Source organism: Vigna unguiculata, chromosome 8 (assembly GCF_037176805.1).
Source record: "Vigna unguiculata cultivar grain cowpea cultivar isolate G323 ecotype 2 chromosome 8, ASM3717680v1, whole genome shotgun sequence".
Taxonomy (NCBI): domain Eukaryota; kingdom Viridiplantae; phylum Streptophyta; class Magnoliopsida; order Fabales; family Fabaceae; genus Vigna; species Vigna unguiculata.
The window spans coordinates 38,345,849-38,405,723 of NC_140799.1; the positions used below are offsets into that span (position 1 = coordinate 38,345,849).

General features: G+C 31.0%; 9 protein-coding genes across 10 annotated transcripts; 6 read left to right on the plus strand and 3 right to left on the minus strand.

The window, feature by feature from the left end:
• Positions 1–4,684: 4,684 nt before the first annotated feature.
• Positions 4,685–8,101, plus strand: LOC114195674 (uncharacterized). The gene is made up of 7 exons (XM_028086221.2): positions 4,685–5,272; positions 5,349–5,498; positions 5,646–5,798; positions 5,973–6,164; positions 6,260–6,424; positions 6,677–7,077; positions 7,169–8,101. The coding sequence occupies exons 1-7, from the start codon at positions 4,744–4,746 to the stop codon at positions 8,099–8,101; spliced, it is 2,523 nt and encodes an 840-aa protein (XP_027942022.2). The 5' UTR covers positions 4,685–4,743.
• Positions 8,102–8,118: 17 nt separating this feature from the next.
• LOC114195675 (1-aminocyclopropane-1-carboxylate oxidase-like) lies at positions 8,119–9,629 on the minus strand. Its single transcript, XM_028086222.2, has 4 exons — positions 9,510–9,629; positions 9,179–9,405; positions 8,750–9,083; positions 8,119–8,657 (listed from the first exon to the last, which is right to left on the minus strand). Exons 1-4 carry the CDS (start codon positions 9,612–9,614, stop codon positions 8,391–8,393), a joined length of 933 nt encoding a protein of 310 aa, XP_027942023.2. The 5' UTR covers positions 9,615–9,629; the 3' UTR covers positions 8,119–8,390.
• Positions 9,630–14,207: 4,578 nt separating this feature from the next.
• LOC114193537 (1-aminocyclopropane-1-carboxylate oxidase-like) lies at positions 14,208–15,727 on the minus strand. Its single transcript, XM_028083371.2, has 4 exons — positions 15,578–15,727; positions 15,222–15,448; positions 14,793–15,126; positions 14,208–14,704 (listed from the first exon to the last, which is right to left on the minus strand). The coding sequence occupies exons 1-4, from the start codon at positions 15,680–15,682 to the stop codon at positions 14,438–14,440; spliced, it is 933 nt and encodes a 310-aa protein (XP_027939172.2). The 5' UTR covers positions 15,683–15,727; the 3' UTR covers positions 14,208–14,437.
• A 5,272-nt stretch (positions 15,728–20,999) lies between these two features.
• Positions 21,000–24,772, plus strand: MAG1 (Calcineurin-like metallo-phosphoesterase superfamily protein). Of its 2 annotated transcripts, none has more exons than XM_028085804.2 (4): positions 21,000–21,182; positions 22,769–22,937; positions 23,818–23,955; positions 24,199–24,772. In XM_028085804.2, the coding sequence occupies exons 2-4, from the start codon at positions 22,806–22,808 to the stop codon at positions 24,499–24,501; spliced, it is 573 nt and encodes a 190-aa protein (XP_027941605.1). In that variant the 5' UTR covers positions 21,000–21,182; positions 22,769–22,805; the 3' UTR covers positions 24,502–24,772. The 2 variants fall into 2 exon arrangements, with proteins under 2 accessions (XP_027941605.1, XP_027941606.1); XM_028085805.2 differs by having other exon boundaries at positions 21,022–21,182; positions 22,766–22,937.
• A 3,053-nt stretch (positions 24,773–27,825) lies between these two features.
• On the plus strand, positions 27,826–30,125 carry LOC114193603 (uncharacterized). The gene is made up of 5 exons (XM_028083473.2): positions 27,826–27,933; positions 28,027–28,097; positions 28,199–28,279; positions 28,409–28,452; positions 29,819–30,125. The coding sequence occupies exons 1-5, from the start codon at positions 27,894–27,896 to the stop codon at positions 29,916–29,918; spliced, it is 336 nt and encodes a 111-aa protein (XP_027939274.1). The 5' UTR covers positions 27,826–27,893; the 3' UTR covers positions 29,919–30,125.
• A 710-nt stretch (positions 30,126–30,835) lies between these two features.
• On the plus strand, positions 30,836–35,233 carry LOC146884461 (TMV resistance protein N-like). The gene is made up of 4 exons (XM_085666002.1): positions 30,836–31,704; positions 31,890–32,987; positions 33,233–33,517; positions 33,614–35,233. Exons 2-4 carry the CDS (start codon positions 32,637–32,639, stop codon positions 35,012–35,014), a joined length of 2,037 nt encoding a protein of 678 aa, XP_085522128.1. The 5' UTR covers positions 30,836–31,704; positions 31,890–32,636; the 3' UTR covers positions 35,015–35,233.
• LOC146884462 (TMV resistance protein N-like) lies at positions 31,226–32,584 on the plus strand. Its single transcript, XM_085665996.1, has 3 exons — positions 31,226–31,704; positions 31,890–32,360; positions 32,488–32,584. Exons 1-3 carry the CDS (start codon positions 31,226–31,228, stop codon positions 32,582–32,584), a joined length of 1,047 nt encoding a protein of 348 aa, XP_085522122.1.
• Positions 35,234–35,312: 79 nt separating the features above from the next.
• On the plus strand, positions 35,313–40,126 carry LOC114195147 (TMV resistance protein N). Its single transcript, XM_085666001.1, is given in 6 exon segments — positions 35,313–36,447; positions 36,594–37,692; positions 37,806–38,084; positions 38,195–39,148; positions 39,293–39,746; positions 39,749–40,126. Coding segments are annotated over 6 exon segments (3,477 nt in total). The 5' UTR covers positions 35,313–35,956; the 3' UTR covers positions 39,949–40,126.
• A 5,755-nt stretch (positions 40,127–45,881) lies between these two features.
• Positions 45,882–48,452, minus strand: LOC114194625 (glucan endo-1,3-beta-glucosidase 12-like). Its single transcript, XM_028084970.2, has 3 exons — positions 48,215–48,452; positions 46,789–48,123; positions 45,882–46,272 (listed from the first exon to the last, which is right to left on the minus strand). The coding sequence occupies exons 1-3, from the start codon at positions 48,270–48,272 to the stop codon at positions 46,238–46,240; spliced, it is 1,428 nt and encodes a 475-aa protein (XP_027940771.2). The 5' UTR covers positions 48,273–48,452; the 3' UTR covers positions 45,882–46,237.
• Positions 48,453–59,875: the final 11,423 nt, after the last annotated feature.

Consider the following 59,875-nt stretch of genomic DNA (forward strand, 5'->3'; position numbering starts at 1 on the left):
TAGTCTGATATGTGAGGTCCTAAGGTTGATAACCAAGCAGCACCAAGTACCAAATCTGCACCGGAGGTGGGTAAAAGATACACTGGCAACCGTAGCATGTGACCTTGAATTTGAACCTCCACATTTTTTTACCATTCCTTCAACTGTTAAAACGTGACCATTGCCTACCAAAACTTGAAAACCTGCAGTTGATTCGACAGGTAGCTTCAGAGAATTCGCAAGTCGTGGCTGTAAAAAGTTATCAGAACTTCCACTGTCAAGTAATATTTGAACTGCAACCCCATTTATAGTGCCCTGAAATTTCATAGTTCCAACACAGGAGCCCCCTTTTAGAGCACTAAAAGATAAATGATGATCGATAGACCCCTCCTGCATTTTGCTAGCATCTTCATCAGGTGGGTCTGGTTCCACAACATTTTCCTCATCATCCTCCATATATAATAACAAATATTTTTTGTTAGGACAGCGGTGCAATGGAGTGAACTTATCATCACAAGTAAAACATAAGCCTTTTTCACGTCTTAGTTGCATCTCAGCCGTAGACATGTTTCTGACATTTGAATATCTAGGTTTTTGTGGCATGGTTTGTGTATTGGTAGGATTGGGTAGTAATGGAGGAAGACTACTGGTTTTGTGGGTTTGGTTTGAGGTTGAAGAGTTGGATTTGGAGAATGGTTGGTTTGGGTAATTTTTGTGTTTAGGGTTGTATTTCTCTTCGTACAGTTTTGCCAAGGATACTGTTCGGACCATTGACGTAGGATCTTGAGCAATAACATCTCTACGTATATCTGGTTTGAGGCCACTAATGAAACAATCTAATAATGCATCTGGAGTAACCCCATACACACGGTTTGCCAGTGCTGTAAACTCTCTGTAATATTCCTGAACTGAACCTAATTGATTAAGTTTAAACAGGGTAGAACGTGGGCATTCATATGGGGATGGCCCAAATTCTATTTCCAATGCTCTGGTAAAACCCACCCAAGATTGAAACGGGTTGTTCTTAGTAAGCATTTGGTACCATGGTATCACATCCGCATCCATATGCACAGCAGCAATAGTCAAACGTTGTTCATCAGGAATATTATAGTATGTAAAAAACTGCTCTGCCTTAAAAATCCACTCGAGAACATTAGATCCATTGAATCTGGGAAAATCCAGTTTGACATTACGAACCTGAAATGGGGGTGTAGGAGAACCTGATAGCAGGGAACCAGAAGGAGCCGAAGCAGCAGCAGCGTTTAAATTCAAGGACTGCATTCCCGTTTCCATGTGGTCGAAGCGGTTTGAGTATTCCACATGACGCTTCTCCATCATTTCGAGTAGTCGTTTAACATCAGCCGATAAATTCTTGACGTCAGACGTCAATTCCTTCAAACGTGTGTTTTCTGCCATGAGAGCAGAATGAAAGCACCAATGTAATGGGGGTCGAACAACAGCAAGACCAAAACACAATCAAAAGACTGAATAACTCTCTGTGTATTATTTACGTAATGTGGGAAATTGTTTGTAAAAGAAGAAGAAGAAGAAGTTGATATCAGCAATTACAAAGAAGAAAGATTGCAGAACCAGAAAAACCCCCCTTTCTAACATTTTGGCCCTATATTTACTTGAGGCCCCACACAAAATCCTGCAAACGTGAATTCGTTAAGTTTGCGATAAAGGAGACAAAGTTTGTAGCTATGTGATGTATATTTTACTTTTGTGTCACCTTCACATATATTAATCAATTATATATATATATATATATATATATATATATATATATATATATATATATATATATATATATATATATATATTATCTTTTATAATTAAAAATAACATTTTTTATATTTTTTTCTTTTTTTTCTTACAATAATAATTACAATGATTTTCTTTAATATTGTAAAGTGTGTTAATTTTTGTTTTTATTTGTTTAGATATTTTAGGTTTTTTTTAACCTCTCAAAAATTTAAACTAACAGTTTTTGTTCTAATTTTAAATCTACTATAACCCTAAACAAAACATATTTAATAAAAATACCAATATACCATTTACGGATAAGTCAATTTTGATCTTAATTTGAAAAACATAAAATTACTCTATTTAAAAAAATTAGATTGAATCGAATAAAAATAATGAATATAAAAATTAAATTGAACAAAAAATAATTAATAGATTGTCATGTGATACAATAATAACTTAATACATAATTTTCTTTTAAATTAATAAAATAAAATTTAAAAAATAAATAAAATAAAAACAAAAAAAATCACACGCTAACGCTAATATATGATATTTATTGTTCATGTTTATTAACAATTTAATATGTTTAAAAAAATTAAATTAAACCAAATTAACTAAAATTAAGATCAAATTAAAATAAAAACATTAGAATTGAATTGAATAAACTCATCAAAGATAAAAATTAAATATATATTTAAACCTAAAAACAATTCATAGTCAAACCTTTCATATGACCACCAATTGAATTATTTTAACTTATTTTAATATATCATACTTGGAACTTAAATTTAAAACAATTATTTAAATAATAAAAAAATCACTTGATTTAATTTGTATTACTGTGAAAAGGACTTTCAACCACGACTAAATAAGATTTTTAAAGATGATTTTCTTTAATCATTATTAATTAAGTTGTTATTGAAAGTAAGGAAAATTGACTATGAATTTCAATCGTCGTCAAAAGTTTAAAAAACAACAACGATATTAATCGTCATCATATGTAAGTAACAATGATTTATGTATGAGACCTAAAAAAACATTATGACTGGATGTTAACATGGATGGTAAAGTTTTGCATGAAGTTTGAGTTGTTCAAAAAAAAAAATACAGTTTACCCCATTTGGTGATATGGAGAAACATATAAAACATAATTTTTCCTCGAGATTTAAAAAGAATTTATAAAATAAAAAATATTATTTATTAAATTAATATTTTACTTTAAAAAAAATTATTTCTTTTATCTTCAAAAATAAAATATAACATGTAAAAAATAATAATAAAAAAAATACATCACTTACTAATATAAAAATATATATTTATCATTTACTAATATAATTTCATATATATTTAAAAGATACAGAAGCGAGACAATATCTATATTTATACTAGTATTTTATAAAAAATAAAATACAATTTTTTACCTATTTTAATTTATAGTAATATAATATATATGGCATACAATTTAAAAAGCAAAATCTAGGGGTATGACCCCTACACTAACATAAACCGTGCCAAAATAAAAATAAAAATAAAATAAAAATAAATATATATATATATATATATTATTTTTTAATAACTAAAACGATATAATTTATATTTTAATATATAATTTTGTTTCAATAAACACTAATTTACGCACTTTTAATTTGTGTTTTAAAAAACCGACAGTTGTGTTTATAAAATTTGAAATGATGTTTTAAATGTGCTATTATCTTGATTTTCAGAAGTTAGTTTTACTAAATTTAATATACTATCAGTAAGTTTCGTTTCCAACTTCAGGCTCACTTTAGTCTTGATTGTTAATTCTTTGATTATTCCATCGCAGTAATTTTAAAGCAAAATTATTCAGAAGACCATATTTTAAGAAAATTAGGTTTTGACAAAAAAAAATGTAACAAACTTGACAAAATTTTTATAAATAAAATTAAATAAATTAACTTTTTATTTTTTAATCAAAATAAAATAATATATTTTACCTAAATAAATAATTTATCAAAATTTATTAAAAATAACTTTGTTAAACTATCGTTCTCTCCTGTTTTATACTAGTTAAAATTATGCACCAAAAATTGCAATTTATCGGCACTTAGTCGACCATTGTTCAATTTTTCAAAACTCTACTGAAAAATGGTGACGTTAACACCAATTTTGTTCAGTAACAGTGGAAAGAGGCTAAAGAAAAAAAGAAAAAGTCCTGACAAATAAGAATGTATTACCCGACATGATACCTAGTAAACTGAATAAGTAATGTATGTTTTTCTTTAAGAATCCACTGTAGCAGTTTTGTGACCCCGCTCACCAAAAAAGAGATAAAGTAAGGTGAAGTGCGTCAAGGATACAAAATCATCTTTTTCTTTTCTTGTTTTTCATTTAAATAAAATTATTTTTTCATCTTAATATATATTTAAAACATTTTTTAAATAATTTTATTTAAATTAAAGAAATAAAATATAAAAAATACACTTCTATCGATAAATATTATAGACATAAAAAAAATTGTAAATACTCTTTTAAGGATAGCGGATAGTAAAACATTGTAGGAACGAATTCTTTTAATGATTATAGATGCAAATGTCAATTTTTCTTTTACGTTTACTCAACACCTATAAAACTATATTTTTATTTTAAAATGCAAAATAATATAAGATAAATTAAATAAAAAAATGAAAAAACATTAACTGTTTTTTTAATGTGTCAAATAGGTTTAGTAAAACCCAAAGGTGTACATATAGCATGTAAACAGTAACCATACTCGCAGTCTTGTGACCCTACTCGTTCACAAAATTCCCAATAACGATTCGTCCTTACATAACAATCACAAGGATCATTACTATTTCCAAAATTATTCTTCCCTTATCACACAAGAAAAAGGGACATGACATAATTAACATGCGAAGTTCAAGTATCAAATTCCGTACTTGTTATATAAGACGATCATGCAAAAAATAGTAATGCATTATTTCAGTACTTGATACAAACATACGTTGTCGTCGTTATTTAGTTGAAGTAGGATCTATGAATCCCAGCAATTTGTGGCACAGTTCATCAGATGAAGAGACGAAGTATCATCTGGCGGAGTACACATTGGAAAGGAAATGGAATGAGGTTGAGAAGATGTACATCGAATTCCCAGCGTGTCACACGGCAATGGTTGACGATTCCGCGGGCACTGCACTGAACGTGGCGGTGGATTTGGACGAAGAAGAGGTGGTTCAAAAGCTTGTGGATGCCATTATCATACACAATACGATGAAGGCTCTGGAAATAAGGAACTATCGAGGGGATACCGCTCTGCATGTAGCTGCTTCCAGGGGTTTCACAAAGATATGTGAGTTCATCTTAGGAGAGAATCGGGAGAGGACTTACTTAGTGAGTCTAATGAACAAAGATGGAGAGACTCCTCTCTTTCAAGCTGTTGCCAACGGCAGGACACAGGTCTTTGCCTATCTCTCTTCCATTTTAAAGCACGAAGCTACTCTGCAAGATCTTGTTCGAAACAATGGTGACACTATCCTTCATTGTGCTATCAGGAATGAATATTTCGGTATATCTATATACATGCATTCTCTACCTAGCTAATAATATATATATCAGTCACTGCATTGCTACATATGGTGCAGATTTGGCAGTCATAATAGCGCATTATTATGATTTCCTTAGCACAACTATGAATAAAGATGGAGAGCTTCCCCTCATAGTCCTTGCCACTAAGCCTTCCGCCTTCTACAGTTCAACCTATCTTTCATTGTTGAAGCGAATCCAGTACCTGCGTGAGTAAACTCACAAAATATGTTTACAATGAATTGACTTTCACAAGTGTTGGTGTTTCCTTAAAATAGAGGAATTATATTACGTATATTTTTGTACTACAAGTGTTTACTGTGTATGTTTTAGTTATACTTGTGTTGTTGTTAAAGGTGTACACGTAGAGCTATTTGAGCCTGGAAGGGAAATGAGAGCGATTTTAAGAGAGAAGACACCTCAGAAGCTTCTGAATGACAATTGTCCACAGAACTACGCCTTGTTGACTTCAGTCTTTACTGGTTTATCCCGTTTCTTCGGTTTATCCGGTATGTAAGTGTGTTTGTGTCATCCCGTTTCTTTTGTGTTTCGTCGTTAAGGTGAATATTTAGTGGGTGAGGATTCATTTGGTAAAAATTTGTCAAAATGTTTATTAAATTATTACTATTGTGAGTTCAATGATGATGCATTATTTGTAAGAAGTACATATTTGTTTTGGTCAGGAAAACTGTTTTGGAAAAGGGAAAGACGTGACCCAGAAGAAAAGAGGTTTGAGTTTGAACGGATTAGCCATAGCAGGGATGAAGGATGGATTAGCCATAGCAGGGATGGGGAAGGGCGTTTCCCCAGAAACTATACAACTATTGTTAAGTTTGTCAAATATCTATTTGCTTTTATTTCGGCAGTTATTGGAGGTGTGTGTATATACTCTCCTTGTTTCTTGATCTATTGCTAGCTACTTTAACTCCTGGTTTTGGGCAACATGATTTCATTGCATCTGCTTTTTAAGGGATAAATGAACTAAAAGAGACAAAAAAGAGGCACCAATTGGGTCCAAAACTCTTGGAGCTACTAATGAAAAGACCTCATGCGGCATTCACGGGAAGAGGGTGTGTACCCTCTGATATACCAATTGAAGAAGATATGTATAATGTTAATAGCAAGTGGAGGCAAGGTATCTTTCTATATAACACTTTTAGATACAAAATAATTCGGTACATTAAAATATTCTTATATATGTTGACCGAACTAGGTTCCTTATGCTAAAGTGAGCTAAGAATAACAAAATCTATTCATTAAACTCGTTTCACATCCTTTAGTAATCTAACAGAACCATTTAGTTATATCAGTATATATGTAACTAAAATATGTGCCAAAGTAAGAGTGTCCAACTTAAATTTCTAAGAGAACAACATTCACTTGGCAGTGGAACAAACCAGTGAATTGAGGATGTCGGAAGAGGAAGAAGAAGAAAATGAAACAAAAGCTAAGATGATTGACGAAAAGGAAACACCATTTTTGGCAGCAGCAAGAAATGGAATAGTTGAAATGGTGAATGAAATTTATAATCTACGTCCAAGTGTCCTGCATGAAACTAACTCGCAGGGAGAGAATGTATTGCTGGTTGCTGCGAAGAATAGGAAACCCGTTGTAATTGAAAGTCTGAAAGAGATCTTGAAGATAGAAGTTTGGAGAACTTTATGTATGGCAATAAATAAGGATGGGAAGACCATGTTACACATGGCAGGAGAGGTTCCATCAGATGATATGCATTCCCAAGTTTCTTATTCTGCCTTAGAGATGGTGTGGAACGCAAAATGGTTTCAGGTACCCAAACAAATTCATATATAATATTTTAGTTTTCATGCTGATGAATGAACGACATTGTTGATGATTCTGTTTTTTTACCTTGGACCAGTATGTTGCAAGCCTTGTACCACCACACTATTACTTTTTGCGAGACAAAGACCAGAAAATCCCGTGGGAAATCTTCAAGAAAACACATGATGATCTTAGGAAGGAGAGTGGGGAGTGGCTGAAGGAGACATCTGAGTCTTGCTCTGTGGTGACGGCGCTTGTTGCGGGTGCCTCCTTTGCAACTGCCACCACTGTTCCTGGTGGCATAGATGACAATGGTATGCCTCATTTTGAAGGCAACCCTTCATTCGATGCATTTGTTTTTGTTTCGCTCTTTGGACTTTGCTTCTCTGTCACTGGACTCATAATGTTCCTTACCGTCCTCACTTCTCGAAAGCAACCAAGAGAATACCGCAAATCATTGCCACTCAAACTTGTTTTCGGCTTAAGTTCTCTTTTCTTATCCATTATTGCATTGCTTACTTCTTTTTGTATTGGCCATTCTTTTCTGTTCAATCACAAATACAGGAAGGTCATATTACCCATTTATGTTGCTACTTGTTTTCCTGTTACTTTCTTTGCCCTGGATCAGGTGCAACTCTACGTCGACCTTCTGGCAGCCATTTTTTCTACGGTGCCAAATGCAACTGATGACAGAAAATTTATAGGACAACATTCTACCATATCAGTGTGGTGTTGGATTCATGTTTTATCATATCATCAGATCAGCTTTGGCAAATATTATTTATTTCTCGCTTTTCATCACGCAATTTTCATGTTTAAGCAGAGAGTGTGGTGTTTTGTGCATTTGTGCAGTCAACATATTTTATTATTATTATCAGCTGCGAAATACAGCTTTTCAATTGTAGCCGCTTCGTGTTGGATGGAGACAAATTTGCGATTAAGGAGACAAATTTATATACATTCTCGGTGTACAGCCTCAATCAGCCTTACTTCAACTTTAAATTTAATGTCTTGCTCAATACAAAATTAAACCTTAATCCATTCTGGTTATGGCAGCCAACTTGAAACTTCGATTTTATTGTCCAAAATAATGGAGCAGATAAATAATACTAGAAATCAACTAGACCCAACAAAGAATAGTTACTTGTATATTATAAAGAAAGTAAACAAATCAACTGTTGTAATAAGAATGTCTTGCAGCATTGCGGTCTTTATTCTTCTTTTTTTTCTATTTTAAATAAATAAAAATTCTTCTTGTAGGGTATATGTATTGTGTTGTCATAGACTTCCAGTGAAGATGTGAGGGAGTTAGAAGGAATCTAGAAAGAGTTGAAAGCCTTGATGGCTTGAAATCTTGGCTCCTTCGGTTGGAACTTGAGCGTAGCATAGAGCTTCATGTAATCCTCAAACACAAATTTAGGGTACGCAACCTCTGTTTCCTTTGCCTCTCTCTCCAACAATGGTGGTGCAGGGTAGATGACAGCATCACTCCCAGGGTTGTAGAATGATGCCACCGACATTCTCGTCCCATCACTTCGAGCCATCACACGATGCTCCACACTCTTGTATTTCCCATTGCTTATTACCTGTCAAATGTTGCATCATCACAATTACTACAACTACGATACATTGTTCAGTTAATAAAACAATAAACATACATAGTTAGCATATATAGTACCTCAATCTGGTCGCCAAGGTTAACAACAATGGAATGGCGCATCGGAGGAACATCCACCCATTGCCCATCTTTGAGAAGCTGAAGCCCACTCACTTTGTCGTCTTGCAAGAGAAGGATTATCCCACCCGCATCTGTATGGGCACGAAGACCCTTCACCAATTCTGGCTTTGGACACGCAGGGTAGTTTGCCACCTTTGTCCCAAAATTAGGACCTCTTGATCCGTGAAACGCCCTCTTCAAGTACCCCTTCTCCAATCCAAGATTTTCACACAGCATATCTAGCAACTCCTCTGCCAGTTTCTCCAATTTCTCTGCAAATTCCTTCATTGCATCCCTGCATGCACACAGTCATATGATATGTGTCACATTACGACCAATATCTCATGATTCATGCATATACTTGCATGTCTTGGTTTTGAATTTGTTTACCTGTACTCATTGGTGAGATCAGGGATTTCAGAGATGTTGGAAGTTGGGAGATGGCGCAAGAAGAAGGTGCTCTCCCAGTCCATATCCTTCAGTTCGTCTTGGACACACTCTAACCCTTTGCTTCCCACAGCCTCATTGAACCTCTTCTCCATGCATTTCCTATAATGCTCTTTTGTTAACCTTTCCACCCTATCCAGAAGTTCGTGGGGTATTCCGTGATTCACCAACTACAATCAGGAAATCATCTTAGTTAGCACAGTTCAAATGAACGACATCAACAAAACCTTAGCTTGCAAATGTGTACAGACTTATATATGTTGCTAGAGTGTACCTCAAAAAATCCCCAGTTTTGGCAAGCATCTTCGATCTGATCTAGGGTAGTCTTCTTCTCCTCGCCGTTGATATTGGCCAAGTTGATCACGGGGAAGTTCTCCATCTCTCGCACCTTTTCTTTCTTTTGTTCTAATGAGTAATCTTGATGTATGTGTTTTTGTTTATGCATATTGGGATGCTAGGTGTGTGGCATTTATAGTGATTCAAAGAGTTCAGTGAAGACAAGAGGACATATAAAAAATTCTACTGTGTGCCTCATGAATCATGAGATGCATGCTTTCTTAGGACAATCTCTAAGCCACATGGTCATTTTTGCGTCGTTGAATTGTCTACTTTTTTTATCGTTGGACTCATCTGGATGGAGGCGAAACCAATCTTCCTTGCATTTTCCCTTGAATTGTACTATGGTGTTTCAGCACGTGGTCTCCTAGAAGATGGAACAAATAAATAAATCTCTAAAATTTGTTATTTTATCTTCTTAATTAACAAAAGATCTGTCATAATATTATCATCTATGGTACCCAAAAGAATTTGCCTTCACTCAGGCTATAACTGATTGGAACCTATAGCTCACAAGTTACCCCTCAAAAGGATGAGAAAAAAAATCATATTTTTTATGACGTGTTATAATTTTAGATTTCAGATAATAGTTACAGTTTCTGCATTTTATACACGATTTCTTAGTTTTCACACACGTTCAGGAGTTGGGTGCCATTGGTTGAAAATTACAACTGGACAATTAATATTATATTGTGGAAGAAAATTATTGATGAAAATCCAAAAAAGAAGCAGAAGATATCATTTTCGGATGTTGTTGTCTCTTTGTTTTCATTTCAACACTTGACCAGTTGGAGCCACCGAACAAGATAAGCTGAGAGTGACCGAACGGAACATTTCTGCTGTGCATTATTTGAAAACTTTGTTCTTAGTGGGAAGACGTTGAATATTGCCAGCATATGCTAATCGTCTTCTTTACTCTAATCTGTTTCTCTTGGCACATAAAAATTGAATTAAGTGTTTGAAGTAATTAAGTACAACATGTAAGTTGAATATGGTCTTTTAATTATGTGGAACAAGGAGGCTGCCACGGGTATGCGAACTTCGTACGTTATTGTTTTGACACGTGTGGAAACAAACCTAAAGAAATAACATAAGTTAGAGAGAAAAAAAGTGGAAGAAAAACTCAAATAAAAATAAACCTTATCATTTGTTGTTAATTAATAAATTATTTAATGTTATTTAAAGTAGACATCCTGACCATTTAATTTAATTCAAATTGGTCCTTGAGTTTATCATTTTTGTGGATTGACCCTTGAGCCTTAATTGCATTCTAATATATATTCTTAAGATTTCTTTGGCAGTAGTTATTTCTATCAAATTAGAGAAAGATTATTTATTTTCAACAAAAATCACTCATTTAATTATTTTGTTATAGTTCATTTATTTATATATTAAGATATAGTTTCGAAAGAAAAAAAAAGGTCAGGGGATAAAATAAAGTAATAAAATTTATATTGAGTGATTTGTTTCTAAAATAAATTATATTTTTAATGCAGAAAATTGTCTGTGAAAAATAAATAAAACGACTAGGTTTTAAAATAAAATGATTTAGAAACCAATTCGATATGAGAGATATTTAAAAAACGGGTAAAAAATTTAAGGATTAGTTAAGATAAAATTAATTAAGTGGCTATTTCAAAAATAAGTAAAGCTTAAAGATCGATATTGGAATAAAATTGAAGGTTATAGTGTTATTTGGAACCATGAAAGTTTAAGGATTTATCATGGAAAATAAACGTGTAGATTATTTGCTTCTAAAAATTTACAAGTGAAGAAGATTAAACAAGATATATGAAAATAACATATCGACTTATTAATTTCAAAGTTAATGAGTATCAATTTATTTTATATTAAAAATGTTATCATACAAATTTTAACGTGTTAGTGGTTTTTCTTATCAATATCTTTATTTCTAGGCACAGGGACTTTTTTTATTAAAATACTTGTATTTTGGTGAAAATTACGAAATTAAAATATAAAAACTATTTACATAAAAAAAAATTATGTACTTTATAAGTGAAATTTGTTAAATATAAAGTGTGTATACGAGAAAAAATAAAATAACAAGAGATAATTTACGGATCATCCTTATATTAATGTAAGTTTTTTGTTAATGTAATATACATGGGTTAAATAGGTTTTATTTCGTGACTTTCATACTTATAATTGTATTTATTTAACTCAATTTAATCTAAAATTCTATATTTATTCTTTATATAGTTTTTTAAGAAATTAAATAAATTGTTATTATGTAAATAAATATAAAAAATCTTAATATACTTGTAAGTGTATTGACCTATTTACAAAGATGCAAATTATACCAATAAATCTTTTATAACTGAAGTCTCACAATTTAATAGTTTCTTAACAAAAATTCCAAACACGCCATTGATTAGCCTAATCAGTTGCCCTCACCACCGATTGAGAAGCAAAAATGGGAAGGGAAACATGAAACATGATATGGAACACAAATATATGCTCTCAGCTTTCGTGTCTGTTCTCCATATAGTCGCAGAAAAAATAAAAAAAAAATAAAAAAAGAAAAAAGACAAGAATGGGAATTCCAAAAATAGAAACAGATCGTGTGTGCGTGTTGCACGAGATCATAGCTACCCTGCCCATATAAACAAGCATGAATGTAATGCTTTATATTTTGAGTCCCATATTTTGAAACTACAAAAAAATAAAATATATTCATATTACAATTTAAAACAATAATATTTTAATTATATATATATATATATATATATATATATTTAAAATTATAATAAATATTATTATATCATTAATGAAAACATACGTGAGTTCATCTCTAAGTTTAACAATGAAAGAAATCTAAATACTATACAATTCAACCATCTTAATAAAAAAAAAAAATCCAACCATCAGCATAATATCTTAGAACAATTCTTCTAATTTGAAGAGAGTTACTTCTTGATATCAGAGCACATATAAATAACTTAGGATCAAGTTTCTCTATCAGTAATTATCCTATTAGGAATCTTTTTAACAATAGTTCACCAGAAATCGAATTCATGATCTTGACTCTAATACTAATTGTAGAATTGAACGTTTACCACTAGGTCAAAAGTTATAGTCATTATTCAGGACACAACTCTTTTTATTTAAGAGTATAAGAACCCAAATGCTACGATTCAATTGTGACCCAACCCACTTAACCCACAGGACAATTGGTGTAACCTACAATCTTAAGAGTATAGTAACCCACTTAACTAATCCGTGGTTGGTTACGTCGGGTTACAAAATTTTTGGCTCACCATAAAATGAACTAGATTGGTTTCACTTATTTTCAACCCGGCTCGTGGTGAGCCAACCCGTGTGAGTCGGATTGGTTTATTTTGACATGTCTAATTTTAGGGGTTAGTCGTTAACTCTTTGGCTAATGTATAAAATCATTCTATTAATAATTTGGAAAGTTAAGTACTGATTCCCAAGATAATCTGTTAAGTAAAATGGTGATTTTTTACTTATTCAAACTAGTAATATACAAGCATAGTTTGATTTAAATTTTGTAATAGATGAAATTAAATTGAAAGGTATAAATCTACTAGATAAAGCTATATTAAGCGATCATGGCAACAGTTAATTGGAGTTGAAATTCACAAACTAAACTCAATATAATAATGTACACGATATATTTCAAGCAGTCACACCACAAGTTCGTAAGTCCTAGTTTCCTAAATATTAATCCCTTAGTTATTTTAAGTAAAATTCATTGTTGATAAAGAAAACGTATTTTGGAAGCTAATAATTCATTGAATAAGTGCATCTAAGCAAATTCCATTGAAGCAATTCGGGAAAGAAGAGACATTTATCTTTAAGTGAATTGAAAATGACCAGAAAATTTGTTTATTAAAGAGTTTAGTATAGAAGAAGATTTACTTGCTTTCACATATTCAAATTATGCATGAGATAAAGAAAATTTTAAGATTATATATGTAGTTATGCTTTCTTATTGAACTCATAAGCAACATCATATCTAGAAAATAATCCATTATTGTTCTTTCAACTACTAAAATGGAGTTTATTGTTGTTATTAATTGTTTGTGTTAAGTTATCATTTTAAAGAAGGAAACACGATCAACACATGTGATATAAACTTAGGTATAAACCTGGGATCAGATTTCAAAATTTAACAGTTAAAGCCTTGAAACTTGAAATATTTAGAAAAAGAAAAACTCAAAAAGATAAAGGGAATGTTTGATTTCAATTACGTACTGTTAGCTTAATGAAGGAAATGAAGAAACTTTTACGATAATAGAAAAATACATTATTATTATTATTATTATTATTATTAAATTTAAAGTTGAGAAAAAAAATTAAGTTTGAAGAAACAATAATTTTGTATTTATGAGATGAAAAGGTATTTGTTGTTATATTTAGATGAATACATATAACAACTTAATTTAATAAAAGTATATTCATTGTAAAATGTTTTGATGAATATATATATATATAACAACTTAATTCCATAAAATTATCTTGACTCATCATATATATTTTCTACTATTTGTTTCCTTTAGATGTAATAGCAGCCAACTTGGAACGTCGGTTCTTATTTCCCAACGATAATGGAGTAAATAAAAATACTAGAATTCAACATACCTAACAAATATTCCAGAGAAATGGAAAATACAATGTTTATTGTAAGAATAATTGCATTGTATTATAAAGAAAGTAAACAAATCAGCTGTCGTAATAATCGCTTGAATAATTAGAACATAAATGTCTTGCAGCATTGCGGTCTTTATCCTTTTTTTTCTATTTTAATTAAATAAAAATTCTTCTTGCAGTGTGTTTGTTGTTATAGAGTTGCAGTGAAGGTGCGTGGGAGTTGGAAGGAATCTAGAAAGAGTTGAAAGCCTTGATGGCTTGAAATCTTGGCTCCTTTGGTTGGAACTTGAGCGTAGCATAGAGCTTCATGTAATCCTCAAACACAAATTTAGGGTACGCAACCTCTGTTTCCTTTGCCTCTCTCTCCAACAATGGTGGTGCAGGGTAGATGACAGCATCACTCCCAGGGTTGTAGAATGATGCCACCGACATTCTCGTCCCATCACTTCGAGCCATCACACGATGCTCCACACTCTTGTATTTCCCATTGCTTATTACCTGTCAAATGTTGCATCATCACAATCACTACAACTACAATACATTGTACACTTAATAAAACAAGAAACATACATAGTTAGCATAGTACCTCAATCTGGTCGCCAAGGTTAACAACAATGGAATGGCGCATCGGAGGCACATCCACCCATTGCCCGTCCTTGAGAAGCTGAAGGCCACTTACCTTGTCGTCTTGCAAGAGAAGGATTATCCCACCCGCATCTGTATGGGCACGAAGACCCTTCACCAATTCTGGCTTTGGACACGCAGGGTAGTTTGCCACCTTTGTCCCAAAATTAGGACCGCTTGATCCATGAAACGCCCTCTTCAAGTACCCCTTCTCCAATCCAAGATTTTCACACAGCATATCTAGCAAATCCTCTGCCAGTTTCTCCAATTTCTCTGCAAATTCCTTCATTGCATCCCTGCATGCACACAGTCATATGATATGTGTCACATTACGACCAATATCTCATGATTCATGCATATACTTGCATGTCTTGGTTTTGAATTTGTTTACCTGTACTGTATGGTGAGATCAGGGATTTCAGAGATGTTGGACGTTGGAAGATGGCGTAAGAAGAAGGTACTCTCCCAGTCCATGTCCTTCAGTTCATCTTGGACACACTCTAATCCTTTGCTTCCCACAGCCTCATTGAACCTCTTCTCCATGCATTTCCTATAATGCTCTTTTGTTAACCTTTCCACCCTATCCAGAAGTTCGTGGGGGATTCCGTGATTCACCAACTACAATCAGGAAATCATCTTAGTTAGCACAGTTCAAAACAACATCACAAAAACTTAGCTTGCAAATTTGTAGAGACTTATATGTTAAAAGAGAGTGGCGAAGGTTTTATGAGGAAGTTGGTGGCGTACCTCAAAAAATCCCCAGTTTTGGCAAGCATCTTCAATCTGATCTAGGGTAGCCTTCTTCTCCTCGCCATTGATATTCGCCAAGTTGATTACGGGGAACTTCTCCATCTCTCTCACTCTTTTTTTGTTCCTCTCTGTCACTCAAGGAAGTAATCTGAGTTTGTTTTGTGTGTAAATGAAAAACTTTGCGTTTGGTATTTATAGAAATTTAAGTGTACAGTACTGGTGAAAAATATGAAGAATGAGGTTAGGTTAAGGCACATGAAGCACGAATTGTCGTGATCATTTAATTCTGTGTCATTGAATCGTCAACTGTAACGCGGAATGTTGGACTTATCAGGAGGATCCGCCAACCTTTCAAACCTTTTTGTATTGAGGTAGATTCTCCCGATTTCTCAAATGTATACTAGGTTAGTGTTTGATAATTTCTTAAACAAATGAATAATAACAAAATATTTGTCAAAACTTTTTAAAAATGAGTGTTATCAACTACAGTTTGTTATTACTTTATTACTTTCAAATGTTTTTCGTTCTTCATTGGTCAGCAGTTGAAGAGTAGTCACTTTCGGTTCCACTACTATCATCCGATCACGGGTGAAAAATAGACTTTTTCATTTACTTCCTTTTCTTGTGTACCAATAATTCCTTTCACACTTGCAGCTTCTTTCTTTAAAAAAAAAAATTACTTGCTTATTTTCTTTTTAATTTTCAATGCGTTGATTTTAGCTTTATAAGATAAGTAAAAGCTATGAAAACCAAATATGAAAACAAGAAATTACTTAAATGTTTTTTCATATATTGTGTATTTATGATTTTCTATTCAAATGTAATAATCAATGGTATGAGTGTCAAATATTCAACCCGCCGAGTCATTTTGGTTCGGATAACTTAATTCTTTAAATTATAACTTAAGGCTGGTTGGGGGCAAAACGAGCCAAATCGGATCGACTTGTTTTGTCATTTTTCAAATTTTTTATTTACTGAATAATTTTTATAATCATAAATACACATAAACTAATTTATATTCTATACATTAAATTATCATTAGTTGATATACCAAACCGGATCATTATTATGACCATTCTTATAAAATGGATCGTGTTAGTTATTAATAATAATTAATTTGTATTAATATCAGGATTAAAAAATATCATGCGTAATTCAAAGCAATAGTTGGTGTTATATATGAGAAACATTATCTAGAAGAGAAATTCGAAATTTTAGTGAATAAAAATATGTTATAAAAAATAATATATTTATAGAAATGAGAAACATATTTAAACTCTGCCTAAGAAAATAATCACATTGTTTAGACCATGTTTAGCCGTCTTAATTGAACTTAAAAAATCTAACACTGTTTAAATTGGACGGCTGAACGCCATCAATCGATTCTTCTCACACGAAAATCTCTTTTTATATTATATATTTTTTTCTTTTTTTGGCATCTTTCTAATCTTGATACAATTTTACTTAAGAAGTCAACTCAACATAATTTATTGAAGCAGAATTTGACCACTTCACCAATTGGAAGCTCTTACCAAAGTAAGCATGAAGAGTGTAATCGTTTTCAAGTTATTTCCAGACCAACCAGAGAAGTTTCGCATTTGATATGTTATACACTTAAATTCAGTGATCAAGTTGTGTTTGGATTTTGCATCTTTAAATTGATTAAGAAAAAAAAAAGTAGCTTTAAATAGAGAAAATAACATTTAATGTTTGTATGTTTGTGTAATATTGATTAATGGGTTTTTTTACTAAAATAGTGTAGTTTTTTTTTTCAAAATTACCTATCTAATCAAATTTTTAAAAAATTACTGAGATGGTCAGATTGTGTTTAAAGAAAAAGAGTTCAAATAATAGAGTCGTATTTAAAAAATGAGACTTATACTTTTATACAAAATTTGTTATGTTTCTTTTTATTTGAATTTTTTTTAACTTTTAGATAATTTTGTTTTTAAATATTTACAAATTTTTGTTTAACAAATATATATATGTATTTTTAGTTTTAATTTCTTAATAAAATTAAATAAAAAAATATTATTATATAATTTTAATAATATAAAGTTTAATTTAAGATTCTTTAATAATTTGATGATTAAATTTATATATTATTAAAATTAGATAATAATATTTTCTTAATAATTTGATAATTCAATTAAAATTAAAAACATACATATTAATTTATTTTAAAAAATAAGTTTTAATAATGAAATTATATAAACAATTCAAAATGAAAAATATTTTATATAAGAAATAAAAAACATTGGTTCATTGATTAAATTATTAATAAAGACCTAAAAATTAAAAATATATAAAATATATATAATTGTATAAAAATTTAAGAAAAGATAAGAAATTTTTTAAAAACCATTAGCTATATTATTAACAAACGGTATAAAATTAAAAAATATATGTATATAAAATTTTAAAAATATAAAAACTACAAACTTCTAAAAATATATAATTAATAAAGAATAAAATAAAAAAATTGTAGAACCACTATTTGTATAAGTTAAAATAAAAATATACATATAAAATGATAGAGGTGATAGTTAAAATAAAAATATACAACTTTTTATATTAAAGTATAAGTCTCATTATTTAGTACGAATTTATTATTTGAAATCTTGTTATTTAAACACAATTTAACCAATTTCATTAATATTTTTAAAATTTGGCAGGTAGGTAATTTTGAAAAAAAATTGATTATAGAGTTTTTCGATAAATAATTGAAATGATTTTACATTCTCAATAAGAAAAATAATACTTTAATTCTGGTCTAAACAAACTACGCCTATTTTAATAATATAATAATATGTATTAGTATTCTATAAGTTAATATGAAATGATGGGGGAGATTATACTGAACCACTTACCACTGATGAAATTTTTTGTATGCTAGATGACCTACATGAGGGTTTGAGATAAATTTTTTTTTTATTGATTTTACAATTATGATTGTTAGATTTGACATCGATAATGGATATTCTAGACAAAAGACATTTATGTTGATGGGATGTGAACGAGGTGTCAAGTATAGAAAATGTAAGTTTGATTTGCAACATAGTAAAATTAGGATAAGGAAATGTGATTGTCTTTTTAAATTGTGAGGTAAACTAATTGATATTAGAAAAGGGTGTTAATCGAAGGTACTATGTGGCATTTATAACAATGATTTGTCGAAGACTTTTAGTTGGTCATCCTTATACTAATATATTAAAGTCACATGAGCAACCAATGGTTGTTGACATGACTCAACTTGACATCCACAACTACAACCTTGCCTCTACCTACAATATGAGAAAGTTGGGGTTAGAAGCATTTTGATATTCACTTCAGTAAATGATATTGTTGTCAAACTCGAGAAAGATAAGAAGGTGATGATAAGTCATGGGGTTGATCGCCACATATTACTCTAATAAGAATAACATTGAGATTTGTATAACTCAGAACTTCAAAAAAAAAAAAAAATTCTCACAAAGAAAAAACTCAAATTTTTATCAAAATTCATATGTCCCATTATATCATGCATCCTTTTATAAGATGAATAAGTAAGACCTACAAATTTCACAATTATTCTCAACAACTAATATTTAATACCAATTAATGCTACAATTAATCTCCATTATATGAATCATTATTTCCTATATTTAATTAAAATGTTAAATATGTTTTTATCCCTTATCTTCTACTGAAAATTTAAATCAATAGACGTGTTTACATGTTTCTCTACTAACATTGAAGTTGAAGTAAAAATGTGTCAAACATTATAAACAACTCAAATGTTATAATAAAACACACATTTCATATCATATGTAAAATAAACTTAACGAAAGTTTTACAACTTCTTCCCACACCTCCATGTATTTATCTCTATTTCTTTATGCACCAACACAGATTAGGTAAAAAGAATCTTTTGTTCTTATCTTTTTCCTTTTTTCATTTTTTTCTTCTCCACTAGTGCACCCTTCTCTCGTTTCTTCTTCCTCCACCTTCACTTGTATCCTTTCTTCTTCCTCATACTCCATCAATATCCTTTCTTCTCCTCCAACCTCCATTGACAACCTCATCTTCTTCCTCCATCTCCATTGTCAACCCTCATTCATATATTCTTTTTCCTCCATCGGCCTCTCCTTCCACTCTTCACCTTTTTCTTCTTGAAAAAGACATTTTAATCTGAAATGAAAAAATATATTTTGAATTGCACAATCTAAAATATAACTTTGTATTAAAGTTTATATAAGTTAAAATGAATGTTTATTTTGTATTATGGAATATGTAATTCAAAATGTATTTTTTATTTTTGCATTTTAAAATGTGTAATTAAGAATGTGTGAATTGGAATATATTTTTTATTTTTTTTCATTACAAAATACATAAACTACAACACAAAAATCATATTCTAGATTATACACTATGAAATATAAATTTTATATTCTAAAATGCACAATTCATAATTTTTGCACTTTGGATTATGCGTTTCAAAATGTTTCCGAATTGTGTGTTCCAAAGCTCAAAATGAAAAAAAGATAAAATTGCAATTTTAGAATGTATGGAGGTGGGGGAAGATACTATGGAGGTGCAGGAGGAGCTGCCTACTTGGGAGAGCAGTGGACATGCAAATCTGGGTCCGATTTTGGGCTTCCAAATTCATTCAACCCAACTAACTTCCTGTTAAATTTTTACTAACTTACCTGTTTTTCAACTTTTCAAGTTGACAAAAGTTATTGCAATTTACACCGAACTTCTTTTAGTTTAACTAATTTCAAGATTCTATCTCTCATGAATCATAAGTTCTTTTTATTATTTTAGCCTGGTCAAACTCAATTGTAACAAAATTATAAAATAAAATATTAATTAAAATAATAGCAAGAAAATAAAGCTTAAACTTGTTTATTTGTAAGAGGTTGCCGGACTATTATTTATTTTTACTATTCATTTCAGTCATATGAATAAGTCTCATTTTATTTAAATTTATTAATTCTTCTTTAAATTAAAATAAAAGAAGAGTGTTAGTAAGAAACTCAATAAAATAATTCGAATATAGTTTCTATAATAGCCTTATATTCATTAAAAATTGTAAAATCAGGAGAGAATCATATAACAAGATACTAGACTTATAAGAAAACTGTTATTTTCAATAAATTACAAAGAGTGAGTTAAAAATAATGCCTTATCAGTACTTTTAATTTAAATAATAATCTAACAAAACATTTAATTGAAATTAAAAGAAAAGAAGTCGGAGATGGTGACTAACATGTTCGCAAATAATAATTAAAAGTCGCTGATAAACTTTTATTTCACCGTTTACTTTTATATAAATATTTTGGTACTAATTAAGCTAAATTATCTTTAATTTGAGAAAAATAGCGTGGCCTTAGCCTTACTCAGTAGCCATAATACTATTATTATTACATAATAATAAATGATAATCACAATTAATCACTTAATTAATGGAATGAAATTTTTAGTTAGCATATTTTGGTGCAGGTGCAGGTGCCAGTGTTAGAATTGGGGTTTGCGTTTGGAACGGTAGCGAGCAACTTCGGTGGAGTCTTGCTCTAGCTTCTCTCGATCTCACCCTTCTCAATCTGGCGCTTTCTCTCAGGTTCTCTCTATGCTTCAATCGTCCTTTGATTTTCTTTCTTCACCCGTCGCCTATTATCATTTTTTTTATATTCTGACTCTGATTATTTATATTCGATCGTATGCGTTTTTATCTTAATTTCGAATTTTAGGAGTGTGGATTGTTTTAGGGATCTGATGCGTTTCTCTCACTCTGATCTATTTTTCGATTTCTAGGCACTCAGTTTAAAGAGTGATTTCTAGGCTTGTGACTCGTGTTCTTATTCCTTTGATTAATATATTTTAGGATCAGTGAGATTCTGCGTGAATCTAATCCGAAAATGGAATTAGTTTGCCTAAGCTCGTTTTGAGTTTCCGATAATTGGTTAATTAGTTTGCTCCTCACTTTTGGTGACAAAATGAACTTGAAGTGAATTCGAATTGGGATAGATGTAGCTTCTGTGGTAACAACTGTGGATTGGAGGAAATGTGGCTCTATTATGTTTATAGGCGAAAGGAGAATTGTGTAAATTGGAGGAATGTTTTTAACTTTGTTTCTGAAGTTCAGCTTCTTGCTGTACAAGTAATAGACTATTAGACTTTAAGAATTCACCAACTGGCGTTGTTCTTTCCAACCTGGCATTCTTAGGGTCAGATTCTTGTTTCAAGCAAGATAGTGGTTTTTGAGCAGGAAACGTAAGATTAATATAATGGTATTTGTATATAGAATAGCTCATTGGGGATTGATTAACACTGGATTAGTTTTTATTGGATTATTTTCTCACAAATTCTATATTCGGATTAATAGTTTCTGTAATGTGTATCACACCCATAAAAATTTGCAAATACCTTTGAAGATTAAGGGACTAAATACTTCTCACGTTAACAATCTTGTTTTTCAGTGACATGCAAGCCTGAATTGTATGAAACTTCATTTCGTTATTCAAATATATTAGAATTACTTCCAAAATTGAGGGGGTTTGTCTTGTGTCCATTTGGGGGGGTTTGAGATTCATAAAAAGAGGGGGCCCTTTTGCAGGTGCACAATGTGTGCCATTATTTGGTGCATAGGCCAGAGAGGACTGCCATAATTTTCAAAGATAGTTCTTTCAAACTACATTAGCTTTGGTGTAAAGTATTCTTCCTAGCTGCTTTATGGTGTTCAGCCTGTAGATATTCCATAGTGGTTTCTTTATCTGCTGAGAGAATGTTAAGCTTTTCTTTGTTAATTACCTTGCTCAAGTTGTTATAGGCTTGTTTTGCTTTCATTCTCTTTAATGAGGATATCTTATCCTCTCTTATGCATGTTCCTCTTGTCCTCAGAAATTTTCTTTTTTCCACGTAAGATGTGGGATAGCTAGCCCCCTGGACACAGGTCAAGTGATTCACATGGGTTGGTATTTTGCCTGTTGTAATAAAATATAACGATAGAAAATGGATTTATTGATTGATAAGAGATTTGATGAAGTTGTAGACAGGTTTTCCTTCTCTCTTCAAAGCAGGTTATATGTTAGCAAACTAACATTTATATGAATTTCTGATTACTGCATATCGTAAATTCTGTCGGATCAATTGTCATAGCAGTTAATAACCGTTTCTTTGTATATGGGCAATTAATTGTTTCAGCAGGTTCCCCAAGTCCACTTTTGGTTTTTGATTCTTGAGGATGGTGCTCGTTTTAGCCCTGGGGGATTTGCACATACCCCACAGGGCACCTGATCTTCCTGCAAAGTTCAAATCCATGCTTGTCCCTGGCAAGATCCAACACATAATTTGTACTGGAAATTTATGTGTTAAAGTATGTCCATCTTATTGAAATAATTATTTTTGGTTCAGTTTTGATTGTTGCCATGCTTTGTTTGAATATAATCAATATCCTCTGCTTTATGGTTTTCAACTTCTTATTATAAATGAACACATGACAGGTTAGAAGGTCTGAAACTTTCATCTTCCCTTGTCTTTTGACAAATGAAATATTCTCTCTAAAATCTTGTAGTTGTTGAGTTCATTTGGAAAGGTTCGCTCTCATTACAATATGTTTACAAGAACATTTAGCTGTGGAGCACATCAAATTTTGTTTTGTCAGTGTTTGTGTTGTTTATTTTATCTTTGTCATTGTTCATGATTCATAGGTTGAAAATTGACGAGTGTTGAACAATTAGTAAATTGGGGGTAATCGTTGGTGCTTGTATGGAAGGTTGTAATGGTTCCTGTGGTCAGTGGCATTGTGTTGAGGCCTGGTGGGATGCTCCCTGAGTTTTCCTGTATCATCCATTATTTGCTATTTCCAAAGGGCAAGTTGAAAGACTTTTCATCGTCTCCGCACACCCTGTTTTCTTGTATATATTATTGAACATTCTTTCAGTAGCCCAAAACATTTTTATGTGCTTATAAAACTGGTTATCAAGCCTGTTAAGATCAGTGAAACTGTGTTATTGATGACAACAGAATGGAGCAATAATGATTTATGTTGTTCAACTATACTACCACTGGTAGCAGGGGTACAGTACTGTCACATTCTTGTAGGACAACAGCTTCTGCACCTAATGAAAATAATTCATTAGATTTGTTATGTTTTTTCTTTATATACTGCATATTTTATTCACATTAACTTGATATAAAATTATATTTTTTTTATGGTTGAATGTATAAGCTAATTTTACTTCATTTCTGCTCAGGAAATTCATGACTACTTAAAGACTCTCTGTCCAGACTTGCATATAACCCGTGGTGAGTATGATGAAGAGACGAAATATCCAGAGACCAAAACACTAACCATTGGCCAATTTAAGCTCGGACTATGTCATGGTCATCAGGTCTGATTTTGACTCTTTTGCCCGGCTTTATCTAAAATGGACCTAAGAATATTGGTAGCATGTCATAAAGAAATTACCTTTTGATGTATCAATAGAAAATCGAATAGCTAAGATAACTTGTACCTTATTCCCCCCGTGATTAGATTTTTTTGAAACTGTTATTGCTTCTGTTTAGTAGAAACCTAAACCGTGCTATATAATGCATTTATATATGATAATTATGAGTCTTTAATGATTGTGAAGGTTATTCCATGGGGAGACCTAGACTCACTGGCAATGCTACAGAGGCAGCTGGATGTAGACATCCTTGTCACAGGTCACACCCATCAATTTACAGCTTACAAACACGAGGGAGGTGTGGTTATAAATCCAGGTTCTGCAACAGGTGCCTACAGCAGTATCACTTATGACGTGAACCCAAGTTTTGTCCTTATGGATATCGATGGTCTGCGAGTTGTGGTTTATGTATATGAGCTTATCGATGGAGAAGTTAAGGTTGATAAGATTGATTTTAAGAAAACATCTACCAGCCACTCTGCCCATTAAACACTAGGATTTTGGACCTGGTCTCTTTTATCTTTCACTCATTTTGTTGTTTAGTTTTTTTTTCCTCCTTCAAACTTTTCAAGGGTGCACTGCTTTTAGTTTTATTTTGTTTTTTATGTACACTTGTATTTGGCCATGTCATAGGACTCTTAGGATTTGATTAATTTGTGATCTGTGCCAAACTTAATGACTGATTGATCAGTAACAACTTTGTGTATTACTCCTCTTACCAGTTATTGGTTCGGTGCTAGAGATGTTGGTTTTGTTATTACCCCCTATGATTTTAGTCTCTAGATTTTAGAAAATTCGCAATATTAATCAGATTTCAAGTTTTGCTTACATTTATTTCTTCTAATTACTCAAACTATTCTTCATGATACTTTTAAATGGATATATTAGTTTTTTTTAATTCAATTAGATGAAAATAACGAAAACGTTTAAAGTTCCGGATTATATCAAAATTACAAATTTTCCGAAAGTTAAAACTAATAATTTTCTAGAAATTAATAACGTGAGAAGAAAAAGAAGTCGAAATCACGGATAAGAAAAATAAAAGGGAGTGAATGATTATAAATTATAATATGGTCAACAAAATCTCATTATAAGAAGGTATTATGGAAGAAATTAATTAATTTGGCAATTGAGAATGAAATTTAGAGAGGCAGAGAGAAATTAACATAAAAAGAAACATAATTATAATAATCAATAATTTAAGAGTTTGGAAACTTAAATTAAGTTTTAAACAATAATGAAGGTATGAAAAGTCTACCATATATTGAATTTGTTGCATGTCAACTTAGAGGTAAAACTTGAATACTTCACTTTTACGATAACACATTTTTTTTCTTATCATGTTTGTTGCGTATCATCAAAAGATTAACCTAGAGAGACTAAAAAAACTAAAAGGTATACAAATAAAGTAAAAAGATAAAACAAGGATCAAAACTACAATCAGGGATGGCAACGGGGCGGGGACGGGTTTCGCTATCCCATACCCATCCCCGCATAAAAAATTCATCCCCATCCCCATACCCAAACCCAACGGGTATCAAACTTTTTTCCCATCCCCATCCCCACCAGGTAACGGGTATAATCTCGTACCCATACCCGTATCCGTGTTCTAACTACTTCAATATTAATTTTTATAAAAGAAAAAAAATTACGGTAAAGAAAACATAATATTATGAAATATTCAACATTAGGAGGATTTTCTTCGATGCCAAATACCTTAAAATAAATTATAATTGTTTACATTTTATATTAGAATACCAAATAAAATTTCATGTGAACCAAAACATTTGTTAAATTTGCAAACTACAACATTGATGAACTTAGTTGATAAAATTAAAAAATATTTCAAAAAAATATAAAAGGAAAACAAATATTTAAATTAAAATATATTTTAAATGTTTGTTTACTTCAATTTTTTAAATTCTAATGAATATCTTTTTTATACACTAATAAAAGTTATAATATATCACTTGATCAAAATGACACAAAGAATAAATAATAAACATAATAATAAAAGGAAAACAAATATTCAAATTAAAATATATTTTAAATGTTTGTTTACTTCAATTTTTTAAATTATAATGAATCTCTTTTTTATACACTAATAAAAGTTATAATACATCACTTTATTAAAATGACACAAAGAACAAATAATAAACATAATAATAAAATTTTGACATAGATTTTGTATCTTTTGAACTTCAATATATGTTGGATAGTGACAAAAAAATATTCATAGCAATTACATTAAATTTTTATATTGTAGTAAATAAAAGTTATTTATACAATTAAAGTGGAAAAAATTACAGTATGATTAATAGTGAGTTATAAAATAACAAATAATTAGATAGAATATATCGAAATATTATTCTACATGATGAAAATAAACAATAAATAAAAATATTAAAAGACTAACAAATGTGTGTTTTAGAAATAATTTGAGAGACTATCGAAAGAAATCGCACAAAGGAAATCAAATGTATAATTAAGGTATGATAAAATGAAAAATACCTTACAGAACTAATTATTAAATTATGTTTGAAGTGGTTAAAATTAAATAGAAATATCATTAGTGACCAAAAAATTTGTCATTAAATTACATATAAATTAGTAATTAAATTGGTCACTAAATCAAGTACAGATTCGATCATTGAATCGGTCACTAATTTAGTCATTGATTCAGACAATAAATCAACTACTACCACCAATGACGAAAAATAGTGACTGATATGGGTTACTGACTAAATCAGTCACCATTTCATGTTTTTCTTGTAGTGAATTATCATATACTATTCCTAAATATCATTATATATATATATATATATATATATATATATATATATATATATATAAAATTTTAACCACTTCAAACAGAATTTAAAGTGAAAAAATTACATTATGATTAATAATGAGTTATAAAATAAAAAATAATTAGATAGAATATATCGAAATATTATTCTACATGATGAAAATAAAAAAAATAAATAAAAATATTAAAAAACTAACAAATGTGTGTTTTAGAAATAATTTGAGAGACTATAAAAAAAAATCACACAAAGGAAATCAAATGTATAACTAAGGTATGATAAGACGAAAAATATCTTAGAGAATTAAGAAAACTTTTCAAATATTAACATATAATTAATGGTTGAAAAATAACGAAAATTATTTTAATGAAACAAAAGAGTTCTTCAAATTAAACAAAAATTAATAATAATAATAAGTAAAGAATTTTTTTTATATTATCTTAAATTGAGAGTATAAACATTCTCATGTGAAAGAAAAATTTATAATAAATAAAAATATTAAAAAATAATATAAATATTCAAATGTGAGGCATAATTTTTTTTTTAATTAACATACATCATTTTAACATAATTACATAAAGGTTATGATAAGATAAAAAATATATTGGAGATGAGAATGAGTTTCATGACAAATGAAATAATTAAAAGAAATAAAAAATAGAAAAAAAAATATATATATATATAGGGGTTACTTGATTAATTGTGAATATTTTAATAATTTAAACGAGAATGGAGATATGGCGGGGACGGGTATTATGGCGGGTATATGTACATCCCCATACCCATACCCATACCCAGTCAATGCGGGGATTCCCCGTCAAAACGGGGACGGGTTCGGGCAATACCCACGGAGACGGGTTTATTTGCCATCTCTAACTACAATACTCCTGTGTCATGAATTAAACCCATTTAAAAGATAAATTTAAGAAAAATAAAATAAAATAAAACTATTGAAAACTAAAATACTATTACTAATAGATATGTGATTATAAGCAACAATAATAAATATTGCCACGCCCCTTGGCTTAAGTGAACATAAGAGAGAAGACGTGCACAATTAGACATTGCTTGCAAATGGATCCTCAGGTGTGGCACAAAGTTGCAGCGATTTCAGGTTCAATTCCTTTCTCATCGTCTTCACTCTTTCACCACAATTCACATAATTTTCTTCAGAAACTATAATTCACTGAAACTGAAACTTAAACAGGTGTTGCAGCACTTGGATTGGGAACCTATGGTGCTCACGTCTTCAAACCCCAAAACCCTGCTTACAAAGAAGTCTCTTTCTACTCTAAACTTTGCCCCAATTCATTTCCGTTTCTGTTACATCATAAAGCTTGGTTTTTTGTTCCTGTTTAAATTGGAATTTGTGTGTGAAGGTTTGGCACACAGCATCGCTTTACCATTTGGTTCACACCGCTGCCTTAGTTGCCGCCCCAATCACGAAACACCCCACTGTTGTAAGTTCTCATTCAGAAATTTTCCTACTTGCTCTTCCCTTATGAACCCCTTGAATGTTATTGCTATGATGAGTGTTTGCGAAATGAAAACGTCATTTTTTTTTTCACTCATCGTTTTCTTCTTTGCAGTTTGGAGGCCTTCTAACAACTGGGATCTTGGCCTTCTCTGGGACGTAAGTTTTATCTCAAACTTTATTATTTCAATGCTTATTTTGTATTTTACCAGGGATGTCTTTTCCAACTATTTGTGATTCTTATTGTGGGACTAGAGAATATTTTCCAACTTTTATTATTATATTTTCTTTTTGGGAGGGGAGTAGATATGAGAAATTAAAGGTGGCCTTGTGAAAGAGATTCTTAACATTTTAGGAACTTGGAGACATAAAATTCAATCGAATAAAAGCTATTTGAGTTTGCTTAAGCTTAAGAAAAGATGGTCAAGATGTACATCTGGTCAGGAGTCTGGGCATTGTTGAAGCTTATATTTGAGCCACCAAAGTTTAAAAGCTGAGCCATTGCCACATTGATGTTGAAAACATAAGTGTTTATTTCATTACCTTGGCGGCACAATTAAAAGGTTCAGTAAGCATTGGATGAAGTAATAGTTGTGGACTATTAGTTGAAGGAGTCCTCCGTAGGAAAAAAATTAAGCATGTCAGGTGTTGTTGAACCAAATTTATAAGTGAGATGTTGATTTCAACATGGTAATGGAACTGCTGCATAATTTTATGTTAATCAAGTTTATTTATACTGATGATGTAATCAGATATAATTTCTCTTACTGAATCAACGTTTGGTCCAAACTCTGAAAGTATAATCGCTAATTTTGGAGTGAGGGATGCCTAACAATGGATGGTTAACCCATTCTTTCATAAAATAAGCAGGACACCGATTTTCTTTGTAGAATTATGCTCAAGTCGTATCATATTGTTGAAAATGCTGTGGGATGTGACTCACCTATGGTACTTCAATTCAACAAAGTTAAATTGCCCACTTAGGTAGAAGGGTGATGTGAGTGTGTTCTAAGATTCCTAAGGTATGCCTTTTGAGTGGGGAAAAGAAAAAGGAAAAACTAGCAATCTGGGTTTTTGCCTGCCCAATAGCAACCTGGATTTTTACATTCCCTTGTTTGAAGCAGTTATTTTCAGGCACATATCCAATAGCTGTTTTCTTACTTGATTGCTTGATATGCTAAGCAGGTTGGATGGTTTTTTAACTTGTTCATTCTTTAGCACAAGAATAACTTAAACCTCGAAATTTTGTAGGAAACCAGAAAACATGATACTGTGGGTTTTTTCATTTGTTGTGTCAAATTTTGAAATATGTTGTATCAGATGGTTCAGCAATTCACTTAAAATGTGATGTGCTACCATTTTAGTGCTGTCTATATGATACACCCTTTCTCCAAATAATTAGACTGGTCTATAACAATATTTTGTTGCTGCATGCTCTGATTTTTTGTTGGAAATATTGGTAAAAGGTATTGGAATGATGAATGATCATTAGGCTGTATTCATCTTTATGATGTTGAATTTTTAGGTGTTATACTGTTGCACTTCTTGAAGACAGAAAATATTCAACTCTGGCTCCATTTGGTGGCTTTGCGTTTATAGCAGCTTGGGGTAGCTTGTTTTTCTGATGACTTCGATTCTATTTTGGTTTGTGCTGTTACTACATTTATCATCAAGTTTGTTAAAAAGTAATTGGACTACCACTGAGTCAACTGTTATCAGCCCGTATTTGTAAATCTTTTCCCTTTTGTCTTACCAATGGTTCATGATCTTGAATTCAGTGTTTCTACTGATGATGTTCTTAACAGATAGAAGATTTTCTTTTGACTGTTGAAGCTGACTCCATATGCTTAGATGAAGGGGAAAAAGCACGACTTATATAAATTTAGCTATAACATTGTTTTCTGAGATTTATGAATAAAACAAGAAAACAATGAGTGTATAAATATTTGAAAATAGAAAACAGATTGAACATAAAGTTGTTTGTATTTAATAAATGGACAATATGTATTCACGTATATATACTTGTTCTTAATACCGAACAGGAAATAAGGATCGACTATTTTCATTACTCTACTAAAAAAAATTATATTTCTTATCAATTTTGTTATGAAGTTTTTTTTTAAAAAAAAATATTTATAAATTTTGTTATCAAACAACATTTAAAGAAAATTGTTGTCAATTTTTTTTAAAATATTTTTTGCAATGAATTTTATACGAAATATTTATGAATTTTATAATTTTGTAAGAAATAATTATTCATAAAAAAATTATCAGTCAATTAAGATTCTTAATAAAAATAGTTAAAAAAAAAAAATTTTATATAGTATATAATAAATTTGCAAGAACATTTTAATATAATATAAGAATTTTTACTAGTATTAATGATTTTAAAAGAAAAAAAAAACCATTGAAATGAATCGAAAAGAGTTTATGGACGTAAGTTTTTCTTGTCAAATGTTCGAAATACTTTGTAAAAGTAGTTTTTTTTTTTTTTTGTGATAAGTTCAAATAAGCTATAAATAAATATTTAGATCCATTGCAAATGTTTATATAGAGACTTATTTTCGTATGGTATCTATATGCTCACATCAAAGATAAAAACGCGTACAACCATATAATAAACTTATAAAAGAAGTAAAAGAATAAAATATATATGAATGTAAGAAATATTTTAACAACGTCATCAACATTATTTGACCTTATGAAATGGCCTGGGTCGAGGTACTTTGTTTCTGTCCATCATCACCAATCCAACCTCTTGAAAACTTGCTTATTGTCTTCTTCAGGCGAAGAATTGATGAGCTACATAACTCAACACTTGATGAATAGTTTGACCGAAGAACCATACATCTTCTTAGTTTCTGCTAAAACATTCTAGTAAAACTAATATATATGTGTTGCGTAGGCTACTTGTGAAGGTGAAAGCTTCGACATGTTACGTGGAGAATCTTCCTCAAGTTCTCCTGATGCATCTTCGCGGTGGAGCTACCATGTTTGTTTGAGTTTTGGAATGGAAGGCACTCACGTAGATTTTGCTAACACCTTATGCGCTTCGTTGCAGCGAAAGGGAATCTCAACTTTCACATATGATAATCAAGTTGAGAGAGATGTGATGTTGAAAAGAGTTCAGAAAGCAATGGAGGAGTACCTTGTTGCCATTGTCCTTCTCTCCGAAAACTATGCTTCTTCCACTTGGTGTTTGGATGAACTCCAAAAGATTCTTGCTGTGGGAAAACCAGTTATTCCTGTGTTTTATGAAGTCGCTCCTTCCGATGTTAGGTACCAGATAAATAGTTTCGCTAAGGCTTTCGAAGGACATAAAAGATCAGAAGAAGACCAATCGAAGGTGCAACAATGGAGGGAATCCTTGAAAGAAGTTGCGGACTTTTCTGGCTGGGAGTCCAAGGATAGGTGAGTTTTGATTGTGCTAATTTAACTACACAAGTAACCATCATTTCAGTTTTGAACGAGGGATTTCTTTTCAGTTTTTTGTTAGATAGAATAAACCAAACATATGAAAGTTAGCGAATGGCTCTATCATATTTCACTTCTGTTAGCATTGGAATTATCAGAAAATTATATATTTTTGTTAATAGGAGAAGGGAAGAGCTCATTGAAGACATTATTAAATCGGTATGGACAAAAATACGTCATAAATTACCATCATACGAGGAGGAATGGGTTGGAATTGATTCAAGAGTTGAGAAAATAACTTCACTTTTGAAACTGGAACTGAAAGACATGGTTCACTTCATTGGAATATGGGGCATGGGTGGTATAGGAAAGACAACTCTAGCGAGAGTTGTATTTAAGAAAATATGTAGCCAATTTGATATTAGTTGCTTCCTTGAAAATGTAAGGGAGATTTCTGGGAAAACTCATGACATGCTTACCTTACAAATAACACTTCTTTCTCATATGGAAGTGAAAGAATTCACAATTCAAAATTTGGATGAAGGAAAGATCGTAATAGGAGGTATCTTACGCAACAACAGAGTTCTGCTGGTTCTTGATGATGTTGATGACGCAAGACAATTGGACAGTTTGGGTGTGAATGATCAAGGGAAGTTTGGCCCTGGGAGCAGGATTATAGTAACAACAAGAGACATGGAAGTACTAAAACCACATGGAAAATTTGAAATTTGTAAAATTGATCTGTTAAATTCTGATGAGTCCCTTCAACTTTTTTGTCAGAAAGCTTTTAGAAGAGAGAAACCATCAGAACAACTATTGCAGTTGTCAAAAGTGGCTGTTCAACAAGCTGGAGGCCTTCCTCTGGCTCTTGAGATGATGGGTTCATCCTTCTGTGGGAGAAATGAATCCCTCGGAAAGAATTTTTGGATATGAAAGAATACTCAAAGAAAGATACTGTGATGGAGAAACTTATAATAAGCTATCATGGGTTACCAGAAAGTTATCAGATTTTGTTTCTTGATATTGCATGTTTCTTCAACGGGTGGGTGAAAGAGCACGTGGAACAAATTCTAACAATTTGTTGCCGTTGTCCAGCAAATGGAATTGATGTTCTAATTGATAAATCACTGGCAACTTGTGATGGATCACGTTTAGGGATGCATGATTTGCTTCAAGAAATGGGAAGAAAAATTGTTGTTGAAAAATGTCTGATAGATGCTGGCAAACGCAGCAGGTTGTGGTCACCCCATGACATTGATCAAGCACTAAAAAGAAATAAGGTAAGATTTTTAATTTTTAAGTTGATTTGATCTTTATACAGATTTTATATGAATCTGTATCTCAACTCCTTATAAGTGAACCCACTTGGTTGATCTTTCCTTCACTATAATACAATGTCATGACTTGAATTTGGATAATCTTTTACTCCATTTTAAATCCTTTTTGAACTTGAGGTTTATATGAACTTGTGAAGAATTTCTCTGCAGTCTAAACATTTATTAATCCTCTTCCACATTGTTTGCAGAAAAAAGAATCGATTGAAGGTATAGTTTTGAAGTCGTCCACTGAGCCATACATTGCAAATTGGGATCCCGAAGCCTTCTCAAAGATGTACAATCTAAAATTCCTTATAATTAATTTTAACAATATACAATTTCCCCGTGGCCTCAAATGTCTTAGCAGTTCACTGAAAGTTCTTCGGTGGACAAAGTGTACTTTGGAAGCTCTGCCGCTTGGCGTGAAGCTAGAGAACCTTGTGGTGTTAAAAATGCGTTACAGCAAAATAAAGAAGCTATGGAGTGATTCTCAAGTAAGTAGCTCAGTTAATATCTTGTGCATTCAATTTAACACTAGCACAAATTTTTCCAAAGCTAATCATTTTCATACTTCTGTTCTAATCGTTCAGCATTTCAGAAGGTTGAAGTTCATTGATCTGAGCCATTCCGAAGATCTAATTGAAAGTCCAATAGTTTCTGAGGTTCCATGTCTTGAAAGTTTGCTTCTTGAAGGTTGTAAAAACCTTGTCAAGGTTCACCAATCTGTTGGACTACACACGAAGCTTGTTGTGTTGAACTTGAAAGATTGCATAAACCTTCAAATCCTTCCAACAAAGTTTAAAATGGATTCTTTGGAGGAATTGATTCTTTCTGGCTGCTCAAAACTTAGAAAGCGCACCAAGTTTGGAAAGAATGTGCAGTGTTTATCACTGCTTAATCTGCATAAATCAGAAAATCTTATCTCCCTACCAAAGTCTGTTTGCAATGTCAGTGGGACGAAAGTTCATTCAGAAAACCTTAAAGAGCTTTCTTTTTGTGGAGGAAAAGAACTAACATCCAAATCAACATGGAACTTACATCAATGGAGCTCAATATGTGGGAAGAAACTAGTTTCCAAGGAATTAACCTTGCCTCCTCTTTCTAGTTTATCAAGCTTGAAGTTCTTGAATTTAAGTTACTGTGACCTTAATGATGAATCAATTCCAGATGATCTTGGATCACTATCATCTTTGTTGGGGTTAGATCTAAGTGGGAACAATTTTGTTAGGCCTAATTACTGCATTAGCAATCTTCACGCCCTGAAGAGTTTGACCTTAATTGATTGCCCAAGGCTTGAGTCTTTGCCAATGCTCCCACCAAATGTTCAATGTCTGTGTACAGCTAACAGTACTGAAATGAAACCCTTGAATTCAGATGCACATTTGCTATGGAAGATCTTTGAGCTGCACATGAATCAGGTATATTCATTATATACACCTTATTCTCTCCCTCATCTGCCTCCTATCCACCCTAATTATTTCCATAAAGTTTGTGTTTACCAAATGGAAGGTAGACCACATTTTATGTTCATCATTCCGGGGAGAGAAATTCAAAAATGGAATGAAGAGTGCTTTCTGGTTGATCCATCACATCATCCATATAACATGTTGGGTTGTGTTTCAGCTGCATCAATAATAGTGGAAGCACCTAAATACTGTGAGTCTAGTGGATGGTTAGGAATTGCAATATGCTTAGCATTAGAACCTTCAAATATGCAGGCTTCTCCTCAATCACATGTGAGTCCACATTCCATGGGAAATGAGGAAATTTGCATTTATTATTGGGCATGTAAAGCTCATAGTGGTGAACCTGACTTGATTTTCCCCATAGTACCTAAACATAGCCACTCAGTTCATGAATGCAATGAAGAAAAATGCCTTCTTCAACTGATATTTTATGTGGAGAATCATTCCAAGGCATGGAAGCCAAGTATAAGGAAGTGTAGGTGTAGTGTTATATTTAAGGAAGATGTTGAAGAATGGTGCAATTAACACCACTCAAGTGGTCCTATTTCATCAAGAAACACAAATGATTATTTGCAGCAGTTATTGCAACTATGTTGAAGACATACTGATAAATTTACATTTGAATGTTTTGAAGTAACCTCTAAAATTATACAACGTCCTATAGTTATATACTTTTTTTCGAAGTTATATACAAATTACTAAAAAATCTTGAAGATGGTAATATTATTTACAGACTCAACTATAGGATGTTCTGTACATATTATATATATATATATATATATATATATATATATATATATATATATATATATATATATATATATATATATTCATTGCCGACAAAATAAAAAGATATATAACATTCTGATACAGTAGAATTTATTTCAGACAAAAAAACCACCGACTTATACCCAATCCCCTCTGTGGTCGGTCATACAATAATACAATACAATTTTAGTATGGTTGTAAAAATAATTTAGTATACATCTCCATTTTCCAGAAGTTTCTTAATTTATAAGCCTGCAACAAAGCAGATAATATGCCAAACACGAATTAATTAAAATATATTTTATAATTGTTGTTCATTTATAGTTACATCAGCACATACAAAAGTCATAGAAAGTTCAAGCATAAATAATCATAATAATGCAACAAATGCGGTCACAGAAAAGTGAGATAATTGAGTGTCAACCATGCATAAGTATTCATTCAACCTGCATCAATGGTCTGAGTTACCCTACATGTTCCCATCATATCCATTCACGAAAATATATTATTCTTCAGTTGTTATCTGTAAATTTTCTAGCTACTTTTTTTCTCTTCCAGGGGCAGATTAGAACTGTATAATTCAAACAACAACGCTTGTAACCACCAAAAGAAGCATATGATCTTATATGAACTAATCATTGGTTTAAACTTTGAACTTAAATTTAATTGTTTTGTCCGAGGGTGCATACCAAGGCTTCAATGTTAAGTGGAGAATCTTCCTCAAACTCTTCGAGATGGACATACCATGTTTTTTTGAGTTTTCGTGGAGAAGACACACGCCTAGGTTTTACAGATCACTTGTACGCTGCCTTGGTGAGAAAGGGAATGATAACTTTCCGAGATGACAAGAATCTAGAGAAAGGAGATAAGATAGATAAAGAACTATTTAAAGCAATTAAAGAGTCCCTCGGGGCCATTGTGATTCTCTCTGAGAACTATGCCTCTTCCTCTTGGTGTTTGGATGAGCTCAACAAAATTCTGGAATCAAATAGAGTTCTGGGGAGAGAAGTTTTCCCAGTTTTCTGTGGGGTTAGTCCCAGTGAGGTTCAACACCAGACAACAACGAGTTTTGAAGAGGCTTTTCAGAAACATGAAAGAAGATTTGAGAAAGACACAGAAAAGGTGCGACAATGGAGAGATTCCTTGAAGGAGGTTAGCCAAATTCCTGGCTGGGAGTCCAAAAATTACCAGTAAGTATTTGAGAACATTAATTTTTCTTTTAGCAACGATACTTTTATCAAAGTGTTAGTGAAATATACATGTGAAAAGTAGTAAACTTTTACCTTATTTCTGTTCATGTTTAAATTATAACATGATTATACACTTTCATCCCCAGGCATCAAACAGAGCTCATTGAAAACATTGTTGAATCAGTATGGACAAAGCTACGTCCCAAAATGCCATCTTTCAATGATGGGCTAGTTGGAATTGGCTCAAGAGTTAAGAAAATGGACTCACTGTTAAGCATGGAATCGAAGGATCACGCTCGCTTTATCGGAATATGGGGCATGGGTGGCATTGGAAAGACAACCCTGGCGAGAGTTGTCGTCAAGAAAATCCAGCATCAGTTTGATATTAGTTGCTTCCTTGACAACGTTAGAGAGATTTCAAAAGAAAGTGATGGCAGGATTCGTTTACAAGGAAAACTTCTTTCTCATTTGGCTATAAAAGGCTTAGAAATTAGAGATTTAGACGAGGGAAAGAACACAATAAGAGAACTTCTATTCAAGAAGAAAGTTCTTCTTGTCATTGATGATGTTGATGATACAAGCCAACTAGAGTGTTTGGCTGAGAGGTTAGAGTGGTTTGGCCCAGGGAGCAGAGTTATAATAACAACAAGAGACACACAAGTCCTAATATCACATGGCATAATTGAAAACTACAAAATTAACCTCTTAAATTCAGACGAATCCCTTCAACTCTTGAGCCAGAAAGCCTTCAAAAGAGATAAACCTGAAGAACATTATTTGGAGTTGTCAAAAGCTGTTGCCAAATATGCAGGAGGCCTCCCTTTAGCCTTGGAGCTGTTAGGTTCATTTCTGTGTGGAAGAAGGGAATCCCAATGGAAAGAAGTAGTTGATATGATAAGAGAAGTGCCCCCGAGTCATATTGTGATGCAATCGCTTAGAATAAGCTACAATGGGTTGCCCCTGCCTTATAAAACTTTGTTTCTTGATATTGCATGTTTCTTCAGAGGGAGGATAAAAGAGCTTGTGATACAAGCTTTAGAAATTTGTGAGCGTTATCCACCAGTTGGAATTGACCTTCTGGTTGAAAAATCACTGGCAACTTATGATGGCTTTACTATAGGGATGCATGATTTGCTTCAAGAATCAGCAAGGGAAATTGTTACAGAAGAAAGTTATGTGGATCCGGCAAAACGAAGTAGGTTGTGGACACTAGAGGACACAAATGAAGTATTAAAATACAATAAGGCGAGTTTTTAAGCTAATGTCCAATTCCATGAAGAAACTCAGTGTGTACTCTTTACTCTATATTTTAACTTCTTATGACTTGTCTTAATTTTATCTGCATTGTTCTCTGCTAGGCAAATGAATCAATTGAAGGTATTGTTTTGAACTCGCCTGAAAAGGAAGAAGCTATTTGGGATCCTGAAGCGTTCTCAAGGATGTATAATCTTCAATTACTAATCATAAACTATCATGTAAATCTTCCCACTAGCCTCAAATGTCTTTGCAGTTCACTGAAATTTCTTCAGTGGATGAAGTATCCTTTGGAATCTCTGCCGCTTGGCGTGCAGCTAGATGAACTTGTAGAGTTGAAAATGCACTCCAGCAGAATAAAAAAGATTTGGAATGGAAATCAAGTCAGTAGTTCAATCATGATCCTGTTTTAACTTAATAATAGAATAAGTAAAGTCTTTAAAAGCTAATTAATTTCGTACTCTCTCATTTACCTTTTGTTCTGATTGTTCAGGATTTTGCAAAGCTGAAGTTCATTGATTTGAGCTATTCTGAAGATCTAATTCAAACCCCAATAGTTTCTGGGGCTCCATCTCTTGAAAGATTGCTTCTTATAGGTTGTGTAAACCTTGTTGAGGTTCACCCATCAGTTGGACAACACAAGAGACTTGATCTATTGATGCTGAAAGATTGCAAGAATCTTCAAATCATGCCAAGAAAACTGGAAATGGATTCTTTGGAGGAATTGATTCTCTCTGGCTGCTCAAAACTTGAAAAACTCCCAGAATTTGGAGAGAACATGAAATCTTTATCACTGCTTAATGTGGAGCATTGCATAAATCTCCTTTGCCTGCCAAATTCCATTTGCAATTTGAAATCTCTTAGAAAACTCTACGTTTCTGGCTGCTCAAGAATCTCAACACTGCCAGATGGTATGAATGAAAATGAGTCTTTGGAGGAACTTGATGTGAGTGGAACTGAGATAACAGAAATTTCTTCATCTAAAGTTCGTTTAGAAATACTTAGAGAGCTCTCCTTTGGTGGAAGGAAAGAAACAACACCCAAATCACAAAATTTACTTCAATGGATCTCCAAGTTTATGGGACAATCAGATATGCATGAGTCAATCGTGCCTCCTCTTTCCAGTTTATTGGCTTTGGAGTCCTTGGATTTAAGTTATAGAGATCTTACTGATGAATCAATTCCTAGTGATTTTGGTCCTTTGTCATTGTTGAAGCGTTTAGATCTGAGTGGTAACAATTTTGTTAACCCACCTGCCCAATGCATTATTAGTCTTTCTATGTTGCATACTTTGTCCTTCGATCATTGCCCAAGACTAGAATCCTTGCCAATGCTTCCACCAAATTTACAAGCTTTGTACGCAACTAATTGTCCTAAATTGAAACCCTTTCACTTGGATGAAGATACTCTATGGAAGATCTTTGAGTCACATTCACATGAGGATCCGGTATGTTCTTAACTTTACTGTTTGTAGTCATTAAAACTATCAAGTTTTCTCATACATTAAAAATTAAAACTGAAGAACTAAATGAATAACTCTTTCATCAACTAGTTAAATTTACAACAACAAAAAAACCTTGCATTGTAACAGATTGAAGGGCCAGAACTTTGGTTCATAATACCAGGGAATGAAATTCCATCTTGGTTCAACAATCAAAACTCTCTTGCAATTGATTCATCAGATCAAACATATGAGAAGTTGTGCTGTGATTCAGTTACTTCAATAATAGTGGATGTACCTGAGGACTGCCAGTTAAGTGAATGGTGGGGAATTGCAGTGTGCCTAGTGTTAGAACCTTTAAACATGGATGTGCCATCTTCATCAAATGCAAGGCCAACTTCTACTGGCAATGAGGAAATTGGCATTTATTACTGGGTCTGTAAAACTCCTGATAAAGATCCTGACCCAAATTTTCCTGTAGCACCCAAGTTTGGTCACTTGCTGTATAAATTCAATGACCCTTATATCCATATTATATTCTTGAATGCTGATCATGTGTATATTCAGCATTATCTAAGTGGGGAGCAAACACAACTTGAAGTGGTCTTTTTGTTGAAAATCTTTCTGAATCATGCAAGGCAAGAATAAAGAAGTGTGGGTGCCGTGTGATTTGTAAGGAGAAAATTGAAGAATGGAGGAAGCACTCAGATGGTCTTAATATATCAAGAATAACAGAAACGAATGAAGATGAGAAACGACATGAATTGGAGGTGGAAGAACCTACTTCTCCAACCCTTGGTAAATGATTTCACTGTATCACGTTTATATAGTAGTAATGATAATAGTTTGTTTAGTATATTACTGATAGTGATGGAACATCTTATATGTTTTAGTTTTTAGTTTGATGATTTCATTTAATATGTTTCAGCTGAGTCTGTGAGAAGTTTTAGCTTTTTTTGATAGTTATTTTCCAACCTTGTATTTTTGTTTACGTGAGCTCTTATTACATGATGATGATACTAACTTCAAGAATCTAAATACTATGATTTTATGTAATAAAAAATATTATCCTCTCTTCCTATCCGAGTGGATTAAAAATGTTACATTAATTAGTAAAATGTTATGAAAAGGCTAACCTTAACACCTAAATTTTAAAAGCCGATATTCTGCAAATGTATAAAACTTTAGTTAGACTTCCAATTAGTTCACTACTTTATTCTACCAACAAATGTATAATGTGTGAACATAAAATTATTCTAAAAAAGCTGAATAATACAACACACAGAGAGTAGCTATTAAAATATGGATTTAGTGGAGGACAATATAACCATAGTAAAAAAGGGTCATTACACGCATAAAGAAAAATATATCATATGAAAAAGAAAAAAAAAAGGACTCATTCTTAAATGAAGAATGATTATTAGAAATAGTTCAATTGTGAGTCAAAGTCTCATATCGAATAGATTAAAGGTCCATAACCCCATTGTCTTAAAGTTTTTTTATTAAAAGTGATATCAAATATTTTATATGTGTAAAACTAATATTATCTAAAGAAACTTCTATATTTTGTCAAAAAATATAATAGTTTTAAATGTATTTTAAAGTCATTTTCTTTCTGAAATTGTAAAAATATATGTTTTATCGTAAATTATAATTTATGATGACTTACTTTGTTACATTCTATCAAAAAATTGTGATGAATTGTTTCATTATAATAGTTTACGACATGTTTCGTCATAATCTGTGACATGTTACAATTTATGACTTTTGTCTTTTGTACCAAAACATACCCCATTTTTGTCGTATTTCGCTTTTCGCCTTTCTCAACTTCATTTAATTTTGGGTTAAATATATTTTTGGTATCTCAATTTTTAGTAAAATTTAGAATTAGTCTCTTTTAAAAATTTTGAACCAATTTAGTTTTTTATGTTTAGAAATGTGTAAATTTAATCATTTAAACCAAACTTTTTTAAGTTTATTTATCATTTCTAATGCACTTTTTAGTTGACATTGAAGTGAACATGTGTCAAACGGTATTAACAAACTAAACTACTATAATGAAATAGGTTTGAAACGTGAAATAAACTTAATAAAATTTGGTTAAAAGAACTAAATTGACGTATTTATGGGGTTGAATGACTAAATTGATTCAAGGTGATTCCAATTTTTACTAAGAGTTCAAGGACCAAAAACATATTTAATACTTTATTATTATTTATTTTTTCATTTAACAAGATGAAATTTCACTTGCGGGATAAATTGGGGATCAAACATTGACATTGAGAAAGCTTGAACAATTGTAACTTTAAAATAAATAAAACAAGCAAAACAAAAATAGACTATAGGACCATCATATCCCAACTAAAGATACAATGCAAATAATGACACTTTAAGACACGAGAACATCCTCTTAACAATATGTTCCAAAACAAAACGTCTTAAAGCTAATTATGATCATGTGAATTAAACTTTAAGTTGGGTCAAATTCAGTATTTAATAAATACACAAAAAACGGATGGAGCAGGTTGTGTTATGTTCTCTATTCTCGTTGCTCTCTTTCCCTTTCATATGGTGTGTTGTATATATATATACACTAGAAAAAGTTTTTCTTTTTAAACTATTTATGAATGATGCTGTTTTGGGCTATATTATCAGCATAGAAATAGCCAACTTATGGGTGATATTTTTGAGAGATTTATTAAAACGGTGTAGTTTTTATTGGGTTGTACATAAATGGACAAATTTTTTAAAAATTACGAGATTGGTTAAGTCTTATACGACTTAGAAATGAAATGTGGTTACTCATAAGAAAACTTTCGCTTAAAAGAAATTTATTCATTTTAAAACGAAGAAGTTGTACTTGTTTATACGTTTTCACTTTTTTCATTTTACACTTTTTCATAAAACATGCTTTTGTAAAATTTATTCATTAGTTTTTCGCTATAGGTCTAGAATGTAAAATGAATAAAAGTATTAAATTGATATTAATAATAAAATTAAGAGGTAGGGATTAAACTAGTATGGATGCACCGAAGAGACTACCGAGAGCACAGTAGACAAAAAGTGATGTCACAAATGCCCTAAATATGTTTTCTCCGACAGTGACAGAATCCGAAACCACAAGATGACATGAAGAAGTTGTTGTCAAAGTGATCGTGCGATCTTGAATAGCAGTGTATAGTTCCCGATCTGACGTTGTTTACCAATTTACGTACCCTAATTGGACTCACAACAAGAAACCGTGGTACAAGACAATGGCCATAATGCATGTTCAGAAATTGGAATCTATGATTCACTGTTTGGAAGAACAGAGCATGTGACTTAGAGGTAAATGACAAATTAGGGTTGCAGTGGAGAGAGAAACCAACTTCTTCTGCACTGCTTCAACCTTCAACATAGTCCGACACAAACCAGTGGTGCACCACCGACTCTAGATTTCTCCATTTTCTATGGCACAAACGTGAAGGGTTTTTTTTTTTTTTTTTCTCACTACATATACCTAATTCCACTAAACGGTATATGGGAATTTGCATTAAAATGTTAGCACTTTCATAAATAATTTACATTAAGTAACATAGATAAGGTAATCTTTACTCACATGGGTTCACGTTCCCTGACCCAGGCAAGGACATATAGAGAAGAAGATGCACCTTTTAGGTTATCTTACACCCATCATGACGTGAAGAATGTCACCTATAATTTATGTTATATTTTCAAAGTCTCCCTCTTTCTAAAAATAGTTCTCAGAGATGCTCATTTCAGTGTTATTTTGTAACTACTTGTATACAACATCTTCACACTTAATTTTTAGAAGATTTATTGATATTACTTTACAACTCAACTCTAGAGACCTTATAAACATCACTTAAAAAACTCCTTCAAGAAACGGTAAAACTATTAATAATAGTTTGAATTTTCAAAATAAATGACAGTCATAAATATAGGTGAAATTCAGAAAAGAAAAAAAAAAAAGAAACTTTTTGTTGAAATCGTGATATATGGGACATTCTGAAACAATGGCTAAAACTTTCTCTTTGTTACCTTATCTACTTCTGGGAATTGGTTTTTTTCTTTTTTAGGGCTGTTAGGTCAGCATGAAAGCTTCCTTTCACATTTATCCTTTTTCCTTCCGCAACACAAGATTATAGAACTCGCAATAGTTTAACCTAATTTTAATTTTAATATCACTATCGTTAAATTTGTAAATGTAAATATGAGTTTTTCAAACATGGAATAGATGAATCTAGCTGGTCAGTAGTTAAATAATTGTGATATTTTATAGAAAAATTACGTTATGATTCATATTTTTTTACTTTCATCTTTGTTGTGATCTAGTGTGAATATTGATTCTTTAAAAAAAATATAATAATAAATTAATCAATAATTCACACCAAATCACACTAAAAAATAAAAGATAAGAATTATTGTCCTATTTTATTATTGTTCTATTTTATATTTTATATTCGTTGAATATAAACCGTAATACACTTACCAGTTATGCCTTTTATTGATGTACAAATTTTCTTTCTATATCAATTATTAATTAACATTGAAACCCTTGTACATGTAAACACCATCTATATCAATTTATCAATAAAATGTACAAAATAATCAGTATTAAATGAATACATTAAAGAGAAAGCTTGAAATAATTGCACACATAAACTATGACAGAAGAATCGTGGTTGGAATATAAATAATGTCAGAAGTTAAGTGTATGAATCTTATTCACATAATTGAAGTTAGCGGGCCAGCTAAGGACACAATGGGAAATATGTTATAGTAAAAACAGTTCACTTTATTAGCTTCTCAAATTGCAAAATGCTACCATGACGTGGATAACGTCATGTATAATTTGACCAACTTTTCCAATTCTGTCCTTTAACTTGTTCTCTCGCTCACCCAATAAATAATATAATATTAATAAACTGTTTCGTTGATTTTTAGCTGCATACATTTTATTATAATTGGCAGAAATATATATAAAATGAACATTTTCCATTGTATGTTATTATGTTACAATAATTTGGCAAAGAATAAAACTATTTAATTAAAAAATACACACACAAAATATTTTTAAGAAGTTGTATCATTTTAAGGTATATTAACAGTATCTTCTACTAATCATATTTCTTTTGTCAAAAGTTCAAAATTTAAATTTTATTTAAAAACTATATATAATATTTATTGGTGTGTTGGTCATTGGTTAATTGATACAATAATCTATTTTAACATTCTTTTAAGTTTCTCAAAAGGACGACTAACTAGTTCTTAATGATCAACGAAACTGTTTTCTAAGCATTTAATCTCTTCTAACGAATCTATTTTAGTCTTTATAAAATATTTGTTAGTTTAAAAGTATTAACATTTTGTAGCAGTTAAATTTTAGTATTTATTATTAATAATGGCTAGGTTAATGTTAAAGAATAAATTATTAAATAATATAGTTAAAACAATAAAGAATATTTCAAATTAAAATAATCAAGACTGAAAAGTGTCATAAACTTAAAGTAATAAAAATATTTACATATAGATTAAAATAAAACAGATAGAAACTTATTATCTCACCCTTTGTATGAATGAAAGAATATATTGATGCAATCGAGCTTCATGTCTACTCTTAGCAGTATTTGTTGAAAAAAATCATTCACTAAAATTGCAAAAATAAACTATTTACCTTTTTCCTTTTTTATGACCGTTGGCCAACTTTGAAAGCTTCCCTTTTTTTCATTGACTTTTCTCCTTGGCCGTTTTTAGGGTCACTTCAACAATTACATTATTCATTTCATGATGAGTTACAAATAATATTTGATTAGAAGTTATTATTTGAGCTAAGATATTTAGAGAATAAGAATAAAATATATGAATGGTAAAAGAATGATTTTGAATATAAAAAATACAAGAGAATTTTTCTTACAATTAAAGGTATGAGAAGTATTTTGTATTTTCAAAATAAAATACAAAATTGATTGTATTTGAAGCAAAATTAATAAATACAAACAAAAGTATATCAAAATTAAACTTCATTCAGGATGTGATGCAATTTGTTTATGTTATTTTGGTCTCATCTTTACACATCTTCTGACAAAGACAGGTTTTGGTATCATAGCTATTCATTATAGTTTCTGCCTCTTCAACCATAAATACTAAATACCCAAAATAAAAGACTTCAACGACAGACAAACTTGTGCAGAAAAGGCACAAAGACACGGTAACATCACTGCATCATCCTCTTTATTCAAGAAAACAACACATAGCCGTTGCCAAAAGTTACATATATTTTCAAAAGTATTATTAAAAATATAAATTACCATTTTTCAAGTGTATCCCAACTTGCTATAATAGCAAAATATTTTACCTAAAAGTATGATTGTAGCCAGTAATTTTTTCAGGGCACTATACAGTTACCATAGCCAAGATTGGCATATAAGTTATTTACTAAGAAAGAAAACAGTAATATGGGTAAAAAAATCCATGATACTTTATTAGCTTGTGTGCTGTTCATTATCGAAATCATTTTTCGTTTATAAATTTCAGCAACACTGCATGTGATCGCCACTCAGTTTTTATCTTTCGCAAACCCTACTTCTTTTGTTGGATGAAAAAGTTTGCATGTACTGACTTTAGGTCCCACGTGGGCGAATGTTAGGTACACTTGCCCATTATTTGTAAGAGCTTCAGTGAATTATTCACTCTGCGTTGATCGAGTTTAAGGTAAAAGAAAACACTTTGGGAGCAGTTTAAGAAAAAAGGAACCTGGTTTCGAATACAAGGAAACATGAGAACAATGTCTGAGGAATCAAAAGATAATGTCTACTGCAAAGTGAAAACTTAAACTTAGATACAATTACTTTAGTCCCCAAAGTAAAATTAATTTAACTACCCCATTCCATTCCCAGTTCCCACCAACTGGGTGAAAAAGTCAACATTATTTAACTAACATAATCAGAACCCCAAAAAAATATTCAAACTAATTTAGTCCCCTTTTCCTAGTTTCACTTCCAGACACATTCATTCTCATAACATACTTTACACAAAGCAAAATCAGGCATATGCATATTCTCATGCGGGAATATGTCAGTCTTCTTGAGCTTTTTAGTATCCTGTAGGAAACACGCAGTTACCATACCCTGCAAAAAAAAAAAAAAAAACCATGGTTAATATTTTTATCACAGATTCATAAACTAAATTAAAAATAAAATTACCATAAAGTACAATCATATAAAGTCCCAAGCCAAACATTTTCAAAGGTCTCGGTAGAATCCAATGTTTGACTAATTGACCACCTTTACAGCTACAAGTTTTCATCTAGTTGGTGTCCATTACCCAAGTAGTCCCATCGGGAATAGGGTTCACCAAAATAGTGAGAAAAAGGTATTATTTGGGTAGACCAAATAACACAACACTGTAGCACCGTAATTATAATGCCCCTACACAGTACACTCTACCCAATAAATTTACGCCACGTCGTTATCAGAAAAGATTCCCTCTTGTCAACCCTATCACGTGCCTCTTTTTTATCGTGTGCACTATTCCTCACCACCCGCTCATGTTAGTAACCCTACCATACACTATGCTAAAGCACACACATAATAAAAATGAATAAAATTATGTAAAAGTAAAAAAGGGATTTTTAGAATACTCACTAGGCTCCTGCGTGACCACGTAGGACGTACCCCCGAAGTAGCAGCTTCCGCCCTTCCGTGATTGCTTCTGGTAGTAACTATTGAAGGCAAACGAAGCGTGGGCCACAACCGTGTTAGGATCATAACACGTGGCACCGTGCTGAATCGGAGCGCAGTCAGCACCTCCCTCGCCGCAAGCGAAATCTAGAGCGGCCTGCAGCTTAACTTTATCGGCATCCGGGTTCGCAACACACCAAGTGTTACCGGTGGTGCTCTTCGACACGCCGCCACTCACGACAGGTGCCGGCGCTGGGGTGTTCTGTTTCGGACTGCTACCCTTCACCGGTGAGGGACGGTCGTGATAGTCCTTGAGTTCATCCTGAGTTAACGGAACATTGTAGACCCTCGTCTCGTCAGGGTTAAAAAGCCCAAAGTTTCTCTCGGAGGTGGGTCCGGGCTTCTGATTCTCATTAAAAAGTGCGAACAAATAGACGGTGAGATCGGCTTTGGGTCGAAGTGGGGTCCCGCCACCGGTTAAGATCTTACGGACGAGATTACCGTTGAATGCCGCGGCGTTCTCTACGCTCGCACCTACCTCATTACTATCCCCCTTAGAAGGCCACCCTGTTTCGGTCACTACAATGTTAACATCGTCGTATTTGAGAGCACTCAATGCGGAGAAAACGGCGTCGATTTGGGCGTCAAATAGGTTATAGTATCTTAACCCGTTACCCGGATCCACCACGCCCGGGTTCTCTCGGAAAAGCGCGTAGTCCAAAGGGATGACGTCAGCGTTGGACTCGTACGCAAAGAACGGGTACACGTTCACCATTAAGTATGACCCAGTTTGGCGGAGAAACTCCAGCATGGGTTTGAAAACGGGTTCAACGAGATCGGGTCGAAACGATCCGGACGAGGATGGGTACGAGTTGGCCAACGCAGAGAGGGCAATGGGGGAGGAAACCTTAATGTCGGAGTCGAGGTTGTGCTTCACAAGCGCTTGGTGGATGTTTTTCATGGCCGGTACCAGGAACTTGGTGGTGTTGTGTGTGTCTACGAAAACCTCGTTCCCAACCGCAATGGCTTCGATTTGCGTGTGAGGGTAGTAAGCGACGACGTTTCTTTCGACCCAGGAGGATGCAAAGGAGGGTGCTTTCGCTGCTGCGAAGAGTTGCATGTTTGGAAGATCAACAGTGACTTTGATTCCGGATCCGGATAATGCCCGAAGCACTGCCGGGTCGGTGTCGTAGACTTTGACCCGGTTCAGCCCCTGGGATTTGAGGAGATGAACAACCTTAACCGCGGAGGGAAGGTTGTTCGCTATGCGACCGTAGTTAACTCCAATGGAACCCCCATCTGAAACAAACAATGTACACAACAAAACACAGTTAGTTAGCGACATAACGTAAAGAGAGTAAATAAAAGAGAGAAAAGAGGTGAGCATTGCCTGCGAGGGTGAGAAGAGTTAGGGAAAGGAGAAGGGTGGAGACGGTGAGGCGCTGCATTCTCTGCTTCTGTGAGGAGAAACAGAGAGAGAAGGTTTGTTTTAGTGTTCTGTGTCTTGTGTTTGTTTTCGGTGTTTTTGACGATGGTTGTGGGAAAGTGGTGCCCAGAGTGTGTTCCTGCGGTGCAAGTGGGTGACGTGAGAAAGAGTGGTGTTTGTTAGTATATCTAAGAGAGAAAAAAAAAATTGAGGGAAACGAGGTGGTGGTGGAAAGGGTAAGAGGGTAAGTGGGACCCTCTTGGTATTAGTGACAGTAACAAATGGACGAGTAATTATAGGACCACCATCCATCATTCAAGGCCAGTTGGCCTTCACGCTGCTCAGGAACTTCAAGAACTCTACCAAACATGGCCTTAGAGATCGGGATTTCATTTCCAAGTTCTAAATTGTTATATTATTTTATATTCATACATTTTTTTTAATTATGTACTCACACATGCATTATGATTTTCCATTCTTCTTAATCAAGAAACAGCCAAAGCAGTGATAAGAATGAAAATTGACAGTGGCATTTTGTTCATTACTTATTTAAAGTTCTGGACCTCAAATGGGTAGTGTTTTGGAAGAACTGCTATCATCCAACAATGACAAAGATGAAGAAAAAAGCATCGTCATATTAATTTGATGCACTCTTTTAATTTGCATCACTGTCTTTCTGAATAGTATCTTACAGTTGCACCAAGATTGAGTGAGTTGAAGATGGTGTGTAGTTTTGGCTTTGCACCTAATCTCTCTAAAACTAATTGATCCAACCCTTGGCCAATGATGATGGAATGCGTAACATACTATACTTTCTCCAACTTCTTCATCAATTATTCTCCTTCTAAAGTAAACTTATGAGTAAAGAGTAATCACGGTAATGGATATCATCATTTTATTATATCAATCCAAATTATAACCATCATATGCTACTCAATGCAAAGTAATATACAAATACAGTAATTGACCAAGTATTTATGATTTCTATGTCAGTTAATAGTATTATTATTTTAATTATTTATCCATCAAATGAGGTCTTTTATAAGTTTTTAATTTAATAGTTGAATTATTTTTGTCACATCCCACTTAAAAATAAAAATATTGTAACAAATAAAACATCACATCAATTGATATGATATAGGACTAGAACTATACTAGAATCAACCATTACAATCATTTAAAATATACTAAATAAATATAAGATGGCGTAAAACAACTCAATAAACAAAAATAGGGACATAACACAGTTTTGTAAAAGATTTCTCAACATAGCACAAAAGACATAAGAAAAGTTATTAAAAAGATGTTCATAAAAAAATAATATCTATCGTCTAATCTAGATCTAGGCAGCAGCGTCTCCACCATTATGATGATCAACAAGTGTCTCTTCATCTGTTGACACCAACATTGGTGATCATTGCAAAAAAAACACAACAAGAAACCAGAACACGAAAAAATGGTAAGCTAATGAAAATAATTTAATAGATAAATAAACAAGTTATGAAACACAAGCAACATGTGACAACAAGCAGCAAAAGACTCTCCAACTCGATTATCCGAATACATGTAATGAAAACAGATTCACTAGAAACTTACACTTGTGGTGGCCTCTACTGCTCTGCAGAGCCATTGCCAATGAGTTTCACTCTACCACACACAATGTTAGTCCATAATCATCTAAGATCATTATCCTGTCAGAGACTATGACCTCCTACTACTCTCACCACATGAACTAGTTCTATGTGAGTCTGACTGATCCGTTAGAGTATTAGGATGTAACCTTACTTGAATCCATAAGTTATTACATACACTACTTTATAACCAACAAAATTTTCTCCAGGAAATATTCACATATTCCACATGATATCTCACAATAATTGTTATCATATGCTAAAAACACTAAGTACAGTTTTAAAATATCTCATAATACATGCATAGTCACATACTTCATGCTTTTAAAGGTACTTCAACCAACCACATATTCAATAAGAGAATTAAAACAAATATCGTCCATTCTCGTTTAGGTTATAAGGTTTTGCTCAAACGAAAGGTTTTGCTCAAGTCCTCTTGCTCAAGCTAGACACCTTTGCCAAAGTGAGAACTCAACCAGAAAGCACAATATATTTATATGATATGTGTTGTACCATAGATCATCATTGTGTTATTGAGATTGTCAGGTGTTATGCAGTGATTGCTCCAATTTAAAAAGTAGCAAAATTTTACATTAAGAGTTACGTGTTAAGTATCTTACATCAATTTGCATGTTCTGCATGGACATCGAACCTAAAATTAATGTAAAAGTTCAAATAATATATTTAAAAAACTTTTGTTGTATCAATTTGAAATGTTTGTAAAAGGATTATTAGAAATATTCTATTTACTAAATTCACATAAAAGAAAGTATCGGTGGTGAGAGTTTAAGAGTTTTTTTTTTTTTTTACTTAACTTGTAATATGAAAAAAGAATTATATTTATTTGAATTTATTTAATCGCGTGAATAATATTTCATGTTTTTGTCTAGTATCGAAGAGAATGATCATTTGACAATGTAAAATCTCTTAACTCTAAATTCAATATATATATATATATATATATATATATATATATATATATATATATATATATATATATATATATATATATATATATATATACTTTGAAAGTTGTTAAGTGTTTATTCATGGCAGGATTAGATTTGTCACTCCTTAATAACTTTCATTCCCAAGGTTCTTATTCCAACTATAATTCATTCAGAATTTATATTTCAATTATGATTCCAACTATAATTCATTTCTAATCTCTTGCATGTTTATTGTTATTTCAAATCTACTTGAATCTTACGTACTACTATGATTCATAGGTTTAGATTTTGAAAGATAAATTAAATTTCATACCTTTCTTATATATATTTTTATTATAATAATTTTGTTAATCAAAATAACAATTTTCTCAATATAGTTTTTTGTTTGGAGGAAAATTTTAAAAGTAAGACATTATTTAAAAAAAAAAAAAAACACCACCGTTTACATTGGTTACTTCGCAACAATTGAGAAAAAAAAATCATTTTCTACATCTATTATTAATTAATCGATGTTGGAACTCTCATATTTTTTTTTTTTACATTGGTGACATTTACACTGATGTATCAATCTTCAATTGTCTATTTTCTTTTGTATTAAATGTACTTTGATTTTTAAAAAATTTATTTTAAAAACATACTGATAGTTGCCTTTAATATATCGTTTAAAGAATTAAAATACATTTTTTATATAAATGTTATCTTTTATTTATTTTTTCAAATGTAAGAAAAAATTAGTCAAAGAAAATTTAAATATTTTGTTTTGATGTCAAGGCTCAAACTAAACGTTTATTTTTAGTACACATAGGTAACGTCCACCTTCTATGTAATATATTTTAACTGCAAACGTTAAAAGCCTACTATTTTTTTCTTGCTATTATGGTAATTTGACTAAGCTAAAGTAATTAAAAGGAACCATATTAATTACTTTGGGAAAATAATACAAATTTAGATAAATTAAGTATATGCATGTAAATAAAACAAATGAAAGCTTTAAACATTAAAAGCGTGGTTTTAGGTAAAAAGAATACGTTAAATAAGTTGTAGGTTAAATAAAATAATGTCGTGGTGCAGGTTAAATTCATTAATTAATTGAGTTGGTGTTAGATTATATTTGAATTACAGAAAGAATTGAATAGGATAGCAAACGTTTCAAATTTCATTTTCAAAACAAAATTAAGGAGAGATTAAAATAAATTTAAAAAATATTTTAACCTTTATTTTCAAAATATGAGTTGCGAAAGATTTGTTGTTATTGATAAGTATGTGTGTTCCATTTTAATTTATGGTAACAAAATAAATAAAAATTAATTCTCTTAATTATTATCAAAATGAAAATAATGTTAAATATATAAAAAATATAATTTTAAAAGATAATTATAAAATTTAAAGTGTAAAATTATTATTAAAATTATCTATATTTATGAGAGTAAAATTAATAATGAATTGTTAGAAAAAGCAATCTCTTCTTGATTAGTAGTGATTTTTTTCAAACAAGAATTAAAGTAAACTGAAATTGAAACTAAACCTGAAAACTGATATGGTTTCTAAAATTTTGAAGCATCTAGTAAAAGTCATCAAATGGGCCTTCTTTTATGTGTCTAGAATAACAGTAAAATAATTTATACCTTCTGCACCTCCACCTCCATAAGGGCTTTTTCTTCCTGTCTCCTATAATTTCTTAGTACACTCCTATAATTTTTAAAATGATATTTCATCCTTTATAAAAAAGTAAATTTTAAATTATCTATATTGAAAATTTTCTAGATTATGTTTTTTGAATTTTCTGGAATATGACTTTTAGAATGAGGTTTTCAAAATAAACTTTTTGATATAGAATTTTGAAAACAGAATATTTAGAATGAGGTTTCTGGAAACAAATTTTCATAATAAATTTTCCAAAATATATAATACTTTCCAAAATGAGTTTCTTATAATGGATTTTTTTGGAACATATGAAATATGTTTCGAAAGAAACGAGCTTATTCCACAAAGTGTTCTCATTTTTCTTCTTTTACAACATTCTCCCTTTCTTCTATTTTATTTGCAGCGGAAATGGAGCAATAATGACAGTTGTGGTGTGATACAACGAGAAAGGGTATTTCTGTTACAATAATAGTGCAGCTAGTAATAGAGGAGTGCAGTAAGTAAAAGCCCTCCATATAAAATGTACAAGCCTAGTTTAATTTAGCTATATGTATTGGCCCAGTATTACTCAAAGTGGCTTTTATATTTGGATTGCGAAATTGGAAGTTGTTTCTTTTTGCAACCCCATCAAAATATAATATATGAAATCTACGAACTTTTTTTTCCCTTCGCCTTTATCTGATCATTAAGTTATTTTATCATTCTAACTTTTTTATAGTTGAAAAAAAAATTTAAAGACTTAATCAACAAATTTCAAATGATTTATTGAATATTTTATGAGAAAATTAAGTTATAAAATATTACTCAGTTCAAGAATATATTCGAAAGAAATGTATTATATCGGTAAAAAAAATATATAAAGAAAAACTATAAATGCAGTAAGTAATGGTATTTTTGGATTTTTAGAGTATTGGTTGAAGAATAAAATGCACTAAAATTAGATAAGCACCTTTTTATGAGTTTTTTTATACCCTATATTTACTTCTCGCTCTTCCTTATCTCTTAAAATATTTTCACATAGTTCTTCAATCCACGTATACATAGTAAAAGGTTTCCTTTTTATTTAATTTAAAGTTTTGACAATGACATAAGAGATTTGTTTAATCTCTTTCTTATCTCTTGTACAAAGAGATAAGGTAGCTTTATTCTCTCTCTCTTTTTATTTTTAATAATTGTATAATTTTTTACTTTTTTTAATTTATGTAAAAAAAATTATTATACTATTTTAAAAAAATAACAAAATATTTAAATAATTTAAATATAATATAATTTGATTTATTATTCTAGAAAAATATTACATTTATAAATTTTGAAATGTTACAAAATATAACTATGTAAAATCTTAGATTCATCACTTTGAAACTCAAAGCCAACCCCTAATTTCATGTATAATTAGAGATCTTTTGTATGAGAACGAATGGGAAATGGAGGATTGGAGGACTCCTAACCTAGAAAAGGATGAGTTAGCTTTTCACTTATATAAATAAAACATTTAGGATAAATAATATTGGTTCCTTGTAAATAGTATTAACATATTTTATTATTTTGCTTGAATTTTGTTAATGATTAAACAAATGTTTAATTTTTAGTAATTGTAAGGTATGCTTATTACAAACACCGTGATTGGATGAGCTTGGATTTTGCATTTTTCTCGAATTACACGATCAAGAAGAAGAAGAGTGCTTCCTCGACATAATTCACAATCAACGTACACCAATGTCGAATAACTCCCGCACAAAGAAGATGAATTGTGAAATTAGGGCTGACCAATTCTCCCTCCATATACTTCTATGCCACTTCATCATAGTACATTGATGCCCAGCTATTAAAAACTTGCCACATTTCTATTCTTGTTTCAAAGTGATATAGCTGTACTATTCTGACGCCGTTTAACCAAAGATAACGGGATGGACCAAATTAAACTGTTTTAAAAAACTGGAGGACTAAATTAAACCTCACAAAAATTAAGAGACCAAAATGAACCATACATCATAATTAAAGGACCAAAAGATGAATTAAGTCATAATTTCAAATAAAAGTAAGTTTTTCTAAATTTTGTAATATAGTAATATAGAACATAACATACATCAATCTTAGACACTCTCGTCTGACCAGTCTTACCAGTGAGAACAAATTGTATTATAAAAATCTTTAGTATTGTTCTTTATAAACTAATTTGAGAGTTTAATATGGACTAAGAACGTAAAACACAAACTGCATCTGAAATCAAAAAATCAAATACATTGAAATATGAAATTGCTAGAAAACAAAATTGTAGAAAACTAAAGTGTATCGAATTAAAGAACAAGAGCATTAAATAACAAGAACAAAAAAAATGCAAGAACAATAAAAAAAAAATGTTGAAAATATAAACATGTCAATCATAAATAACAATACAAAAAGAAACGGAAAATCTTTTGATATTTGATCTTTGTCTTGGTGAGTTGATCCTTAAAGAAATGTAAATACGTGTAGTCACTAATTATAATATTTTGTACTTTAATTTTTTTAATAGATATATGTAATTAATTACATGTTAATATATTTAGCAATTATTTGTTATTTTATTTTATTAAAATAATGGGATTGCTACACTTTAATCATTTGTATGAATAAATAAACACAATAAATAAAGAGGTAAAATTAAAAAAAAAAAAGAGAATATAAAATAAAATCACATCATCTACACGAGCACATGGTGAAGAGTATTATTCTTCTTTGTTTAGCATAATTCTTTGGTTGAATAAAGAAAAAGTGTCCCTTCTTGAGAGAATGGGTAAAGAAGTATCAATATTCTGTCTTTTTCTCATTTCCATTTTTTTTTCTTCACTTTATTCTTTAAGCTTCCTTTAAGCGGGTAGAAACAACTTTATTTATAGTGATACATCATAGTGATAGTTCCCTGCGTAATGCACTTTTCATAATTTGAAGAAAGATAATATCTATATAGTCATACACAAAAAAAAAATAATAATGGTGTTGGATTTTTTTTATGAGATAAATTGGAAAAATTAATTACTTTGATGCGTTGTTCATATAAAAGATCGATTTCCTGATCGTATTCATAAGTTTGATTTGAGTTTTATCAAGAGTTTCTCCCACAATAGAACATATTTTGTTTTATTTATTTATCTTAACACATTTCTACTAATCCAATGAGACATACATGAGTTTTTGTCTTAGTCAAACGTTAAGATAAATCTTGACTTTTATACCACTGTTAAAATTATTTTATTGAGATAATATAGAATGATTAACTGTATCTCTAAATTGTAAGTTACCCGTATAAAACACTTCACATCACTTCCATACAATATCTAAAGCTTAATTTATGTGAGTATTGTTTTATTTTTTGGCTAAAATCATTTTTTCATTACAATTTTTGTTCATAGTATTCAATTTTGTTCTCACCATTTTTATGTTAAATCGATTCAATTTAATCTTTTTTGTTAGACTTGTATAAACAACGTCAACATGGTCTTTATGTATCTCATGCACCAATTCATAATATTTTTTATTTTTTTTTTGTTTTTAAAATTTTTTATTTTGTTTTTTGAGTTTTGTCCATGTGTTACGTTTATGTTGTGTCACGTGTGAACGTTAATGCGTGTTAACGTCAGTGTCATATGTTTGTTTCGGTGTTAGTGGTGTCACTGTCAGCGTCAAAGTCTTGCAAGATTGATGCAAATGTTAGTGTCTTCTATTAAATTAAGTTTCTATATTTGATATTTTAATTCAATTGAGTCATATTTTCTTTTTTAATTTTGTTAAAAAAGTTAAATTTATAAATATATCTTTTAAGTGTATAAAAATATAAAAATATAATTTTTTTTAAATATTATAATTTAAAATTATAAGTGTCACTTTACTTATAATTTTGATATTTTAAAAAGATTATGAGTTTAAAACAAATATTTTTAAAATTTAAATTAAAGAAGAAAAATAATTTCAATATTTAGGTGAAGTGATTTGAGGTATAAATTCAAAAAAATTATTTCAATATGTATGTAGGTTTAATGACCAATTTAATTCCATTTTGGAGATGGACAACATTTCTCCCTTTTAGAAATATTGAGATTAAATTAAATCAAAACCTAGAATATACTTAAAAATAAACTAAATCTAACATGTAACATGGCAGAAACACCGACACGTGATATGACAAAGACCTTGATACGAGGAAAATAAACTTAAAAAGACAAAATTAAAAGTTAAAAAAAAATAAAAATACTAAATCTAACATGTAACATATACCAAGACAGTGTTAACATCATTTGTATAAATCTAACATAAATAACTAAATTAAAATCACTTAATAAAAGAAAGAAGCTTAATTAAAAAAAAAATAAAGAGATCAAATATAGTCAATATTCAATTTATAATTAGCAATTAAGGCCAAAAAAATTTGACCCTACGAGTTAATATTCAATTTATAAGGAAAATAGTTACACAAATAATGATCGATTGAAAAAATATCTCATATCTCTTGTACAATAATACCTTAAAAATAATAAATAATAATTGTGTGACAAAATATTCCATCCCTCTTATACAATATTATTTTTTAATAGAATATCAATTAGTAAGAAGATGGACTTGGGTCCAATTATTAGACCCATAAATTTTATATTGGTTTTGGAATCTCTTATTCATATTCAGAAATTAGATTGGGTTCCGGACTACAAAAACAATACAATTTTGTATAAATCAGTTACCACAATAATATTAGTTAGATTCGAAAAGGTGGAAAATAAAATAAAAGTATTTGTAAATATCAATTAGTCTTACATAATTAATATATAAAATGTAATATTAAAAAATATGTTTATAATAGTTAAAGTATTGGCACAATCCTTGGAAAATCTAATATTAAAATGTCATGATTACCTCTACTAAGAAAAGCTTTCTTATTGTATTTATTAACCCGTATCATTAGCACCTCAAAAGGCGGTTTAAATTATGATGCAGATCCTATGTTTTATAAAATAAAATAAAATGTATGTCATTAACTGCAATACAGTGACCCTTTCAACTCTAGAGGATTTGAATCCTTTAATATAATTAAGACTTTTTTTAACAATAAACTAAGAGAATGTGAAGTAGAAAACCCAAAACGAACAAATGGATAATACTTTAAGATAATGATATTTTAACTTTATTTTTATCCACTTTTAATCTACTTTTCTAATTATTATAAAATCATCACATCATTAAAAAATTAAAAATAGTCAAAAATAATAAATTAAAATACCATTATGTAATGCTTTAAGATGTAAGATTCTCGAACATTTTTTTTATTCAACTCCAATTTATTTGAAAATAGATAGCTTTCTACCTCCCTTTTTTTTTAATCTTCTTCTATTTCTGGATCTTTTTAACTACTGTTTGATAAATGAAACTAGATTGTAATAATGCAATTGAATTTCACTCTGAATCCAATTTTTTTTAGTGATGTAGTTATTAAATAGAGTATACGTATATGTTTAGTGCTTGTAAGTAACATTAAACTACTATTATCCTAAATAATTATGTCACTAAAATACTACTCGTTTGAGATTTAATTTTTAATTGCTCCTTTTTATTCTTTATATCCAAGTTTAGACAATAATAACAGAATTAAACTATATTTAAAGACTTAAATTCTCTCATTTCTACTAACCATTCCGTTAATCCTCATTTATGGTACTCGAACAAAGTGAGCAAAGAAAGTAGCTTTTTCTTTATTCGAGAGAATCTGGGTTGAGAAGTTCCTTAGAAAATTTGGATAATGACTTTATCTTTGGAATAAAATTACCCTTTTACTCTCATAAAAAACAGAGAAAGACATAAACAATTGTTTTTGGTATTTGGTCTTTCTTTGTTGCTTCTTCCTCCTAATAATTGGGGTCCTGGTGTGAACTGCAATGCAGCAAATTTTTATTCCGTTGTGTTAGTTTTTTAATAAGTAGATAACAAGTCATGTTTGTTGAATTAATAAGTACTTCTTTTACGAATAGTTTTGGTATAAAATAGTTAACATTCATGTGTTCTAGTATAGAGACTGAAAATATGCGATTGGAACATTCTATGATTTTGTAGTAACCACAAAATTCATAGTTAAAAATAATTTATAATTTGTAATTCATATACATATATGATGGTATACGTTTGAATGTATAAAAACACAATGTATATTTGTTTATCATTATGTTTAACAATTAATACACTGTTGAATACTGTTTAACAACTTCATAGTTATCAAAGTTTATAACATCTTTTCTTTTCTTCTTTAATTGTCTTTATATAATATTGGAGTGCGTGCACTCTTGTTTTTTGTTCTCGTCTTTGGTTGATAGATGAAAGAGGGGTTTTGTACAATTATTTTATTAAAGAGGCTTTTTCTGATTTATTTTTTATTATAAGGTGCTTTTTGCTCAGTGCTAAAACTACTAAGCAGATTAATTATATGCATGTGATATGTCAGGTATTACTAAAGTCATAAAGTGGTGAATTGAAGCATCTTACATGGCCCTTTTTGTAAAAACAAAACTTATTAACTGCAAAATTTTCAAAAAGTTGGACCATAACATTAGACTTACAACTCTAATAAAGTAGAACATTTTGAATATTTTTTAATATTATTTTTCAAAGTAAATTTTTTTGTCATTTCCACTTTTATTTGCTTTGTGACTTAGAGTTTTATTTAACAATGAATGAGTGAGTTTTATAAGACTAAGATGTTAAATTTGAAATTTGTGGGTGTTTGAATTTAGAAAGAGTGATGATAGGTGGAGATTGATTACGTCAAATGGTGTACGTAGTGAAATATATGCATAAAGGTAGAGAGTGAGGTGGGATACTTTTGCTTTGTGACAGAAGACTAATGCTGATTGGTGTAGGCAAAGTTGGAATTTGGAAAGGTTTTTCATACGAATCAAATGTGAGTGGAAAGTGGGTTCTTTTGCTTGGAAACTCCAACCCAACAACGATGAAAAATATAAATAATCAGAGGTTAATCATTATTTGTGTCTAAGAATATCTTAATATATTTAAAATATAGTATGTAATTGATAGGTTTATATATATATATATATTTTTTTTTTTTTCTTTCACATATATGGGTTATGACCATTGTCACTAAGAGATTGTTGTTCTATATATATAGGACATTAGTCTTACACATATAAGATATTTGACACCACTTTTACACAAAAACCTTAAAGTAATATTGTTATGGGTTTTTATTCTTATATAGTGTTTAACTTTATCTTTTCTATCCAATGTGAGACTTTGACTTACACTTGGACTATTCCCAATAGTAATACTATTTGAGTTAGGGATGATAGAGATTTTTATAGATTATCTTATATTTAATGAAAATTATGAGTAAATTACGATACACGTATATGTTGGGAATAGTT

Excerpts from the sequence above, each read along its gene's own strand:
- LOC114194625 (XM_028084970.2), bottom strand. The coding sequence starts at position 48,272 with ATGCAGCGCCTCACCGTCTCCACCCTTCTCCTTTCCCTAACTCTTCTC. Across the intron at positions 48,124-48,214 it reads AACTCTTCTCACCCTCGCAG|ATGGGGGTTCCATTGGAGTT; the intron begins GCAATGCTCACC and ends TGTTTGTTTCAG. Across the intron at positions 46,273-46,788 it reads CGTGGTCACGCAGGAGCCTA|GGTATGGTAACTGCGTGTTT; the intron begins GTGAGTATTCTA and ends TTTTTTTTGCAG.
- LOC146884461 (XM_085666002.1), top strand. The coding sequence starts at position 32,637 with ATGAAAGAATACTCAAAGAAAGATACTGTGATGGAGAAACTTATAATA. Across the intron at positions 32,988-33,232 it reads AAGCACTAAAAAGAAATAAG|AAAAAAGAATCGATTGAAGG; the intron begins GTAAGATTTTTA and ends CATTGTTTGCAG. Across the intron at positions 33,518-33,613 it reads AGCTATGGAGTGATTCTCAA|CATTTCAGAAGGTTGAAGTT; the intron begins GTAAGTAGCTCA and ends CTAATCGTTCAG.
- LOC114193537 (XM_028083371.2), bottom strand. The coding sequence starts at position 15,682 with ATGGAGAAGTTCCCCGTAATCAACTTGGCGAATATCAATGGCGAGGAG. Across the intron at positions 15,449-15,577 it reads AAAACTGGGGATTTTTTGAG|TTGGTGAATCACGGAATCCC; the intron begins GTACGCCACCAA and ends TCCTGATTGTAG. Across the intron at positions 15,127-15,221 it reads GATCTCACCATACAGTACAG|GGATGCAATGAAGGAATTTG; the intron begins GTAAACAAATTC and ends GTGTGCATGCAG.
- LOC114195674 (XM_028086221.2), top strand. The coding sequence starts at position 4,744 with ATGAATCCCAGCAATTTGTGGCACAGTTCATCAGATGAAGAGACGAAG. Across the intron at positions 5,499-5,645 it reads GAAGCGAATCCAGTACCTGC|GTGTACACGTAGAGCTATTT; the intron begins GTGAGTAAACTC and ends TTGTTGTTAAAG. Across the intron at positions 6,425-6,676 it reads TAATAGCAAGTGGAGGCAAG|TGGAACAAACCAGTGAATTG; the intron begins GTATCTTTCTAT and ends TTCACTTGGCAG.
- LOC146884462 (XM_085665996.1), top strand. The coding sequence starts at position 31,226 with ATGTTACGTGGAGAATCTTCCTCAAGTTCTCCTGATGCATCTTCGCGG. Across the intron at positions 31,705-31,889 it reads GGCTGGGAGTCCAAGGATAG|GAGAAGGGAAGAGCTCATTG; the intron begins GTGAGTTTTGAT and ends TTTTGTTAATAG. Across the intron at positions 32,361-32,487 it reads GGTGTGAATGATCAAGGGAA|AAAGCTTTTAGAAGAGAGAA; the intron begins GTTTGGCCCTGG and ends CTTTTTTGTCAG.
- LOC114193603 (XM_028083473.2), top strand. The coding sequence starts at position 27,894 with ATGGATCCTCAGGTGTGGCACAAAGTTGCAGCGATTTCAG. Across the intron at positions 28,098-28,198 it reads AAAACCCTGCTTACAAAGAA|GTTTGGCACACAGCATCGCT; the intron begins GTCTCTTTCTAC and ends TTGTGTGTGAAG. Across the intron at positions 28,453-29,818 it reads ATCTTGGCCTTCTCTGGGAC|GTGTTATACTGTTGCACTTC; the intron begins GTAAGTTTTATC and ends TTGAATTTTTAG.
- MAG1 (XM_028085804.2), top strand. The coding sequence starts at position 22,806 with ATGGTGCTCGTTTTAGCCCTGGGGGATTTGCACATACCCCACAGGGCA. Across the intron at positions 22,938-23,817 it reads CTGGAAATTTATGTGTTAAA|GAAATTCATGACTACTTAAA; the intron begins GTATGTCCATCT and ends ATTTCTGCTCAG. Across the intron at positions 23,956-24,198 it reads GACTATGTCATGGTCATCAG|GTTATTCCATGGGGAGACCT; the intron begins GTCTGATTTTGA and ends ATGATTGTGAAG.
- LOC114195675 (XM_028086222.2), bottom strand. The coding sequence starts at position 9,614 with ATGGAGAACTTCCCCGTGATCAACTTGGCCAATATCAACGGCGAGGAG. Across the intron at positions 9,406-9,509 it reads AAAACTGGGGATTTTTTGAG|TTGGTGAATCACGGAATACC; the intron begins GTACACTCTAGC and ends TCCTGATTGTAG. Across the intron at positions 8,658-8,749 it reads ACCTTGGCGACCAGATTGAG|GTAATAAGCAATGGGAAATA; the intron begins GTACTATATATG and ends AACATTTGACAG.